The sequence below is a fragment of the Gossypium hirsutum genome, chromosome A11 (genome assembly GCF_007990345.1).
Source record: "Gossypium hirsutum isolate 1008001.06 chromosome A11, Gossypium_hirsutum_v2.1, whole genome shotgun sequence".
NCBI classification, from domain to species: Eukaryota; Viridiplantae; Streptophyta; class Magnoliopsida; order Malvales; family Malvaceae; genus Gossypium; species Gossypium hirsutum.
Window position 1 is genome coordinate 101,080,508 of NC_053434.1, and position 70,969 is coordinate 101,151,476.

General features: G+C 32.4%; 7 protein-coding genes across 20 annotated transcripts; 2 read left to right on the top strand and 5 right to left on the bottom strand.

Moving 5' to 3' along the window:
• Positions 1–4,686: 4,686 nt before the first annotated feature.
• LOC107892305 (thioredoxin-like 1-1, chloroplastic) lies at positions 4,687–6,894 on the bottom strand. Its single transcript, XM_016817346.2, has 4 exons — positions 6,332–6,894; positions 5,814–5,993; positions 5,556–5,720; positions 4,687–5,291 (listed from the first exon to the last, which is right to left on the bottom strand). Exons 1-4 carry the CDS (start codon positions 6,578–6,580, stop codon positions 5,046–5,048), a joined length of 840 nt encoding a protein of 279 aa, XP_016672835.1. The 5' UTR covers positions 6,581–6,894; the 3' UTR covers positions 4,687–5,045.
• A 2,622-nt stretch (positions 6,895–9,516) lies between these two features.
• LOC107957690 (U-box domain-containing protein 9-like) lies at positions 9,517–11,629 on the bottom strand. The gene is made up of 2 exons (XM_041081931.1): positions 11,026–11,629; positions 9,517–10,606 (listed from the first exon to the last, which is right to left on the bottom strand). Exons 1-2 carry the CDS (start codon positions 11,152–11,154, stop codon positions 9,788–9,790), a joined length of 948 nt encoding a protein of 315 aa, XP_040937865.1. The 5' UTR covers positions 11,155–11,629; the 3' UTR covers positions 9,517–9,787.
• A 2,884-nt stretch (positions 11,630–14,513) lies between these two features.
• Positions 14,514–19,162, bottom strand: LOC107892312 (pentatricopeptide repeat-containing protein At4g20770). 8 transcript variants are annotated; one of them, XM_041081935.1, is made up of 6 exons: positions 18,792–19,162; positions 15,905–18,627; positions 15,587–15,666; positions 15,428–15,483; positions 14,922–15,008; positions 14,514–14,830 (listed from the first exon to the last, which is right to left on the bottom strand). In XM_041081935.1, exon 2 carries the CDS (start codon positions 18,587–18,589, stop codon positions 16,268–16,270), a length of 2,322 nt encoding a protein of 773 aa, XP_040937869.1. In that variant the 5' UTR covers positions 18,590–18,627; positions 18,792–19,162; the 3' UTR covers positions 14,514–14,830; positions 14,922–15,008; positions 15,428–15,483; positions 15,587–15,666; positions 15,905–16,267. The 8 variants fall into 8 exon arrangements, with proteins under 8 accessions (XP_040937869.1, XP_040937866.1, XP_016672914.1 ...); XM_041081932.1 differs by having other exon boundaries at positions 15,365–15,483; XM_016817425.2 differs by lacking the exon at positions 15,428–15,483.
• A 3,493-nt stretch (positions 19,163–22,655) lies between these two features.
• LOC107892366 (tyrosine-specific transport protein) lies at positions 22,656–24,798 on the top strand. Its single transcript, XM_016817438.2, has 2 exons — positions 22,656–24,432; positions 24,538–24,798. The coding sequence occupies exons 1-2, from the start codon at positions 22,895–22,897 to the stop codon at positions 24,614–24,616; spliced, it is 1,617 nt and encodes a 538-aa protein (XP_016672927.1). The 5' UTR covers positions 22,656–22,894; the 3' UTR covers positions 24,617–24,798.
• Positions 24,799–25,549: 751 nt separating this feature from the next.
• Positions 25,550–30,242, bottom strand: LOC107892375 (U11/U12 small nuclear ribonucleoprotein 65 kDa protein). Of its 3 annotated transcripts, none has more exons than XM_016817458.2 (12): positions 30,133–30,242; positions 29,549–29,792; positions 29,352–29,423; positions 28,829–29,065; positions 28,484–28,565; positions 28,183–28,365; positions 27,906–28,076; positions 27,643–27,825; positions 27,396–27,483; positions 27,130–27,188; positions 26,868–26,933; positions 25,550–26,207 (listed from the first exon to the last, which is right to left on the bottom strand). In XM_016817458.2, the coding sequence occupies exons 2-12, from the start codon at positions 29,761–29,763 to the stop codon at positions 26,124–26,126; spliced, it is 1,440 nt and encodes a 479-aa protein (XP_016672947.1). In that variant the 5' UTR covers positions 29,764–29,792; positions 30,133–30,242; the 3' UTR covers positions 25,550–26,123. The 3 variants fall into 3 exon arrangements, with proteins under 3 accessions (XP_016672947.1, XP_016672955.1, XP_016672963.1); XM_016817466.2 differs by having other exon boundaries at positions 30,025–30,220; XM_016817474.2 differs by lacking the exon at positions 30,133–30,242 and adding an exon at positions 29,879–30,066.
• A 16,261-nt stretch (positions 30,243–46,503) lies between these two features.
• Positions 46,504–48,458, top strand: LOC107892396 (NAC domain-containing protein 87). The gene is made up of 3 exons (XM_016817487.2): positions 46,504–46,958; positions 47,078–47,358; positions 47,568–48,458. The coding sequence occupies exons 1-3, from the start codon at positions 46,772–46,774 to the stop codon at positions 48,144–48,146; spliced, it is 1,047 nt and encodes a 348-aa protein (XP_016672976.1). The 5' UTR covers positions 46,504–46,771; the 3' UTR covers positions 48,147–48,458.
• Positions 48,459–60,521: 12,063 nt separating this feature from the next.
• LOC107892403 (ricin B-like lectin R40G2) lies at positions 60,522–64,107 on the bottom strand. Of its 5 annotated transcripts, none has more exons than XR_001682610.2 (10): positions 63,820–64,107; positions 63,487–63,609; positions 63,046–63,271; positions 62,711–62,949; positions 62,378–62,500; positions 61,937–62,162; positions 61,604–61,842; positions 61,238–61,360; positions 60,811–61,029; positions 60,522–60,691 (listed from the first exon to the last, which is right to left on the bottom strand). XR_001682610.2 is itself a non-coding variant. In XM_041081936.1 (9 exons), exons 1-9 carry the CDS (start codon positions 63,964–63,966, stop codon positions 60,943–60,945), a joined length of 1,524 nt encoding a protein of 507 aa, XP_040937870.1. In that variant the 5' UTR covers positions 63,967–64,107; the 3' UTR covers positions 60,522–60,942. The 5 variants fall into 5 exon arrangements, 3 of the variants coding, with proteins under 3 accessions (XP_040937870.1, XP_016672988.1, XP_016672982.1); XR_005905184.1 differs by having other exon boundaries at positions 60,522–60,710; XM_041081936.1 differs by having other exon boundaries at positions 60,522–61,029; positions 61,604–61,833.
• Positions 64,108–70,969: the final 6,862 nt, after the last annotated feature.

A 70,969-nucleotide genomic window follows, 5' to 3' on the forward strand; every position in this document is an offset into this window, starting at 1 on the left:
TCTCATACATCATATAGAGTCTTTAAATCGATCTAAACAAAGAAAGATATGCCATTCTTCAACTTGATTGTGTTAGCCTGTAGGAAGTACTTTAGCAGAAATTTCTCAGTCATCTGAGCTCACATAGTGATGGAACCTTGCGGTAAAGAGTTTAACCACTATTTAGCTTTGCTCCTCAACGAGAATGGGAACAACCGTAAACGAATGGCGTCGTCAGTGGCATCATTAATCTTGAAAGTATTACAAATTTCCAGAAAATGAGCCAAATGAGTATTTGAGTCTGTCTTGCAAACCATCGAACTGAACATACTGTTGAACCATCTGAATTGTGTTTGGCTTCAGTTCGAAATTATTTGCAGCAATGGCAGGTCTCACAATACTCGATCGACCCCAGTCAGAGTGGGCTTGGCATAATCATACATAATACGAGAAACAGGAGCAGGAGCTGTAAGAGGTAGCTGAATATTCTGATTATTGTCCATCTCCTCAATAATAATAATGCCCTCTCATTTGCCTACTAAATTCTGTCTATTCTACTTTACTTCTTTACGATTTCTGTGAGCTGTACTTTCAATTTCGCTATTGAAAAGTAATGGTCCTGATGGGTTTCTTCTAGTCATAAACTAAAAGAGCCTGACAAAAGAAAACAAAAGAAAAAAAAATTAGAATGTAAAAATTAAAAAATTAGAATGTAAAAATTAAACTAAAAACAAAAATATAATAAAATAAAAAAATGGCTGAATTAATAAAAATAAAGTGCTCCTAATATTTTAATCCTTGGAAACGGCACCAAAAACTTGATGTGTCTCACGTGACTAACTAAAAATACAACAAAGGCAAGTGCAACTATCAATAGATAGTATAGCTATGGTGAGTAGAGTTATCGTATCCACGAGGACTAAAAGTATTAGTAATTACTGTTTTTTCTATTATTTAGCCGACAAATTGGACTGATGTGTTTTAAACTAAATTTACTAAACTACAGAAAATTAAATAGGAACATAATCGAAATATAATCAATGAGAGAGACAATGCCTAAGAAAGAATCCACCTAGACTTTATCTATTATTATGAATCTGAATTAAATGATTTATTCACTTGGTGTCTTGATCCGTAGAAATCCCTAAATTATGTTAATATCTCTTTCGAAAGTAAGAAAAACTGACTCTAGGTTGACTAATTGTATCGTCACATTAACTCAATCTATGGATTCCCTTATTAGATTTGACTCTAATCCGATAGATTTATGTCGTCCGGTTTCTAGAATTGCATGCAATTTCACTCAATTATATTAGATCTACTATTAAACATGGATTTTTCCTCCACTGAATTAAGCACATTAAACATGAATCAATATCCCAAAAATATTAAGAAAAGAAATAAGCACACATAATTGAGAACAAGAATCAAGTATTTATCATGTAAAACAGAAATCAAATAAAAGAATTCATCATAGGTTTCATCTTCCTTAGGTATCTAGAGAATTAGTTTATAATCCTGAATAAAAATATTTCAAAGTCAAAAAAACCACAAGACATAAAGAAACTCATAAAAACTTCAGAAGAAATTAAAAAGAGATGTTCGATCTTGATGGAAATCTGATACAGATTTGGCTTCAATGGTGTTGTTCGAGTGTTTTCTTCAATCTTCTCTGATGGCTCCCATATCCCTTTTTCTATTTGGTATTTATAGACTTTAGAATGCCCAAAAAGCCTAAAAATTGTGTTTCTTCACGTGTTTGGGAAGCAATGTGTGAAACCGACATGAGCTGGCACATGGCCGTGTGTCCAGTCCATGTGACTCTTGAAATCCACTCTATTTGTTTGATTTTAGCTCGTTTTTCACTCCCAAATGCTCACCTAAGTATAATAACATGAATTAAAAATATTAGGAGCATTAAATCCACCAATTTGCATAAATGATCATCCAAAAACGCATTAAGAATGGGATTGAAATATGTTAGTTTTATCATTTGTCAATCAATAGTAAAAATATGAATAATAGAAAAAGGACAAACCTCGAAGTAAGACCGATCTGCAGAAGATAAGGCCACTCGAGTGAGATTATGAGCCACCTTATTTGCATTTCGACAAGTCTGCTGGAAGGACAGATGTTGAAACTGAAGCCACAACAGGTAATAATTGTGTAAAATCAGGCCATACTCGAAGGAGTAAAACTGTCGAGAACTTAAGGCAATAGCGACCTCCAGTCAGTTTGACTCCACCTCAACGTTATCCATGCCTGAAGCTTTGAACCTAGAGAAGGCCTCATGGATAGACATAGCCTCCGTAAGCCAATGTTCCATATTAGTAAAGAGAAAACAACATGTAAAATCCTTTAGAAACCTACCATTCATGTCCTGGACTAAAGCAACCAAACCAGTAACGTTCAAAGACTTGGAGAAACTACTTATTTTTAAAACTACTTATATATGAAAATTTATTTATAGCTCGATTAGTTAAATTTAAAGAGGTAAAAGTAGCATGGAAGCCGTTGTACTAAGAGTCAAATTGCATTTTGTTCCCTTTACTCAAAAAAAGGTAAATTAGTCCTTGTACGTTAGATAAAAAAGCAAACTAACCATTCTGATAAAAAATTCATCCATTTCTACTATTAAAATTGTCCTTGTACGTCAGCATGAGGTACACTTGACACACCACATGTCATTGTATGGTTATTCCGCTAACCATCCCAGTTTTTAACAATACATTTGGATTATATTTTTAAAATATATGACCAATTTGCTCTTTGATCTAATGTACGATAACTATTTTGCCTATTTCTCAAGTAAAGGGGATAAAATACAATCTGACTACTAGTATAAGGACATTTAGTACTTTTAATATTTGAAGACCTAAATGATTATCTTAATTTTATATTATAATTCATCACATTCTGTAAGGAGTGGAATTTAAAAAAAATACAATAATATTTACTAAAATTAATTAAAATTTGAAAATAATTAAAAAATATATCTATTTATTTAAGGAGTTTATAAGTTCAAATATAGTAAAAATTACGAAACATGTCTGGTCAACTAGAATAGAACCAACTCAATAAAAAGCAAAAAAGATTACAAACTTAAATATATTCGAATCTATAAACTAAAATAAATCTGAATAACAACCATACATGATGAGACTTAAACTAAGAATAATTTATGAAGGAATCCATAATAATTTTTAAGTGAAGGGTAGTTATTTATTAATATAGTCACAAAAATAAAAGTACTTAAATTTTATATAATAAATGACATATTTATCTTTATTTAATAAATTTATTATAATTGTTAATTAATTTTTAATTCAATTAGTATCGATATTGTTATTAATACAAGAAGATGTAAATTTAAATATATTAAAACGTGTTTATTCTTTTTATTTAATAGTAAGGTAAAATTATAAATAGTTTGAAGTATTATATAAAATAAATAAATTTATTATAATCATAGTATGACTTTTTTTATTATTTCATTGCTAAATTAAAGTTAGTGGTGTCAGTGTCACATAAACCGTGTATTGCGTAAGAAGGAATACACGTATCACCCTTTCAACTTTCACTCAAATTATTTTCACACCTAATAACTTCCACTTAATTCCTACTGCCCAAATAGTAACAAAGAAAAGGGCTGTCGGCCATCCCGCTAGGATTTGCTTTCAACCCAATCAACCAAGCACACCACACCATGACAACATTTCTGTGGATATGCCCCTCGACACCTGTGAACATAACGTAAGAGAAGAGTTTTGTTTACTTTCAAGCCATAACTTTGTTGCTTCCAAGCAATTAATTTGTTCATCATGGAACAACATGGGACACAGGTTGGATACGTTGCATTACTAATCAAAACCCTGAAATTTTCTGTTGGTTTTTGCTGCAATTGTCTTAATGATATAATGAAAGTAAACTGTAACATCTGTAATAGAAATTATTTGTTCATCATGGAACAACATGGGACACAGGTTGGATACGTTGCATTACTAATCAAAACCCTGAAATTTTCTGTTGGTTTTTGCTGCAATTGTCTTAATGATATAATGAAAGTAAACTGTAACATCTGTAATAGAAATTGAATTGTACTTTGGTTTTTATACTCGAAAAATAAGAATTTTTATAAATTATTGTTATAAAAAATTTTATTCAATTTTACTGTTAAAAATTAATTTATATTAATAAAAAATACACGTAATATAATTATTCTATAACCATATTAATTTTTAATATATAAAATAATAATCTTTTTTAAAAGAAAGAATCAATTTACTACTTTTACCTCTCTTTTTATAGAGGGTAAAACAAATCTAATCCATGCAAATGAAGTTTTATAATCTATGCTTCATTTAATGTTTTGGAGGATAGGATCCTGGACATGTTTATGGCCTTGTAATAAATCAGACAAAATTCCTACAAATTATTAAACTGCGGTTGAAGATGATGCGAACAGACTTGGCAATTCTCCAAACAATTCTTGAAGCTTCCACGAGTTCTATACCATCCACAACCAACCGGATATTTTTGGGTTTATGACAGAGAATAAGTGGCCGAGGACAGCTTCGTTTTTCAGTACAAGATCTGATACCTGAGTACACAAAGAGAGTAAATTCATTGCCCTTGAGTTGTCCTTTTCAGGGATGCCCACTTCTTCAACCATATCCAAAAAAGTAACAACACATAAATGCAATGAAATTTATAAAACTGCTTTTACTTTTCTATAATATTTTAAACCATACAATATGAACCATATATTTTACTTTCACATAAGTGGTTTATCCTTAAAAATGACAACCATCATAACATAACACATAAAGCTAGTTTCTCTTCAAACATGCTTCAATCAAGCAGGCTGGGATCCAGAAAAAATAAATCCAGTAGCCTGCAACTCCAAAAGGAAGACGATACCTAATGGCTTCACCTCCACTATGTTGTTCATTTCTTACATGAACATATATATATTTATATATATTAGAACATGAAAATCGAACATGTAGATAGTACTATAGTAACTGTACAGTGGGAACGGGGTTGGCAAAAACTATCCCTGACGATCATCTCCCCACACCAACCAAGGTCTTCTCCTCGCTTTCTTTTGGCCTGAAGGATGAACCGGATGGAACTTCTTCCAGCACCGGCATTTCTTCTGGTGCAGGATGAACTGGTTTCGGTGTGTAGTTGAAGGAAAGGTCTTTGTTGGCAGCTAATGCCAAAAGCTCCTTCTCCTCGAGACCTTTTGTCGGCCCAAGGCTGCATCGGTCTGGTGAGTGCTTGGCCAATGCATCTTTGAATTTTTTGATCTGTGGGATTATCATTGTGGTTAGAACATATATGATGGTAAAACATGCACAACAATTGACAAACAGTTAAGATACAAAACCAGTTACATTGAAGGAGCAAAACTAGTAGAGCCTCATCAATAACACAACAAACCGATAACTAAGATACACCATGGCCATCAATATCAAATGATCCAAAGGGACCAGTGGGTTTATTTCATTCTAATTACTAAAACGTATCTGATAAACTTTGCATCACAAGGGAGGGATAGAAACAAGACTAACCGTGGCATTGGTGCAGCTAAAGCTGCATAAACGACCCTGAGCTCCTCTATAGAACCTAAAGAAAGGCAACACATGTACATTAAGGCTATAACACATGGATTTATGCTCCTCATAGTTCAGCTTAAGGAACTGCACATCCGGATTCATCTCTGCCAATTGGCAAATCTGGCAAATCACAACATCCAAATCCACCATTAACACAACTATGCAAAAGAAAATAGATTAAAAAAAAAACTTCAAAAGTTTATATTATTATACCTTGGGATGAAGAGCCTTGCAGCCACCACAACCAGGAGAGAAAAAATCCACTATAACAAGTTTATCCCCAGCATTCAAAAGTGAGTCCACCAGGTCTTGTGCAGATGTCACTTCTTTCATATTTGGTTGATTCCCCTTCTCCCACCACTTTTGGGTTTTACCAATAAGCCCTGTTTGCATCTAATTTCGTTGAACAATACCACAAAATAAAAGAGACAAACCAATTAGAATGTTTCGTTTTGATCCTCTACAACAGATCAAAGTACCGGGAAAAAGGAGTGTTAAACATAAAAAATCATACTAATTAACCCTTCCAGAAAAGGAAAAATCTATTTGGGAATAGAAGTAAAATTTCTATATGAAGATTTGACCTTTGACATGTGAAAGCTAAACTAAGAACTACCTATAGCTAAAATAACAGAGAAATTCAAAATAAGAAAGTTCATAAAATAAATCAGAAAATACCCACACCTTTGGACCCAAAAAAGAGTTCTAAAATTAAAGTTAATTAAACCAACCTGTGCTTTAATGGGAACTCGACAGAACCTTCTCTCATTTAGACTTCTTTTCTCTAAAACAACCACTCTTTGACCATTAAAACCACTCCTCAAAGCTTGAGGTTCCAACTTCAAAGAAGGAAAACTATTCTTTCTCAAACAAAACGCAGAGATTCTCCTAGAAAACAAAGGAACGCCACCTTCTTGATTCTTCTTCTGACTACAGTTACAAGCTGTAAACAGATTTGACTTCCCCAAAACTTCAGCCATGCTTAATATTTCTATATTTTTTTTTCTAACAACAGGAACAGAAATTCAGATTCAAAATTGAAACTCTAAGCTTTATTCCCGAACGGAAATTAAAATACCGAATATGAAAATGAAGCGTTTTTAAGCAAAAGTTGCTTCTTTTATCTTTCTCTTTCTTTGTTGAGTAGCATTGCCGGTTCTGTTGGTTATTTTAAGGTCTAAGGATGGACTTTAACCGTTGATCTGGTTTGTCTTGATGTGAATCTAACGCTTGATGATATGTTGTGACTGGAAAATTTTCATGTCAAAACGTATTGGATAAGGCTCTTTGTCTTGTTTTTTTTTCTTTTAATATTGGTCGGTTTTTATGGTGGTAAGGAGATGCACGTGATAAGTGAATTTTGTGACACGTGGAATCAGACTTTAGATATTACAAAAGTAAAGGGCAGTTTCGGATATACAATGGATAAAAGGTAGGTTCTTTGACACGTCATTCATTACTTTAGTGGGCCAGCTTAAATTTTTTTGATAAATTACATCAAATGTCACTAAATTATTAATAAGTTTATGGTTTGGTCATTTAATTTTAAAAAGTTATAAAATGATCACTGAATTATTTGAAAATTTTCATTTAAGAAACTTAACTATTTAAACATTTTTATTCAAATTACCGGGCTGTTAACTTTTTTTTAAAGCTCAGCTAGCGCGCTGTAAGCTACAATTCGAGAATCGGTATAGTAGATCAGTACCATTGACGAGTAGAAGAACATACTTTAAACCTAAATCAATCTAATAGTCAGTGTTAGACATCAAAGAATAAAGTTGTTTGGATTTTGGTTCACATACTTGTGATATTCAAAACTATTTCATGAAAATAACTGAACTATAGAAGAAAAAGGGAATGAAAGCTTTTGACTAGTGCAAGCGATATAACAAAAAAAACCATACAACAATGATTTTAATAGCCTAGTGACTTAAATAAAAAAATTTGAATAGTTCAATTACCATTTTGTAACTTTTTGTAGTAGAGTAACCAAAATGTAAACTAATTAATAGTTTAGTGACCTTGAGTGAATTTACCCATTTTTTTTTTACTTATTTCCCTTTTCAACTTTTTTTTATTCTCTTTTGAGTTAATTGCATCATATATCCCAAAATTATAACCTTCATTCTAAATTGGTCCTAAAACTTTAGAATATTCTAATTACATCCCTCAAATTATTGAGATTATATCAATAAGGTCCTTCTATTACTAAAACCAATAGTTTAACCAATAAATGAAATGTCAAAACTTGTATGGCATAGTTTAAATAAATTTAAAAAAAATAGATGTTATAAACATCTTGGTTTTAAGTTTTCCAAAGCTTTTACAAAAGTTTTCTTACTTACTTTTTATTTTCAGTTTTATTTTATTTTTAATTTTTACTGTGCAATAATATTTTACTTTCTTTAATTTTTATTTTAAATCATATCACATAAGATTTTGACATGTCATTCCACGTTTAAATTAATGGCTTTAATAATTGAAGGACTTAACTGATATAATATCAATAGTTTAGGGATATTATTAGAATATTATAAAGTTTAAGGACCAATTTAAAAAGAAAATCATAGTTTTGAGATGTTTAATATAATTAACTCATTTCTTTTTCAAAAGCAAACTTACCTTCTATTTTTCATTTTTATATGCTATTATTTTATCTAATAATTGAGGGTATAAGATTCTTTTCTAACTTAATTATTTTTTTATATTATTACTTATTTAAATATTTTAATTAGTTAGGAAATTTATTACTTTCTGAATAAATTTATACATAATATAAAACTAGCTCCATTTGGGAGTCATTGAAATTAATAGGGGTAATTTAGTTATTTTACAATTTTAATAAGGGTAAATTAGGTTTTTTGGAAAAATTAATTAGATTTTAAATTAAAAAATACATTTATTAAGATTAAATATAGCCAATTTTGGTAATAAAATTTTAATTTATTATTAAGTGTTTTGAGAAAAAGTTAATTAGATTTTCAATTCAATAAATACTTTTATTGAGATTTTATTTTTATTGGATAACTTTTATTGAGATTAAAGAAAAATAAAATTTGAATTAATATTATTATTTATTAGTATGTATAAAATTAGTTTTTAAGAGTTTAATCGAAATAAAGAATATTTTATTAAATCAGTTTGTTCAAATAATAAAGATTTAGATAAACGAAAATACTAGATTCAAAACTTATTCATTAAACTTTTTTAATTTCTTGAGTACATATGATTTATTCTTGTCACAAATTAAATACATTCAGGATATCCTAAGCCACATAAAAATATAAGACAACAAAATAGTTCTTACTCTAATAGGCTTTTCTCACCATTACTATTACAAACTTTGAGATGAGTTCAACCCTATTAATGTCACATATAGAAGAGCTATTTGGAAACTCCGATATTTTTCCGTACAAGACTTGGTATTTGGTTTGCTGTGAACAAATATTTTTCAATTTACGCATGTTCCATTCTCCATACATTTTTGAGACCTAGCATTACTATATATATCAAAGACCTATTTGGAAACTCCAATATTTTTCCTTACAAGACTTGGTATTCAGTTTGCTGGAAACTCCAATATTTTTCCTTACAAGACCTGGTCTGTTTACTTATGCTCTATTATCCATACATTTATGAAACCTGATGTTGGAGATCACGTTGGTGCACTTGCTGGTGCGAGACAAGAAATGAGTACCATGGGCATGTTCAAAGAAAGTTCGAACAACAAACGCAACTAACACGATTCGAACTCAAATCACACTAAGACAATAAACAGCCTTAACTATCAAGCCATCGCATAGAATTCTCTTTTTAAGTACTTTATTCATGTGGTGATAAACAAAAACAAAAGAGTCACCATCAATGAATAAAGTACTGAAAATGTATCAGTTCAAAGAAGACCATATTGCTGATATAAAGGGACTGACTTCCACTATTGATAGAATTTTTCTTTGCCCTTTGCTCATTTGGACCAAAAATTGCCTGATAATTGGTATATGGAAGTTTTGTATACACATGCCCTAGTTTTTTACGCTGGCTGGTGGTAACTGAGCTTGAATTTGTTTCAGAACAACAATGAAAATGTACAAGTATTATTTCCCTATCAAGCAGCATATCAAGCTGGAAACAGCTTTATTTATTTATGCAATGATGCAACCGACCTTTAATTTCTGCAAGTGCCTTTAGATTACTCTCCTTGATTTCTTCTTCTCATCACCAAAAGAAGGTTTTTCTAACATAGACACATTAAACAGGATCTGGATGCAGTTCTTTCTAGCAATTTCAGAAGCGGTATTTCTTTTGATATCAATCAAGTATTGAAAAGTATCAGGATCCCCAAGTTCTTCAACGGCATCATTATGTGTAGATAGAACTGCAAGAACACCCAATAGCTCATCAACAAGTATACCTTCTTTGATCTTCTGTAGGATTATCTTCACTGCTCCTATTTTAGTAAACTTGTCTTGGTTCTCATATACTTTACAAAGGCTGCATATTGCAGAGGCAGCTTCTTTTATTGCCAATGGATGTCCTACACATATTACTTCAAGTAGAGGTGCAAGAGCACCGGAACTTCCAATGATGAACTTGTTTAAGTCGAGTGCCGATAATGATACGAGAGCAGCTATAGCATTTCTCCTTGTTTCATCGGTTCCATACTTCATAGATTCAGTAAGCAGAGGGATGGCACGAGGATGTCCCCCTACGAGGTGCTTATTGTGGTCATCAGTCAAAATGTTTAAAACTGTTGTGATCAAATCTTCCTGGAGCTCTGGATTTGACTCGACCTTGGTTAACGATAGCGGACTGAGCAATCTAGAGATGGCATCATTGAGCTTGGAAAAAGCTTCCCTACATGATGGTTTTGCCTTTGTCAGCAATTGAAGGTCTTTAGCAGCTTCGTTCTGATCAGGAAGTGAAGACGACAACTTTTCAAGCAACAACTCTACTAAAACTCGATCCACCATAGCGCATTTTAGGTTACCATCATTCAACCAGTTCTGAAAATTGATAACATGCGGTCACCACATATGATTTTAAGAAGAATAAAAACCAAATTTTATATGCTAAAAAAGGCAAAATGTTGAAGCTCTATAGTTTTGGAAGTTCAACCTCATTAACAATCATTACAGAGAGTAATCTGCATTACCTATTAAACTTTAATCTCATTAACATTGGAATGGTCAAAGATCAAACAATGTAGTTCCGTTTGTAACAAAATTAGCTTTGCATGCATAATGCAACTTATTATCTATAAAAGATTCTTCAATAAAGCCAAGAATTAGAACATTTACCAGTAGCTTTAAAGAATGAATTACTGATAGACAAGAAACCTTATTATGCAACAAACCAACCAAAATAATAAGTTTATGCTTAAAGAAAAACCAATTTACCAATACAGAAAGGTTAAAAGTCTAACCTGGCCTGAACCCAAGATCACAGGTTGCACATCCAAGAATGCTCTATCTCCGTCACCCCTTCCAAGACCAACCGTTTGATTCAGCTTCATCTCTTTTAAAAGAGACAAAAGTCTTTTAGATTCGTTCATTATATCAATTTTGTAGGTAGCATCATCTTCAGGAATCGTTGTCACCACTCTTTCCAAATTCCACTACTTTCTCTAAATCTGTTTCATCCCCTACTGCTGATGACTTTCTTTCTTCAGCCATTGAAGATGTTTCTTCCCCTGTTGCTGATGACGCTTCTTTTTCAGTCATTGAAGGCGTTTCTTTTTCAGCCATTGAAGTTGTTTCTGCCCCTATTGCTGATGAGTCCCCTTTTTCAGCCATTTAAGAAGAAAAGAATAACAGGTTCTTTTGAAATAGAAAGGAACAAGATCTTAACACCCAATGAACAGAAACGAAGATGTAAGTGCTGAAATTACAGGGATCAAAGCTTTCTTGGCGTTCTAATAGCAAAGAGATAAGTGGAAGAAAAAGATCGTAATTTGGAGTGAGTTTTTTGGCGTTCTTCCTTTGTTTTAGTGAAAAGAAGAGAGCCGTATATTGTGCATGTTGATACTCTAACTATATATAGAGGTGAGATATGGATTTCATGTCAAATAGGCTTATACTTGCTGACCTCTTTTGCCATCTGTCAAGCAATTCTCAAAAAATATTTTTTTAACTTATTCCGTATTATCTTAATTAATTGAATTAAGTGAATTTATTTACGAAAAAAAAAGACTAAAGAAATAAAAGAAGTTAAAATCATCAGTATAATTTCATATTATTTGAGTTTTTTTTAATTTAATATTTAAATTTAACTTAAAGAATTTATAACTTAAATCAAATCGTATCATGTAGCCTAATGAATGTTTCATATGTATATTCTAATTACTAATAATTTTATTGTTTAAATTTTGATTAAAATTAAATTAATCGATCTAATCGATTTAATTCTGTTAATCATTCGGTTATTCAATCTAATTTGGTCGGAGGTCAATTAATGATTTTTTAGAAGTTCAGTTATAAGTTAATTCAGTTTAAAATTCGGTAATAAATCGAACTTAATAATTAATAATACAAATTATACGTAGTTTTAATTCGGTTAATTGGATCAAATGAACGTTATCAATTTATTTATTTTTATATATTTTATACTTGTTTTAACCAAAAATAAAAAAATATAAATTTCAGTTAACTGATTAAATTAATCAAAATATTTCGATTCAGTTAATTTTTTTAAAAAGTTTTAATTTAGGAGTAAAAAATTCTATTAATTTAATTAATATTAGTTCGATTGTATTAAAGAACCGTAGTTAAATATGCAAAAACGATAAATACCACCTAAAATATAAACATGCTATTGATGGATTGGTGGTGAGAATAATTTATATACCTATATAGATACTGAAGGTCCAAGGCTTCTTCCTTTTCCTACACCTGACACATCCATTATGCTCTCTCTTTACATTTTAGAAAAATGGTTAATTTTAGTTTTGATCCTTGTAATATATTTAAATTAGAAATTTAATCTTTATACTTTAATTTCTAATATAAATTGATCCTTATATTTGTATAATGTTATTAATTAATGTTGTTAGCTTTTCGATTGAAAGATTGCGTAGTTATATATAATTTGAATACCCTAAAAATTTTAGAAATTAACACGTTGCTTCCCATTTTTTTAGGTTTGCGTCGCTTTTCTTGATATTATAAAGCAATGGTCAAATTTTAATTTTAGCCCCTAGATCATGCTGAAACTTGACATTTAATTTATATACTTTAATTTTGACATAATTTGGTCCCTACTTTTATGATATCATTAGTTAGTCTGAATAGTTAATATTGTTAACTATTTCAATCAAAATGCTAACATCAATTTTTCTTGAGAACACTATTCCAACAAAAATATTATTCTATTATGACAATTTCGAATGGTCATTTTTTTTAAAAAAAAAGCCGTAATCAACATTTTCAATGTCATTTTTGTTGTTACATAACTATCAAATGAATTTTTAAAAAATTTCAAATATCCAGCCAGAAAATTTAATATAAGAAATTTAACAGTGGTTACAATTGGACCTAAACTTTTAATTCGAAAAGTAGAGGACTATATTTCTAAAAATAAAATTAGGTGGACTAAATTTCAAATGTACAAACTTAGATAATATTTTAACCTTCAAATTTTTACTTTATAATTTGGTACAAACAAATAATTAACCCTACACAAAGCGTGGATCGAAAATCATACTAGTTAACAATGAAAATTATGAACGAGGAAATTAATATTTAAAATATTTTTTTATATTTATATAAATCATTGATTTTTAAATATTTTTTATTTTTAGTAATTCATGAATAAATTAGGTAAAATCTAAGTTTTGAAAATTTGAGATCTATATTTTTCATAGTAAGAAGAAATTATGCAATGTGTAGATGTTAAGAATTATTATTTTAAAAAAAAAATTAAAACCAAATTAATACAAATATGTGAATTTTGGGAGATAATTTTATTATTATGTCAATTTTGATAACTATCGCACCATCTTTTCATTACCGAGTTAGCAGCTAATGACCAAAAAAAAATGGACACAATTAGTTGGATGATCATTTTATAACTTTTTTTACAATTGGGTGATCAAAAGAGAAACTTAAGCATATTTGGATGACATGTAATATAATTTATCCTAATATTTTAATAATAAATGTAATTTATAATTTATAAACAAATGTTGTATGATATAAAAATATGAATATCTTAATAACATGAATATAATTATTTATTTAAATCTTACTTAATTTTATTTATCACTTTTAATTCTAATGTGTCATTATTTGCTTTCATATATATATATATAATATAACTTCAAATTAAGTTTTAATTGGATATTAATTATTATTAAATCTATACCATATATTATTATAAATTAAAATTTTATTATTAAAAAATGATTTTTAAAAAATTTAGGTTTGAGTTTTAACTTGGTGTAATTATTTAGTAGACTAACAATACTATTATATAATTATTATGAGTTAATTGAAAATAAAGCACTGCATAAATACCAAAAAGTTTTGTAAAAAATGCTATTTGACATATTCTTATAATATTTATTTTATATTTAAATTGTTGTCACGAAATTAGATATAAATATAATTTTTAATTATGTATTAATTTAAAGATTAATAAATGATTTTCACACTTACCTAATTTTTTAATTCATTTGGGTATAGCTCACACCATCATACAACTATATAAATTCAATCATATGCTCCATTTTGAACAATCAACATGAAAACTTTCAACTTCAAACATTTCAAGAATCCACATGGGAGAAATTAATTTATCAAGACATCACTGCAATCATATGCTGATTCTTATTCTTGTGAATTCTTGCTTGCAAATTTTATAATTCAGAAGCAATTGTACTGACAATGTTAAGGATGGAAACCAGAATCATGTATCTTCAGAATAATCAGGCCTTAAGACCTCTCTCTTATTCATCAGATGATAACAGAAAACAACTTAATTCACAAACAGCTCATGATTTAAAGAATCTACACAAGTTCTATGATTAACATCCATGATGCTATGAAAGCACAACGTTTGCTTTCACCAATCATGCCAAGAACGTATTAAGTCGCTCTATACATAGTTTAAAAGAATTAACATTCATAAACTCTGAACCCCGTTACCTTTATAATATTTTTCTCCTCTTCAATCACACCCTTGATGTAGGCTGAGTTCATGTTTCCAGCTTGAGTAACATATGATTCTCTCTCCTATGAAGAAAAATACACCGATGATATTCATCATGAGATACCAACAGAAAACTTCCTACAAAAAGAAACCACGTATTGGGATAACCATTACCTCCTCGTAAATGTTTCTCAAAGTCCAAAACCCCTTCACGTCAATATCAATCAAATTTCCTTTCTTGTTGGTTTCCATAAAGCTTTCCTAGGAAACACACCAAACGAAATGCATAATTCAGTTTAGTTTGTACAAACCCTCCACTAAAGAATGGTCATGAAGGTGCAGTTTAATTCCTTTTTTCAATTCCATCTCTTTCCATTTTCTCACCAACCAAGATGAATTTCAAAATGTGGTTAACATGTTGCATGTAAAATCAGGTCATAAACAATTTTAGGGACATACAAATAGACAAAACTCCTAGGTGCTTGACCAATTACATGTTTCTCCTAACTAAAAGAGTTGGGACTCAAGTTCATGCTTCCCACAAAGTTGTACCTTCTACAAAATAATTGAATATGCAAACAAAAAGACCCAAGTTTGACAGAATGTTCACTGTATACCATCAATAAAGAATAAAATGCCATAAGAAAAAAAAGACGTAAATGCACGTCCAAGAGTTCTACAAGATTTGAGGTTTAAGGTTCCAATCCCTTCTCCCCCTCATTAGGATTTCTCAAACCTACCAAAAAAACAATTTGAAAATGTAAATAAATGGATGATATAGAAGAATGTAATGTGAGGAATCAGAAACGAGAAGTTTACAAGAAAATATTAAAGGCAACCTGTGTTGCAAAGAAATTATTGGTTTGACAGCATTTTGATCTCCAGCTATGCCCTTAAACCTTTTCAACTCATTCTCTTTCTGCCCACAACGGTCATGCATGTCAGCCAACGCAATTGCCACCATTTCACCCCAAATGACATTTCAACAGTACGTGATAATATAAAAAACCCAAACCTCAATATCACTAAAAAAGGTGAAGCATAGAAAAATCCTAATGATCATTGATCAATGATCACCCACCAGAAAAAAGAAAACAATAGGTAAAGTAATAGTTTTTAGCTATATATATGACTAGGGGAATATAGGTATTTATTACCACTTTAGAAAGGCACTACCATCCTGTGAGCAGCAGGGGATGGCAACATGGGCTCTTTTGTGGGTTCTTGGGTGATTCGCCACTGAAGCTCCACTTCAAAACTCTGCAACATTCTCCACCTTTTTACATAAATAAATAAGTTAAACAATAAGCAAACTATGGCCAAATCATTTTGGTAGCGAAGATCATTGGTTTGGCCAAATCATTTTGGTAGTGAAGATCATTGGTTTCCCATGTCATTATCTTGGCCTTCTATTGAGTGATTTTAGTTGCATCTTCGGCACAGCCCACAAAACCCAAATGACTGATTTCTAACATAGAGAGTAATGTAGTCAAAAGCCTCATTGACCATCCATAAATGTATCACCCAACAAATAGACATGTATCTTGCTCCTTATGTTCAGTCCAACTATAACCAGGATCCTTAACAATCTGCTTTTCACTCATCAGCTCTCTTATAACTCTTACATCATTCCATCTTCCTAAAGATGAATAGATATTGGCTAAAAGCACATAAGGGGTAGAGCTCTCAGGGTCCAGGCGAAAGAGTTCCTCTGCTGCCTGTTGAGCTAAACTGACATTACCGTGGACTCTACAAGAACTAAGCACAACTTCCCATACAATTGGATCATCTCTATATGGCATCTTTTCCATAAGGAGCTCTGCATCATGAAAATGACCAGCTCGGCTGAGACAGTCAATGATGCAAGTATAATGATCCAATTCTGGGTCAATTCCATGCTCACTCTTCATTGAGTTGAAAATCCTGAACCCCCAGTCTACTAATCCTGAGTGGCTACAAGCAGTCAAAACAGCAATAAAGGTTACAGCATCAGGTTTCGCACCTGATGCAATCATGTCTTCATATAGATGAACCGCCTGATCTCCATATCCATTCTGGGCATATCCATGTATCATCTCATTCCATGTAACGATGTTTCTGACAGGCATCATATCAAAATGCTTCCGTGCCCCATCTATGTCACCACATTTACAATACATATCAACAAGAGCAGTGCCTACAAACACGTCACTCTCATAACCATCTTTTACTATCTGAGAGTGGACCTGCCTACCTTGAAATAAAGAAGATAATTTTGTGCAACAGCTCAATACTGTGGCATAAGAGAACTCAGTAGGCAACATTCTACCCTGTCGCATTTGCTTAAAGAGCATGAAAGCTTCTCTGTTTAGAGAATTAAGAGTAAGACCTGCAATCATAGAATTCCAACAGACAATATCTAACTCTGGCATGGAAGAAAATATGTGCTCTGCCCTTTCTATCTTCCCACACTTTGAGTACATGCCAATCAGCCCACCAGCAACATAATTGTCAGTATGAAGAGCAGCCTTTTGCAAGGCAGCATGGACCTGTTTTCCACCCTCCAGAAAGGCCATTCCAGCACATGAGCCAAGGATGACAGTCACAGTAGTCCGATCAGGTTTTACACTTTGAAACTGCATTTCCCTAAAAAGATCTATTGCTTCTCTGTGATTCTCATTCTGGGAATAGCCAGAGATTATAGCATTCCATGAAATAACACTTGGGCATGACATGTTATCAAACATTTGACGTGCAGTTTCAACATCTCCACACTTTATACACGCTGCAAGCATATTAATATATGTAACCGCATCAGGTTTAAAACCACTAAACTGCATTCTTTGAAAACACTCAATAGCTTTCCCACTATTTCCTTTCTGGCCATATCCAGCAATCATTATATTCCAGGACACAACACTGGGTTTTCCCAAAGTGTGGAAAACCATCTCAGCACTCTTCATAATCCCATTCTTAGCATACATATCAAGCAATGAGTTGCTCAAATAAAGATCACGTTCAAATCCAAGCTTAAATGCAAGACCATGTATTTGTTCTCCAAGTACAACATTACGTAATAATCTATCTCCATTTTCGTAACAGCCAAATTCATCATACTCTCCCCCCTTTGCACAAACACTCAAAACAGCAGACAATGAAATGGAATCAATCCGAACCCCTTTCCGAGACATCATTCTAAACATCTCCAAAGCCTCAACGACCCCGTCAATCCTTCCTAACCCACCCATCATTGAAGTAAATGTAACCTCATTAGGTTCATCAATGTCGGCAAAAATTTGAACAGCTTCCCTCATAACCCCACATTTAGCATAAACAGACAATAACCCATTACAGACAAAGATATTCTTATCAAGACCAATCTTAATGACAAGACCATGACATCTCTTCCCAAGCTGCAAATCAAAAACACTTCCACAGGCACTTAAAACGCTAGCAAAAGTAATATGGGTGGGCAAAAAACCTTCCAAAACCATAAGCTTATAAACATCCAAAGCTTTTTCCTGGTACCCATTTTTTAACATTACACTAATCAGGTTGTTCCAGGAAACAACGTTTCTTTCAGGCATTTGTTCGAACACTTTACGGGCAAAAGTTAAGTTCCCAGTTTTGCAATAGAAACTCAAAACGGCGTTCCAGGAATAAATGTCCTTCTGAGGGGTATTGTGGAATGTACAATGAGCATATGCTGGGTCGTTGCATTTGGAATAGAGTTCAATGAGACGGTTGCATAGGAAAGTATTGCTTAAAAGGTTGGTGCGAAGAATGTAAGCATGGAGGACTTTGCCTAGCAGAAGAGATTTGTTGTCTATGCATGTTTGCAAAAGGTTAGCTATGCCCTTCATGTTGCTTTTGCTTCCTACTTGGCTGTATTTCTTGCAGACTGGTAAACACCAATTCAAAAAACAAATGATGTCAAGATAAATTGGGTTAGTCAATTCTATTCTACCTTATCAGCTATGGAGCTCCAATAAAATGAAATCAATCATATGCACATAAGTGAAAGCCGAACATCAAACAAAGTCGAAAGGATGTGTAGTTGTGTACCTAAAATCCAGAGTCGAGGCTCGGATGTGCAGCGCGGAAAAATGGTTTCAAATAGCGGTGGAGCAGCAGCCAGTTCGCACCACCACTAAGAGAGCAGACAATATCTCATGACTCGAGCAGAAGAAATGTTGTAAGTGAAGTTTAGGCTGTAAAAAATGACCTCATTTAATTTCCTTGTCCGTCGGAAGGAGAGGGCTTTTGGTCAAGTCACTGAAGGAGGCCGGGACAGTAGTGGACTATAGAGGTGAGAAGCTTGTTTGGCGGCGGGGTATCTTGTGTTTCATGGCCGGGCTACCGCCCGAGTTCCGAGTTTGGAGAAAAAATTTAGCCTGGTTTAAAATATAGGGCTCCGCCCTTTCATTTAAGGCTCAGGCCTGGTCTGGTCTACCCTAATTTTTTAAGTGAAGTAACCCAATTGTTGTTTTTTTTTTTTGGTCAATTTTAAAAAAGTTTTAAGTTGGTCGGAGTTTTCTTTTTGTTCAGTAGAGCTTATCATTTTTTTGTCATCCATTTTATTATTATTTTTGGGTCATTTTCTGTTACTTGTTTTAAGACTTATGAAGTGGCTGAGTTTAAAATTGATATAATAACACATTTAGTTTTTAATGATTATATATTTTATAAATTTGATCTTAATTTTAATAAAATTAATAAATTTAGCATTTAACTTTTACATATTATATCAATTTAATCATAATATTTATATTGATATATTTAAAATTATTTTATATTCATATTAAATAAAAATAATTATATTAATATTTAAAAAAATCCCTCTTCTCCCTCCCATTGTCCCCTCCCTCTCCTCCACCGTCCCTGGGGGAGGGGTAGGAGGAAGGGGAAGGAAAAATGTATTTTTTTAAATATTAATATAATTTTTTATTTAATATTAATATAAAATAAATTTTTTGTATATTAACATAAAATTATGAATAAATCGATATAATACGTAAAAGTTGAGGATTAAATTTGTTGATTTTATTAGAATTAAGATCAAATTGATAAAATATGTAATTGTTAAGGACTAAATTATAATTATACCAATTTTAAAACCACCATGTCATCCTCCTGTCCAAGTCTTATCAGCAATTAATAGAAAAAGACGAAAAGAGATTAACCCAAAAAGTTTGGTGGCCAATTTAAAACTTTTTATAATTAGGTGACTAAAAAATAAATTTGACTATAGTTAGGTGACTTCTATTGTAATTTTCTCAAATTAAATGTCTACTACTATAGTGTAAATATTTATAAATATTAAAATGATTGTATATCAAATTTTAATAAATAAAATATATAAATTTATTACATATTAAATTAAAAATAACTTAAAATTACATTGGTTTAACTATTTATAAATATGGACAAGGTTATACAAAAATTTAGGTCCATATTTTTGGTCGAGTTGAACTTGAATAAATATAAAGTGTGTTACCATTATACTTAATCTAGAACTGAACTCGACCCAACCATAAATACCTCTAATTGAGTTCATATCATCGACCTATAATATATATGTAAATAGTTTGCAAATAGAAATGTAAATGGTTTAGAAAATTATTTTATCTATTGATTTACGGCTAGAAGTATGATTTAGAAAATAATTTGTTAAAAAAAATTGATGTTTAATTTCCTCATAGATAGTAACAAGTTTGCTTTAGTATTGTTTCTCGTTATTTTTAAAATGTGCCTTTAGATTTATAAGTGATGTTAAATAGACAACTTTTAAAACTAAAATTGCTTTTGAATCTAAAAGCAAAAGTAATATTTTTTTAACTTTTGCATTTGAGAAAATAAACATTTTTAATCCTTATTTATAATTTAATGTATTTTATTTAATATTTATATTGAATTGATAAACTGTAATTTATACATATTTCTATCCCATGCTTAGCACATTTATGGATGGTTTCTCTTTAGATTTGGTGAATTCTATGCTCCTAATTCTTTAATTTTATATTTTATACTTAGGTGAGTATAGGAGAGTAAAAAGAGCAAGAAACAGGCCGAAAATGGAGAAAATGGACCCAAATGGGAAATCAACACGGCCTGGACTTCCTCACACGGGTAAGCCACACGGCGATGTCCATTTGGCAAGATCGAAGCACGACTTACACGGGTAGACTACACGTCCGTGCCTATTTAATAGCCTTGACCACGGGCTGGAGCAATCGCACACGGGCGTGTCCTTGTCAAGCCCAAGTATAGTCCTATTCGGAAAAGGCCACTTTTGAGAGCTCTTAGGTATTCAAAAGCCTATTTAAACACCTGAGGAGGCACTTAGAAGAGACACACGGAGTAGGAGGCAAGGAATTACTCAAGGGAAGCCGATTTGATCCATCTCAAAAGCCGGATTCATCATCAAGACTGAAGATCTCCCTTCAATTTCTATTCAGGGGTTTTTGAGTTTTCTTTATGTTTTGTTATCTTTATTCTTTGAGATGTTTTCATTTATAATTATGAACTAAACCCCCTAAATACCTAAGGAGAATGAAACCTAAGATAGATTTTGTTATTATTATCTGAATTGTACGATAAATATTTGACTTGTTCTTAATTATATGTTCTTAATTCTTGCTTTAATATTCCAGGATATTGATTCAAGTTAATGCTCTTATTCAGAGGAGGAAAAGACCCTGTCTAAGAGTAAATTTGTCGTAATTAAGCGGAGTTGATTGCACGCCTAGAGATAGGGTGACAAGATTTTGCCGGATTAGGGTGAAACCTAATAAGGGAGTCCATAGATCGAGTTAATGCAACACTAGGTGTTAATTAGAAAGAGATTTCAATTAATCAACCTAGGGTTAAACGTTATTAGTCTCGAGAGATATAATAATATAACTTAAGGATTTCTACGGATCAAGTCAAATGAATAAATCGTCTGATTCAGAGTCAAATAACAAGTGAAGTCTAAGTAGATTTTTCCTTGGGTATTGTCTTAATCAATCGAGTTTTCTCAAAAGCTTTTCCCTAATTTTCTCTCTGTGCATCCTTAGTTTAGTTAATTAGTTTAGATAAACAAACACCTTAATTTTTAGGCTAGATAATAAAAAGGAAGTAATTACTAGTACTCTTGGTTCCTTTGGGTTTGGCAATCCGGTCTTACTAAAGCTATACTACTGTTCGATAGGTACACTTACTTTCATCGTGATAATAGTTAGTTTCAAGAACGATTAATTATAAATTTTTAAAACCTGTCGCGAATATCACGTACCATGAATACATAATTATTTCATTATTTAAATTTATTTTAAATAATTAATATTTATATATTTATATTTATAATGGTTATATTTTAATATTTAAAATATAATTTATATATTCAAAACAAAATATACAAATAATTAACATTAATTCCTTAAAAATACTTAAAATTTAAGATTAATGTTGTTTCTCAAGAGCAATTTTTAACACTAATACTAAACAGTTAAATTTTAACTTATTTTTTAATAAATACTTTTTCACGATACTTTTGAAAAATTATTAAAAAAAATAATTCGAAAATAAAATGCATGCTTCATAAGTTGTTGAGTGCCAATATTGCAAATAAAAAAATATGAAAGTAGTATTTCTCTAAATCATTTTGAAAAAATAAGTAGGGATAAAATAAAATTAAAAAAATTGATTCCATATCTGTTTTAAAAATTAATTATTTTGAAGATAATAAATGTTATATTCTAAAAATATTAATTTTAAAATTCGAAAATGGAACGTGCGCCAGCAATACTTCATACCCAAAATATAAAAATGTATATTACCAAATATTTTATGAGTGTAAGCCCACTTTTAACGTGGCCCATGAAACATGGCTTTGAATGGTTGCTCTTCTTTTTTTTCTTCATGCTGCCTTTGTAACATACATTTAATATTGATGAGTCCCATTCTTCATTCTTGCCCCTCTAATTGGTCTATATAGATCCATGATCTCCTCCATATAAGGTTATTTGTACTTCCACTCTGGCAAGATAGAAGCTAAGTTTTTCCCCTGAGCCTTTCCCTGCCTATCAGCCTCCATTCAAAGATTCTCATCACTCTAGAAAGGGGAAAAAAATTAAAGTACACAAGATTCTCTAAGATTCTTTTGCTAACAAAGTTTTCTTGCCAATATGTTACTTTCTCACCATCCATCTTTCATCTCATCATTGAAGTCAAGACTCAGTCTTCCATATCTCTACACTCAGCCTCACAGGCTGTCCATTCCCTACACACCGGTATTCAAGAATAAGCCTCTTCCATTCTTTGCCATAACCCAACATTTCTTCTCTACATTACCCTCCAAGAATCACCAGCCGCTCCTTAAATCTACACCCCAAAGTTCGGCACTTCCTGTTTTTCCCCTTGATGATGAGGAACATAATGTTGAAACAGTGAACAATCAGCTACCAGAAAGATCCCAACAAGAAGACAAGAGCTTCTGGGGTGCTGTTAGTTTGATTATTGGTACGGCTGTAGGGCCTGGAATGTTGGGTTTACCCGCTGCAACGATAAAATCAGGTCCACTTCCATCAACCATTGCCATTATTCTTTCTTGGGTTTATGTTATTTCCTCCATCATTCTTGTTGCAGAACTAAGTTTTGCAGTAATGGAAGAAGAGGGTGTAGCGGAAGTGAGCTTTACTGGCCTTGCAACAAAGGCATTAGGAAGTCATTTTGGTGCTTTTGTTGCGGTCATTTATGCCTCCCTTAGTTTTTCTTTATTAGTGGCTTGTGTTTCAGGCATTGGTTCAATAGTGTGTCAATGGTTTCCTTGGATGAATTTGTTATTGGCTCATGCTTTGTTTCCACTAGCTGCTGGGACTGTTATTATGTTCTTTCCGTTCAAGGTCATTGATGTTTCAAACAGGCTTTTATGCTTCCTCATGCTTTTCTCCATTACTGCATTGGTGGCCATTGGTTTATCTGTGGCCAGAGCAAATGTATTAAGCTCCTTTGCCCATGCCTCATGGAGTCTATCATCAATTTTGCCTGCAATTCCTGTTACTGTACTCACATTAGGATTCCATGTTATCACTCCTTTTATTTGCAAGATTGCTGGAAATTCAGTATCCGAGGCTCGAAACGCAATACTGATCGGAGGGGCTGTTCCTTTAGTTATGGTTGTGTCATGGAATTTGATTGTTTTAGGACTGGCTGGAAATACCTCCCCCAAAGACCCTATATCCCTTTTACTTTCAGTGAATCCTTCTGCTTTGTCTGCAGTTCAAGGCTTTGCATTTTCTGCTTTGGCAACTAGCCTGATAGGATATGCTGTAAGCTTTCCAAAGCAAGTTCTTGATACTCTGGAACTGATCCTAGGGAAAACAAATTTGCAAAAGCAAATTCCTTATCAATCTCAATTGGTCTCTAATGGTTCAGGCAAAGTTGGTTTTGTGATTTATTCGAGTCAGCATGAATGCGGAAAGTTCGGGAAAGTTTCATTTCGATCTGCTTCAGAAGATGAACAACTGTTAAGAACAACTGACCTTAAATCATTAGAAATATTTGTAATGCCACTAGTGCTCAGTGCTCCAGTTCTTATAGCTTCCTTCTTCCGCTCAACTTTTTCAAAAGCCCTTGATTTTGCTGGGGTTTATGCAAACTGTTTCCTCTTTGGCATCCTTCCCCCTGCAATGGCATATATACAGCAGTCAAGGAAGAAGCTCAGGTATTTGCCTAAATATACCAATGTACTGCATATACCCGACAGAACAAAGATAAATATGTGCACTGCATTTTCCCCATTTCTTGATTAACATCTTCAATTTGACAGGTTCTCGATCCTCCCGGGAGGAGACGTGGCGCTTGCACTACTTTTTGGCGTCGCAGTTGTTTTGGGGATATGGCATTAGATGACTAACAGGTAGTTCTGACAGAAAAAAAGATTGTCTTTTCAGACTGACATGAAAGATATCTTCTATGTAGTTAAGATCGATTCATTAGTTGAAATGAATTCTAATATTGAAAGTCTTTCAGATAGCAATATTGTATTATTTAAACTGCAAACAATGAATATAAATCATATTAAACTGAATGTCTCAGCAGGTGTTAATCATCTGATTTCTATTTCATATCTTTATTAGAGATACTTGAACAATCTGTCTCATGTGAAGAGGCAGATCTCCTTAAATGAAGAAGTTGAGATCCTTTTGGACTAAGATTTTCTTAAGGAATCAAAATGATACAACATTTTCATTTTGATACTAAATTCAGACCATGCTTCCTGCAAAATGTCAGTGAGAGATTACTTTTTTCTCCCTCTATGCATGAACCATCACCAACAAGGCAACATCTATGGTATGGAAGATACAGAATCCCTGAAATCTGAACTAATAAGTTCAGTCTCTTGTTGCTCTTGTTCATATCAATATATCAAATTAATTTTTGCTTGAACCAGCAATAAGAAAGTTTACCTTACAAATTAATTGTAACCGTTAATAGATGATGGTAAAGAAAGATGGCATCTTTGAGATTTTCATTATAGCATCAAAATAAAGCATTGAGAGTGTAAGAGTGGGAAAATGAAGGCAGTTGAGAGTGAAAGTGGACTTATTTGGGACTCTTTGGTTTGTTTGGGTTTTTTTCTTAAGAATGAGAAATTGGAAGTACTTTTGATGGTTGTGTGTTTTACCGAGGAGAATGGGAGAGATGGATTTGGGTTCGTTGAAGTGAAAGCAACAAAGGAAAAGAATTTGTTTGAATCAAGTGCAACTTGAGCTTGTTATAGCTTGAGCTTGGTTTGATTCAATTATGCATGATAATTTGTTTGAACCAAGCAGAGAAAATGATGAAAAAGGAGAGTTTGAAACCATTGATTATAATAATAAAAATATTACAACCTGAAGTATCGAAAGGCTCCAAATAAGTGTAAGCTTTCCTACTCTGTATCTAATTTATTTGATCGAAATTCCAAATCACAATCAGGACTACCAAGCCTAAAAATAAGTTCTACTTCAGCACAGCATGCTTGTACCCACTTTATGATCGACCAAGAAAAACTCAGGGCAATGCAACGGCTTCACATTAGAGCTCTGGAACAATAAAGGTTTACCCCAGAGACTCTGCACCTTTAAATTCAGTATCGGCAAGTTGCAAGACCCTGCTCTGCTTTGCTCTCCTTTCACCAATGAAGGTACAAATCATGACTTTTGGAGTGGGCCTTCAAGGAAGCCAAGTTGCAATATCCTGCTCTGCTTTGCTACATGAAAATTTAAGTTGCAAGATATATCATTTCACAAACCCTATCACACATCGCCTGGTGCATCCTTGGGATTATAACATTATGAAGGTAAGACCACCTGACTTAATAAGGTCTAATCAACAATATATGGAGGCTTGCTCCTACCGCCTCATATCAATTTAATTTGTTTTTGCTGCAGCAGGATTCCGGCCAAACTGGACAATTATTGGTTTGCCTTTGAACACATATCCATTTACGAGGTTCTGCAAGGAAGGAGAATCCAATTGAATACTACATGAGAAGTCCATCACTGCTACCGAAGATAACAAAGAATTGATAGACCTAAAATAAAGCAGTAATCACTGGGAGTAACTACTCCGGTGAGAAATTAAGAACTAAACATGCATAGCTTGTGTACTAAGAATTACCTCTTAGAAGATGGTTAAAGTCGGTTGCTAATAAGACTAAACACTTGCTAATGAAGGTTTGTGATTTGCACAAATTTTACAAGTTAATAATTATTGTATAGTAGAAATACAAACAGGAGAGTCTCAAGAACGTTTTTCTGAGCTTCAAAGATGTGTTTAACTTTACTAACTTTGTCACAAGAAAAAGATTTACTGTGAAAGGGGACCAGGTCAGCAGGTTAGGCAAAAGAAACATAATGTTGAGATGATAACTTCTAAAGAAGAGAGTTAATTCATCCTGCCTCACTTTTGTATGTTATTGTTTACTACCAAGTTATTTCTAGCTGGTCTGATAAGTATCTAATTTTGTTCACACTGGTTTCAACTTCAGTCTGTTCTTTTAAACATTGAGGACAACTGATACTGCTGAGCAGGCTATGCGTCTACTATTACAAGATAAACAAAGTGGACAAACTCCCTTGTAACAGGAAAACAAAAAACCCAAGATAAACATACCAAAGCACGATGAGCAAGTTCAACTGATGGAAATGTCACAAACGCTTGACCCCTCATCCTTCCCTCCTGAAATCAAAAGATCACTTTCAGCTTCACAATTAGGTAATCACAGCATCTTTTTATTCGCATGCAAGTGAAACACTCTGAACGGCAAGATATTTTATCAACAAAAAGTTCGGCAATAAAGTTGGGAGAAGAAATTTAAATAAGCCAGTGCACATTAGAAATAATGCTACAGAGAGCAATCCAGAAGTAAGGTAACCTGCATTAGCTTCACGTTAAGACCGGATGCAGCAGCATCAATGCTTCCAAATAATGATCCTACATTACAACAACATTTAATCAGCCAAAATCATTTTGCTAATACCAACAAGGAACAAAGTAAAGAGGCTTTAAACTCCAAGTACTTAAAAAGAGCAGTTTTAGCTGGAAAAGTTATAAAGTTAACTATTATCTTCTTTTCCCATTTTATCATGGGCATTGAGTGCTCAAGGTTACTATTTGTGTAATAAATCCACTTAGTCTCACCAAATATGAAGTAGAAATCTTCAGGAACAACATCCTTTGCCAAGTTCTTTATATACAACACAGAAGCAGGATTACCAGCTGTATAGTTCTGCACAAACCAAGAGTCCCAGTTCAGTTTATGTTTTCTCAGATGCACATATACGAAAAGGTTTCATACTTCAAGAGATGAGTAAAAGGAAACTAGGTTCATTGCATATTTGATTTAATCTACAATCTAAAAGCATCTGCTGAGATAAAGATCCAATACCTTAAACATTGGAAGTGATAAGATTTCTTCTGGAGGCAATTTTCCCTTTTCCAACTCGTCAGCAGAAGCAAATTGTTTAGCACCTAAGCCCTCCTCATTCGGTTCCTCTAAAATCTGTTTATGGTCATCATCAGCACCATCATCTTTCTGCTCATATGGAATGTGTTTGGGGGCAATTTTGATCTGTGAAAACACCGAGAAGACCGTCAAACTTCAGACAGTAAAGCTTACCCTAAAATAGTCCCATTAGATAATAGTATGACCTGTAGTAAAGGGTTCTTCTTTTTAATCAATGGGATTTCTTTTGGGATCAAGGTGGCAGGTTTCACTCCAACAGCTTCATGAGCTACACTTTTATCAATTGCAGGGCCTACAATAACTTCTCGCCTTGCACGCTTCCTTGCAGATTTTGGCACACCTTTGTCATTGAACTCCTACAAACATGTTAGTCAACAAACAATCAACAACTACGGAATTCATAAATATGGTTAGATCTATGTTATTGATTTTCAGCATTTTATTTTAGCAGCAGTATCTTGCCTCATCCGAAGACTCCATTTCAGATTCACTAGAAGATGCATCTTCCAAATGAGGCTGAGCAAGTGTGGAAGCAGGAGGTGGGGGTGGTTGTTGTGGTGCAGGTACTGGGGGTGGCAGAGGTGGTGTGGGCAAAGCCATACGAAATGGAGCTGGAATATTCATTTTATTCATTAGGTGCAACACCTGAAATTGAGATACTGTGTTGGTAAGGGACATATCTCCAACTATGCTTACAAGAACCTAAAAGGAAAGATTATGATGTATTTAAGTAGGTTTACAATAAAGTGAAACAAAGAAAAACCTGAGTATAGAAGCGGGGAACAGCAATAAGTGCATTGACAATATTAGTCAAAATATTTCCATCTGGTGGAGGGTAAGCATATCTGCACCACAAATATGCATAAGCTTTTGTTCATATCTGACATGTTCATTGCATTTAGAAAGAAAGCAGGGTACTCTATTCAAACTATAAAATCATTATTGAATAAATCCTTATCCACTGGTGGCAAAAAAAAAACCCAACTTTATGCCGATAACTGAATACGGTGTGTGCATAATACTTGACATTATATTAGGACCTTTATATTTCAAGCATCTGCTGATAAAGAGTAGAAGGAAACTTAAAAGGATAGGAGGAAAGACTCACTCAAGGTGAGGAGGAAATGGATAGTCTACACCAAGTCTAGGAGCAATTGGTTCACTAGCAGGTATTGATCCCGATCTTGAACCTAGATTCGGGTCTCTGGTCGAGTTGGCATCTTTCAGCAAAGATGCAGATTGTGAAAAATCCTTTCCAAGCTGAACTCCAGTTTGTTGAGGTTTATTATGTTCAGCTGGCTTACTAGCTCTCTCCACTAACAAGACTTTACCAAGAAACCTCAGGCTGGGACACCAAATAAATAGGATAGTCAGATACTGGTTTCTGATGTTGTATGGATATCAACAAATAAAAACATAATTAATACACAAATCATGAAATATAACTATAATAGTCAGATACTGGTTTCTGATGTTGTATCGATATCAACAAATAAAAACATATTCAATACACAAATCATGAAATATAACTATAATACAGGGGTTCCCATCTAATGCCTGTGAGAGATAACTCAAATGTTTGATAAACCAAGTGCCTAACATGGGAGAACAAACAAAAGTAAGATATTTACCCATTTAATTGACGATGCGCTTGAGAAGCCAATGCTTCATTTTTGAAATCCACAAATGCACAGTTTCTCAACCTATTTAACCAAATAAGGAAAAATGATTATGCATAATAAAAACAAAGATATACAAGGCCTTGGAAACTAATTTCAAATTGAATAAAATTTATAAAGGAACCATCAAAAGTTTAAAATTCATTTACTTTCCACTAGAGCAAGGTCGAACAGATGACGCGCCGTAGTGAGAGAAAAGCCGCAAGAGGGTTTCGGGAGGAATGGCCTCGGGAAGATGCCGAATCAAAAGGGTAGCCACAGAATCCGCTCCTAGAGGGTTTGACGTTGCTCCTTCAACACCTTGATATCCAAATTGCTGTATTTGAGGACTGCTAAAAGGCTGTGACGATGGAATAGCAGCCATTAAAGCATCACAGTACCTTATTTCGTTTCCTAAAAATAATAATAAAATCCAAAGATTACACCTTATCAGAAAACAAAGCCATTGAAATGTAGAGGACTAAAAGAAATTAACACACCTACTTTCTTGAATTGAATTTTGACCAAAATCCATAATATAGTAAAAGGACTCCAAACTTAGAAATGAAAAATAACAACAACAACAAAACACTGCCAGCATGGAAACATAAAACCATACAAAATTAACAAGAAATACAGTTCTTACAATCAAATTTTTGTCAGAAAAAAAAAAGAGAACTTTTCAGAAACCCAAATGTGATTTCTTTGTTTCCGTATATATATTTCCCATTATAAGGTAAAATAAAAATTGCACCTTTGAGTTTTGGGTATTAATTTGCTTGCTTGTTCTTTTTCTGAAAAAATTTCGTCTCCAGGGAGGGTTCTAAAAGAAGAATTGATGGGTTTATGAGGATGATCTAATATAATGATATATGGGGGCTTTGGGGTTTTTAATGGGCTTTTGAGACCCAAATTTTCTGGTTTGTTAGTGATGCCTGGGCTTTTCTTTCTGGTTCTAATAATGTCTGGGCTTTGTTTTCAGTTGATGAACACCATTTTATAAATCTTGATTTTATAAAACCATATCAAGTTTTCTAAACTATTAGTGGGTTTACGTTTCGGTCATTTAATAAGTTACTGAACTATTAAAATCATTGCTATATGACCTTCTTCGTTTACACTGCTTGCATCAATCAAAAGTTTTTTTTCTCTTTCTTTTTAACGGTTTAGTTTTTTCATGAAACAACTTTGAACATCACGGATTTGTGAAGCAAAATCCAAACAAATTTCTTCTTCGATCTCTAACATAGACTGCCAGATTGATTTTGATCTAAGGTATGTTCTTCTACTTATTAATGGGTACTGATCCATAGTACCAATCACCAAATCGTTACTTGAAGCTCACTAGCTGGGCTTTAGAAAAACTCAATGACTCAAACAAAAAATTTTAAATACTTCAATAATCATTTTATAACTTTTTAAAGTTGAGTGATCAAAACATAAAATTACGAATAGTTTAGTGACATTAGGTGTAGTTAACCATTTTCAATATTTATTTTAACGATGAAATTAGAGTTATATTGAAATTAATAATTGAAAATTTAAGGATGATTTAGGGATATTTTAAAACATTTTATTGGTAGTAACATAGAAAAATATGAAATAGAATGAAAAGGATGTATTTGATGGTATGATTAAGTGGAAGATCCTTTACTCTCAAATTTGGTAAGGATTTAATTATGTAATTAAGTTGACATAATGCTTGCATATGCAGATTTATTTCTACTCCTTTCTTTGATGAGTATGAAGCTGACTCCACTTCATTTTGTTTTCCTAAGAAATAAAAGGATAATAAACTTTGGACATTAGTTGAACAACAAAAACACATAGGTTTCACCTTTGTCTCTTATTGTCTCTCTTTGAATATAATTAAGTAATGAAATAAAAAGGGTGTTCACTTTGTTTATTATTATTAGGTTTTAATTGAGGTGTTATATATATGAGATAAACAAAATGGGTGTAGTTACTAGTGATTGGCATGAATTCAGTTGGGATAAGAAGTTGGAGACCCCACTTTGTCTTTTAAAAAGGAAAAAGAAATGCTTTAAATACAACAAGGTAGCTAGTGATTGTGAAGTTGATATTTGGGACATTGGGATTCATCACTCTCACTCTCCTTATCTTAAACTCTCCATTCAATTATTACCGAATCATTTGTCGAATTCCCCAATTAAAAGCAAGCTGTCTGGTTTTATCGAGGCCTTCAAACAGCAGCAATCATATATTCCATTCACCAATTATTTTGCCCAAACCTTGGATATCTCTAATTATTGCCTTCTAAATTATTGTCATGAATCTTCAAGATTCACAATCAACTTGCATAATTACAAACATTATGTAATTCTAAATCTGCCAACTCCATATCCACTATTTTATTTTTTTCTATAAAAATATTTTGTATTCAGTAATCAATAAGAAGCCCTCATGATCCTCTTAAGGGATGAGGGACTAAATCTGGAGAATCTACTCCATAAGCCCCTCGTTAGCAAGGGCGAATACAAGAGAATAATATGCAGGGGCATGAGCACTAGTCCCCCAAAATTAAAAAGTTGTAATTCAATTTAGTCTCTTCAATAATGATAAAATCATAATTTAACATATGATAAAATCTATATTTGACATATCAAAAATTTGTAATTCAATTTTGCTCTCCAATTTTTTTTCTATATTCACCCCTACTCGTTAGGGCAAGAGCACCCAGAAAATACAATACCGTATGTGTGATGCTTAACACGTCAACAAATGAATCACAAATTTGGTTTAACCGTTTTTACTAATCATTGGATAATTTTTTAAAGTTAAAGTTACAATCACAATTATCATATATCTGTATAAAAAAAAATCAAAATCAATTAAATACAATACACCAATAAAAGTATAATTATAATCAATGCATCCTTATAACTATAGCTAGAAACAATCGTTACAATACACAAATGAAAAAACAGAAATAAATAATTGTCATCTTAATCATAAACAATTGCGTCTTAATTCCTTAAGATTTATGAGCATAGCAAGTCTTCTGGGGAGTAATCACAGACAAAGACAGATATGTCACGTATAGTTGGATCATATATATGTTACTTTCCACTACAGTTTTATCATTGGTTAGTTAATTTGATGGTTAGGACAGTTTGATTTTAATTAGTGGAGAAGAGATTGATTAGCTTACAAAGAAAAGTCCACTGTAGAACTTTCTCCAACCCAACACAATATATAAAGGAAAAAAAAAACCTCTAAAAGTCCATTATCTTGACTTTCTTTTTTATGTACCCAAACTCACCTTAATTAATAAGTGATTAAAAAAAAGTAAATATGGGATTAAAAAATCTTATCATTTTCAAGCTGACATGTGAGTGAATAAATGAACATTGCCTTAAAAACCTTACTGCTTACTCATCTTTATATATATTATTATTAATTAATATAAATCTGATCTCCTTATCTGTCTCATTGCCAACCAACTGTTTCAAAATCTGAAACAGTGGCTCATCTCTAACTTTATTACAACACTATTTTCTTTTTCTTTTTTTTTTTACAAATAAATATACTATCATTTCATCGTTTTAAATATGATTTAGGTTCGAGTCGTATTAATCGCGTTGCTATTAAATTAGTAATATTAAAATTCAAACTTAAAATTTATTGAATATATACTCTAGTTGCCCACTTGATTCTGTTTACCTTTGTTGTTAAACTAATTAAAATGGGATATTAAAAAAATTGAAGATATATATTAAAAGACCAAGATATATAGTGGGGGTTGAGGGATGATTGTATTATTGGTACTAACCATGACATATGAGCAAAATAGAATGACATCATGGGTATTCTTTTAATTATAGTTTATATATGAATGGCCTCAAAGTGAGAGAGAAATAGATTCCATTTGTACACTTTACATTATCACATAAGTGTGGAGCAATTCATGTTCACATGAGTAATTACAAAGTTATTTGAATCCCAATATTATATGCATATACCTCAAAAGTACAGTAGATATGAACTATATGTGTGTGCGCAAAAAATAAGAATAATCCATTTTTGTGTAAATTAAAATAGATAAAACACTGTGTATTCAGCCTTGAAAAATAACAGAAATTTTAAATTTAATTTCCGGATCCAGTAGATTGCACCACATGGTAGTGCAAGATAAGGAGCAACAGAAATTTGACAGGTGAGCAAAAAAGGGTGATGAGGTGTAGAGCGTCAGGAATCGTCACCAATGGCGAAAGGGTTCTTTGCTTTGCAGCTTCGTTTATAGGGTTCAAAAGTCAAACAGTTTTAAGTTATGAGAGTTAGGGTAACACTTTCTGAAGCCGTCTCTTTTCATAGGTCCACACGTTATTCTTTGATAAACTCTCTCTCCTTTTAAATGATTAAAAGAAACTCATTTTTATAATATTCCGTATCTTGCGTTTCCACAATCCAAAAAAGTCTTTTTCTATTAATTAATCAATTTTGGATTAATACAAAATTAATTAATAAAAAAGGGGTGATGAGGTGGTAGGATAGAGCCACCAAAATATGAACACATAACTAAATCAAATGTGGAAAGTGAGTGTCCAGCTCAGCATGCTTAAGCTTCATAATGTGCATTGGCATGGTTTTTGCTTGCTTTTGGCCCACCACCTAATCTTCTAAACTACTATTACTTCTACTTCTCTTCATTTTCATCTACTCTAATCCTTCTCTTTCTTTATGTTTATGCCCAATCATAATAAACCTCAAACTCCAACATTTTCTCTCTTTTTTACGTCCAACTTAAGTTTATATATTTCAGTTCGATTTGGTCTAGCCCATTTTATTGTTTAGAAATATAAAAAAAATATATTAATATTTACATATTTTATAATTAAACTTAAAATAGAAATAATTTTTATTATTTTTAAACTATAAATTTAGTCATTTGATCGAGTCTAAACTATGCCAAATTTAAAGTTTGAGATTGGAATTTTTTTTAAAAAAAATCAAACCTTAACCCAATGTAACCCATAAGAATCTTGTGCCCTAGATCACATTTTTTATTTTTCAACTACTTTTATTCTCTTTTTATTTCATTATTGTTGAAAAGTGTTGTTTTTGAAATTAAAAAAAAAAACCTTTTTAGTCATCAATTTCAGTCCTAGAAATCTCTGGATAATTTCTGCTTAATTAAGTAGTAATACAAGAATTTGGATGATCAAATGTACGTGTACATAATGTTTTGTACGTAATCGAGAATAGTGTTGAACTCAACTTTGTTCCTAATCTTAAACCTAATCTTGTTTTAAAAGGTCAATAAGCTTTGCTGAGTAGTTGAGTTTTATTAGTAAACGAGATTTTTTTTGGTACCCTTTCTATGCAAATGCCAATTGGAATTACTTCTTCATTTGTTTCCTAATTTTAATTTCTATTTTCAATTTGTCGGCGCCGGAACTGTTAACTTTTTCAACCTATTTAGTGTTTACTCCCACGCGTTGGTTTTATTTATGTTATAAATTAGGAAACATATGCGTTGCTTCACCCAACTCACCTATCATTATTTCCTTTTATTATTATTATTATTATTATTATTATTATTATTATTATTTTGGCTTGCTAGTCAAATTTAACACATGCTTATTACAACACAATTTGAATTTCTAAAGGGTGAATTATGTTTTTCATGTTTATGGAAAAAAATACACTTTGAATTACGGTAAAAATATTAAGCTATCTTCACATGTTAATATTGTTCATCAAATATTTTATTACACGCATACAACATGAAACACACATTTGTTAGGGATGCTCTACTTCTGTCACAAAAATTGTTCTGTTAGGTAATCACTATCTCCTACTAATTTAGTCACTCCAACAATTATTTGACACTCATATACCTTGCAACCTATTTACTTTACATCACATTGACAACCTATTTACTTTACATCACATTGACAACCCAATAAGGAATTAACGAGTGACAGACCAACCTATTAGGAAGCACCACATGGCATAAAGGGGTTGATGTGGTCGTTGAGAGCACCAAATATATTCTATTCCCTGTAAAATAGTAAAAATAACAGTAAAGGGGAAGTAAGGTCGAATCCTTAGGGACCGGATTGTATGAATGCTCTTTTCTTGAAATCCTGGACAATTTTTGGGCCAAGAAAACCTGCGCTCCTGAAAATAAAAAAACAGAATTAAGAATTTTGAAATAAAATAAAAACAAAATTTAAAGTCAAATTGAAATTGCGAAATTAAATAAATTGCGAAAATTAAAATGGAGAATATAAAATTAAACAGAGTTTGAAAATAGAGAGTTTCTTATGTGGCGAGATTCCAATCTCCGGTTGTCTCGATCCGCCTTGAGTTTAATCCTTGGCTTTTAAGTAACCCTTCTCGAGCAGGATAAGCCAGTTATAGTGGAAGAGGACGCCTACGACCATCAGCTCCAAGAATTTAGACTTAAGATTGGCGGAACCTGACTCTAGCCAATAATTGCTTTTGTGGAACTATCTTCTACTAGATCATCACTTCCCAACGGCGAAAACCACACCGTTTTGTCTCTTGGATTCGCCAAGCTCTGATGCAGAAAGCCAACGAACCGACTGTGCAATCTTCCCAAAACATACAAAGCGGTCGTTCCTTACACAAGTTGAAAAGATCACCTATTAAGGGACATGGACGGAAGCATCAGCCCCGTAATGCGGAGAAGCGATGAATACCCTATTGAGCAAGCTAAGCACGGATTCCAAGCCTCGTGAACCTTTTTTGAGGGAATTTCGACAACCTTCGGCTAGATTGGTTTAATGGCTCATGATTTTTGGGGAAGAAATAAATATAATAGAAATGAGATTTTTATTGAAGAAAATATGGAGAGAACAAAGGACAGAGTGAAAGATTTTTTGGGAGAGAGAGTGTTTACAGAAAAAAGAGATGTCAAATATGTGCTACTCTATCCCCTATTTATAGTACTAGAAAACCTAGCCTATTCCTAATTAAATTCTAAAAGATAAATACAAATAATTAAAGATAATTAAAGATAAATAAAGATAAATGAAAAAAAATCCTAAAATTAAATCTAAATAAAAATCCTTAATAATTACCCTAATATAATTGAAATTAAAATAGAGTCTTGTGCTATAAAATCTCTTCTTTTGTATTTTTGCCCCAAAAGTCTTCCACACTTTACATTTTTGGCACAACTTCTCTCTTATTTCGCATGCTGGCCTAATTCATCTTTAATTTCACGCTTTTTGCCTTAAAATTTCCTTTTATCTTCAATTAAGTCCTTACAAAACAAAGAACCATAAAAAAAGCCCAAATTAGTAGGACATACTCAAAATAAACATGCAATTAGCACATAAAAATATGACGTTCTAGAGTATTATCAGGAGTCAACCCATTTATATACCCTTTTTACTCTTTTCCTTCCTTTTCCTTTCAACCTAAGCTCTCCTTTTCTCTTCCTCCTCCTCCCTTCTTCCTCAAACTATTCTCTCCTCTAGCACTTCTATCCCTGTCTTATGACTCTCCATCCCACTAGGTGATCCGTCTCTAGCCTCTACACAATATTCTTATATCAACAATCAATGCAGTAAGTATGGATAAACATGTCCCATTTCAACTCAAGTGTTCTTGTGAATGAAAAAGAATGAGAACAAGACTTGTAAGCTCAAATTCAACCATAACAACTTAAGGCCAACCTCAGACTAGCACAAGGTAACAATAACCTTAACAACAATCACAACCAAATAGCAATTATGACCCATATAATCCATATGTCCCCATTATCATACCACACAAGCTATGCATATCCTTCATCCTGATATTACACTCAGTATCTAAACCAACAAATCCAAACACCACTCCATTAAGTCCACCCCAATGCCCTCAATGGTGAGCAAACCTCACATAACCTAAACTCTGGTTCACAAAAATTCAAAAAAATACAAGAAAAATATAAGGATATTTTAATAACAAATTCCATGCAACAATGACTTTACAAACATCAAAAAGTGAGCTTAAGAAATGAGAAAATTGTAGAAGAACTCAAGGAAAACAAAAACCTTTAACTATAGAACCCTTAACATGAAAAATAATAGGAAGAGACATCTCAACCCTTCCTCAATATAAGAAGGAACCCAATAGCTAATATAAACTTAAAGGCTAACCCTTTGTATTAGTCACAAATGTAAGATCCTTAACGACAAGCTAATCCTTTTAAGAAAAAACCCTCAAAAAAGAAATGTAGTCTTTCTGCAAAAATACAGATTTTTTGAGGTAGTAAAAGAATGTATGTTTTTAACTTTCAAATTTCCTAAGAAGATGTATAATTTCCAACCCTTAAGTCCTTTTGGTGCACTACAACAACACCATGAATGTATTGGTTACTTTAGACATTGTGAAATGACACACTTTTTTAGTGGCCTTAAAAAACAATGTAAGGGTTTGACATTTATCTTTGCCAAAGGGCTCTACACATTCATTTGATAGATTGGAAAACTTATTCATAAGTAGGTTCCTCACCAACAAACCATTACAATAAAGTTCAACTTAACTCCTCAAAGAGTTCATTCGCGAATTTAATACCCAATGGCGAATATTGACATTAAGTTTTGGGAGGGTCTAACAAAAATTTTTAAAAACTTGGAGGGTTTTAGTGAGAATTTTTCAAAATTTTGGTACGTGTAATTAAAATTTAAAAAAATGTTAGAGGTTTTATGAAAATTTACAAAAAAATAAAATTAAATTAAAGAGTCTAATTGAATTTTTTTTAAAAAAAAGTCAAAGGTTTAATAATAATTTTCAAAACAATTTGGGAGCATAATTGAAATTTTCAAAAAAAACAAATTGAGGGTATACTAAAATTTTCAAAAACTATTTTTTTTAGGGGGGAATGACACTCTAGGCCCTAGGAAGGTTTTGTCTCTGTTAATACTACAACAATGAAGATCAAGGGGTTGATAGATGAATGGGTAATGCATGCATTTATTGAGGGGTGGCACAAAAATACTTAAAGTACGTGTTGATAAGTAACCACACAAAAAGATTATTAATTTTATCTGAGAAGGTGTCACCCTCTAATCTAGAAATAAAGCCTACATATATTTGAATTGAAATCCCTGGGTTACTTAATTTCTTCTTATTCTTCTTCTTATTTAATTTTTCCTTATGAAAATTATTTAGTATCAAGTTGTAAATATTTGAGTTGAAGCGGGCCTTAGAGTAATTATGGAATACTTATATGGTCGGTAGGGGAATATTTGGAGTGAAACTGAATGGTTGAGATGTGACTACACGATTTCTTAATGAAAAACATAATGATGAGGTTATAAAATTTTATAATATTTATTAAGTTTTAAAGACCAAAGTAGGAGGAGGGTTACAAAAGGGAGAGAATTGGAGTTGTTTTTTTGCGGGACTCTCTCATTCTCACATTCACTTTCTTTCTTCCATTTCTTCTCTGGTTTGTTTTGCAAGTGATAGAAAAGGGAATAAGGGAACAGTCTGTATGTAGGTAGACATGAACATTTTAGCTTGAGTAATGGAGATTTTGGCAAGCTGCTAATAATGAAAGACAATGATTGAGTGAAAAGAGAGAAACTAAGTAGGAGAAAGTGGTATCGACTTTCAAGTATTCTTGTTGGTAAGTTCTTGAACTGAAATCTTCAGTGTTTGTCATGCATGCTTTGTACTATGATGTTCAGGTTATGTGTTATACTGACGAGGAAGTGTTACATTGTTGTGAGAAAGTTACCACGTTTGTGTATGTATGTTATGAGATAAGGTGCATGTTGGTTGTGAGCTTGAGTTATGGTATTGACGAATGGTTTGATGAGTACAGTGTTATGGTGTATGTTGATTTCTAAATTGTCCTCTAGTTACTTTGCATATCTGTTGTTTTGGCGAGATTTCTACTGTAATATTGATACATGTTAAGTTTGGTGTGCAAATGCATGCCCAATTATAAGCATAAGCTTATTGTATTGATAAGTTGTTACTGGGTAAAGTACTATTAATTATGCTATGTTGATGAATGCTTGATATGTGTTGTTTTGGTGAAAATGAATGATATGCAGAGTATGGAGGGATGTAATGATAGATGAATGAATAAGGAGATGTCATGTTGTACACTTTGTGCCATATGTTATTTGGCTTTGTCGAGGTTCGGTTGGACTGTATGGGGATTTATGAGCACAAGTATGTAATGGCATTACGAGGGTTTTTTTCAAATATGAGACTCTACAAAGTCTAAGGCTTTAAGCCTCATATATGTATGCAAGTCCCATGGCCATTAACATACGCAATTGTAACAGTTTATTGAACTTGTCTTCATGTTTCAAGTTATGATGTTCCGCTGGACTTGCCCTCATTTTTCAAGTTATGATGATCTGCTAGACTTGCCCACATGTTTCGAGTTATAATGGTCCGTTGGATGTGTCCTCAAGTTTCCATGCTAAGACTATACACTGGATTCCGCCATATAAAAATCCGTAAGACAATTTGTTCATTGAATTCGTATGTTTGAATCTGTATGGAATGATTTCTCGCATTTTGGCCCACCAAGCACGAATTTAGCATATATAAATCTGTATCTATGAATCTTTATACAAGAGTCTGCAATGACTATCTTTTAAGCAAGAGTCTGTAAGGGCTATTTCAAGTATGAGTCTGCAATGACTATTCCATGTATGACTCAGCAAGGACTATTTCAAGCATGAGTCCACAAGGACTAATATCAAGTATGAGTTCGTAAGATTTCTTATCAAGAGTGAATCTGTATGTATGCATCTGTCAAGTATAAATTTGTGTATATAAGTCCATAGAACTTTCCTCAAGTTTACAAGTTAAGATAGTCCACAAGACATTTTGTTTTCCAAGCATATGCCTATGCCTACAGAAACTATCTCCCGAGCATGTATACAAGTACATGTCTATAATGAATGCCTTCAAGCATCTGTTTGAAAGGTATGAATCAGCATGACTAAGACCACCAAAACATGGTTCCGCATGTCCAAGTTCGTAAGGCATGGAGTCACACGTAAAAGTCCATCAAACAAGAATTCACAAAAATTATTTTTCAAGTGTGAGTCTGCTGGGATTAATCCTTACATATAAATCTGCAGTGGAGACATATATTAAGACTTTTCACATATGATTTATCCGCGGGATATGATTACAATAAATATTTAATAGTGACAATTTCAATTCGCAAAATGTGTCAACTTGCAAGCCTAGATAATGTACGAATGATGTCAACAAGAGCCTTATGTTAAGGCACGACCTACCTGTGCCAGTGATGATAAGCATTCAATCCGGCCAATCTAGTAGAAATTTATCAAACTTAATATCATGATAGAGTAGTTGGCATTCACAAACTTACTAAGTTCACTTGAATTTACCTCGTTTCCTTATTTTTCTAGGTATACTAAGCAAGATAACATTTAGAGGAAGGACAAAGTCAGGATCTTTAAAGCTAGTGTGAGTTTGATTCCCTTCATGATAACATTCATACATTTGGGGTGAATTGTAGGATTTAAGCTCAAGGTTATAATTGGTCATGTAATTGAACTACAAGACATTGTGTAGGTCTAATGCTATAAGAATGTCGTATTATATTGATTAACATTTGGTTAGTTAGCTTATGAGTATGAAATTCTTTTAACTTACCCTTATGAATATGTGGATTGTGCATTTTAGCTTGCAAGCAAGTAGAAATCACACATTAACATATTAAGTTGATTTCAGTCTATGAGTAGCAGCCTCGTTTAGCTAATTGTTTAGCTAAACGATTGGGGTGTCACAGAAGGCGTAAATGTATGTAAAAATTTAAAAAAACTTCAAGTAGCCAACATTCAGTTATCCAAGTCTTACGCCAAACCTTCAACGCGAAACTATAATAACCTGTACAAGGGCCTCCCACCATTACATGGTTAACAAAGATGAAACCTCATTACGAGCATACAATTTGAGGGGCAACATTTCTCTAGTCCTGTCAACTTTCCACATTATTAAAAAATAGAGAGAGATGATAAGTAATGACATCAGTAGAGAAGGTAAATCGAAAGAAGTCTTTATAACATGTTCAAAACTTAAACACCTATTTTTGTTTAATCAACTTATAATTTCATTCAATTTAGAAACCAATCAAGCCATAAGTGTTAAATTCATAACGCTTCTGGCAACATGATTGAGGACTGCATAGACTTGAAAGATATTGTAGTATCCGTGGTGTGAAGAGGGCAATTAAAGTAGTATATAGCTTAACCCCCTTAAAATTAGAATAATATAATATTGTAACTGAGAAGAAGATTTTTCTTGAGAGTTCAAAGAGGACAAGGCAAGAGGTAAGCAAACCATTCATAGGATTTATAAATGTAATTGTATGCAGTAACGAGGATTGGACAAGGTCTAATGCTAAAAGAAAGACATATTTGAGGAGTCTAGTGTTTATTAATGCAAGTCCCACTTAGGGAGTGATGGAAACTTAAGTTTGATGCGATAGATGAAGACCAAATCTTAGATACAAATGATAATGATCCTTTAGTGGTCGTAACAACTATAGTAATTTTCGAGTGAAATGGATATCATCTGATATTGGAATTGTGGTGGAAGTCTTCCATTGGTAAGCACTTGAACATGTGGGTTTAAAAAAATCAATACTCAAAAGTGGGAGCCTCACCAACCAACTTATATAATTGAGAGGATTAGTCAATTATATTAGGTGATAAGCAATATACCATAATAAAAACAGTATAATTCTTGGTGGTTATGTTAGTATCCAATTCCTTAAGTGTAGTGTATTCGTCATTTTGTACTTGTAACTTTTTGAACAAATTAGTTTTTAAAAAAATTCCATTATACATTAATATCATTTGTATTGGTTCTCGATGATTTTTCCATATAAAGTAAAATGTAAGTAAATATTGGCTCATTAATTATCTAGTATTTAACTAATATTAAGTTGCATTATGTGGTCAGTTCATAATTTGAGAGTAGATAATCTAAATAGTCCATAGTCTAATGAAATTTGAGCGAATAGATTAAAAGACTATTATATTATCTATCAAGTCTAATTGGGGAGATGCATTGTCTTAGGTATCGAAGCAGATGATTCCCAGAAGATAGAGACATAAATGTCATTGTTTGGACTGACAATGCATTGGATATAACATAAGTTGAATAAATCTTAAACTCGTTTATGGATTTATTCACTTGTGACATTCATAGTGTGTCATACCTTAATCCTAAGTAGACCTCCCTAGTGGAAATTTCTATGTTTAATTTCTTGAACTTTGCAACATCCACCATGGCTTTATTAATGAAAGCTTTCAATACATTCCTTTTATGCAACAGATCTTCAGCCTTAGTCTAATAATGATGTAAAAACTTCTAGAATCTTTCGTTGATAGGGGAAATGATGCCAATTCTTGTGCAACATTACCTTTAGCGATTATTTACCTCATAGATAACAATCAATAACATATGTCACAAGTGCCCATTAGGAGGTCCCAATTAATTATCCTAGCGTGATCCTATATGCAATTAACACCTTTACAAAGAAGGGATGAATACGAAGATGAATTCTAGTTTTGTGGACATATAAGGGTATAAAGGAGGTTAGTCTAACTTTATTTGTTATAGCCATCATACTTAGTGCATTCTCCCTCATTAGGATCAAGAATTCATAGTGGTAATTATCCAATTATATGTTATGACACTCTAATAGGTCTTTCATCTCCTTTGTAGTAATTGTGCACTATTAACGAATTAGTTGATTGACCACTCCCCCTACTTCCCACTTCTTCTTCCTTTTCTTCTTAGCAACATGTTTCTTCTTACTACCACCATCAATCTCACCAACTAAGAAAATAAGATAAAACATAGATAAAAAAATAAAGAAAAATATGAAAATCTCACCTAACATACTCAGATAAGATCAAGAATAGAGATAGTAAATGAATAACAAGCAGAACACCTAATAAGAACGAAGGAAGGAAAAGATAAATTATTGTAGAAGATAGAGAAAGAAAACGAGAAATACATAAAAAAGGGAACTCTCAAATAACTAAGAAAATTTCGAAATATAGAATAGTATAAACAAAGCTCCTACTTATAAATGATCTCATCCCCCTTATTTCTAAGTGCATGACTCTCACATATATTCCCTAAAAAGTCACCACAATAACCAATCAGACATTACAACTTATCCTATGCTTTATCACAACTCTAATAATCTGCACAACTTAAGTAATAGCTCAAGTAATGTTTTTCTGAATCACAACTCACCAACAAGTTTTCAGTTATAAAATTCAAAATTAAAAGAGGTAAACGACACCCATGGTCACTCTAAAATAAGGTTTGTCCTATTTTGGTCACTCCAAATTTTTTTCTCAATTTAGTCACTCTGAATAAGATAATCGTATGAATTAATCACCGCCATTTAAATATTCGTTCTCTTTTAACGAATTTTTGATGTGACACATTAACACATTAAGTGACTAACATGTGACATTTTTTGTTGACCTTTGACTAAAGTTTAGGGACCTCTCTATAATTAGTCCAAAACTTTTTCCCCTTAAACTTTATAGACGAGTCCCTAAACTTTAGTCAAAAGTGAACAAAAAATGCCACATGCCAATCACTCAATGAGCTAATATGCCATGTCAGCAATCTATTAAAAAAATAGAAATTTTAACAACAGTGACTAATTCACACAATTATCTTATTTAGAGTAACTAAATTGAAATGAAATGGAGTGACCAAAATATGACAGACCCTATTTTAGAGTGACCATGGATGTAGTTTACCCAGTTAAAATAAAAAATAAAAACTTCAGAATTTTTAAAACTACACCGAAAGAAAAATCCACCCACAAATAAAAACAAGCAACCTTCACCCAATGCACATTCTCATATCAAGGAAGGCCACTTTGTAACCTCCCATTCGATTAGGGGGCAATTGTTACACATAGCCCACTAGAGACACCTTTGTCAAGGATACCCTTATTGCTTGACTCTACTTGACCACTAGTTTTACCATCTAAACTTGTTTGCCAGTGGCTTATTCCTTTCTCTACAAGAACTGTTCCGTTATGTTGTTAGGAGTATGCAAATCTACTACCCTTGACAACCTAACAATTCTGACAAGATATCTATTATTTGTCACCTACATGTCTTATGGAATAGTCACTTTTCATCAAATTACAAACCTAACAAAAAACCAATGAATGATAGGTTGGTCCATTAGAAAGTGTCGCATGGCATAAGGAGTCAACCCATTTATATCTTTCTTTTTGCTCAATAGGGGGACACTTTTCACTCTTTGGAATCGACTTTCTCCTTTGTTCCAAACTAAGCTTTCTTGAATTTATTCTTCTTCAATCCATTCTCTCCTCCATGGCTTTTACCTCTATTTTACAACTCTCCACTCCCATTGGACGTCTTTGCACCACATTCTCCTATCAAAAATATTAAATTAGGGGTGTTCAAATTTTGGTTAAAACCGAATTAACCGACCGAACATATTTAATTCGGTTAATTGGTTGATTAATTGATCTAGTCCAATTGGATGTCGGTTAAAGGTTTTTTAGAATTTCGATTAACTGAACTTAATAAATAATACTATATATTTTATGTATTAGGCTATTACTCATTCGGTTAATTCGATCAAATGAATATTATCAATTAATTTTTTATATGTTTTATACTTGTTTTAATAAAAAAAAACAAAACATTTAAAGTTTAGTAAGTGAGAAAAGACCGAATTAACCGAAATATTTCAACTCGGTTAAAATTTTTTTGAAAAATTTCGATTAAGTTAACGGTTAAAGGATTAAAAAATTCTATTGATTCGGTTAATATTATTTCAGTTTGATTAATTGACCGGTTAACTGTTTGAACAAGTGAGATGAAATTTGTTTTTGTTTTTTAATATTATTTTGATAAATGAGTACATATTAAGTTTGTAATAGTTAGTAGTGAATTTTCGTTTTCAACAATTTTGGTAATTGACGGTTGAGATAAAGACAAATCTCAAGTGTGTACAAAGGATACAAGTGTGGTTTAAATTAATTTAAGATATATAAAAAAAATGAAAATAAGAAAGTGAGGGATGGATTTAGAAATCTGTCTATTCTATTGACAAGAAATAATTATACGTCTTTATCAACAATTAGCATTTATTTGTATATATTTTGGCCAAGAATTTCCAGTACTTGATTCATTGCATATAGGATTTTCACATGAAATATCTTGAAAGTGAGCCAAAAAAAGGCTTCGGATTTTTTTTTTTACATATAAAACAAAAGTGCAATTGAACTTCCAAATATTAGCAAATAAAACTAATAGGTCCCTACAAAATTACTTATTTAAGCATTTTATTTTCAGTTGTCACCGTTTCATGTTTATGGTATAATAAGAAAGTTCATAAGTTTCCACTTCAAAACTACTTACACTTATTAATAGTAAAATACAGTAATAATCCTTGAATATGCCACCTATTTATCGTGTGAAATGGAAAATTCTATGAAATTTCATTGCGCTTATTCTTTATCTTTTTGACTTTTTCAGTGCCTACACCCCCCTCAGATTCTAACCAAATGGATGGTTTCCTTCGAATTTATCAACAAATTTTTTATACCACTTCTAATTTTACATAATAAATTTTGCATGCAATAGGACTAAAATGATTCCTTTTATAAGATTAATTCTTGCAATTACCTGCATAACATACCAAGTCAGACCAAAATACCCAATTAGTCTACAATGTCAAGTATGACCATATCCATTCCCAGCAAAACCCAACCTAAATTTGCTACTATTTTAAGATAAAATCATGAATTACAGCACCCCATTTTTGTAAACCTTTGAAGGTAAAACTCTCCTCTTATAAAATAGATGAGGTTTACTGGGAATTTAAAACACTGCAAACAGGCAACAGAAGTTTTAGCTTTGGGTTAGGTTTAAAACAGAGAAAAGTCACATAGTTTAATGTGAAAAGAGTGCTGGAAACATGGGTCCCCAACTAGCTTCAATATTTTACCATTTTAAATAAATGAATTTTCATACTAATTTGTATTTTTCAAACAGGTAGATATGGCTAAGAAAGCTACATAAATTACAAAAACAAATAAAATAAACAGAGAGAAAAGCAAACCAATTTTAATTTGAGAAATACCGAATCAAGGCTTCCTTGACAAGTGCCTTGCAGCCTACGGATCTTCCATCAACATTAGCTCTTCAACAAGCTCCTCTATTTAAGCTCCCTTTTTCCCCTTTGTTCTACTTTCTTAACGGCCTTCCCTTCATTTCATCTTCTGCAAGCTAGCTTCACATATTCTATAGTTCTTCTGCTCTCTATAACAGCTCCCTTTTGTGTTATTTATACTTGTTTGTTTCTGGGTTTTTTTTTTGTTTAATATTTCCATGGAAGAAGCTATTGTTGTGAACAAAGGAGACGAACTCATCGATTTGCCTCCTGGGTTTCGGTTCCATCCCACTGATGAGGAGATCATAACTCATTATCTCACAGAGAAGGTGATGAACAGCAACTTCAGTGCAAGCGCTATTGGTGAAGTTGATTTGAACAAGTGTGAGCCTTGGGATTTACCTAGTAAGCTTTCTGTTTAAGCCAACTGTGTGTTTTTTGTTTTCTTTGCTTGGGTGTTTAGTTTTGTTTATTACTGCTTTGCTGCCTTGTATTTGCATCTAATCTTTTGCTTAAATTTGCAGAGAAAGCTAAGATGGGAGAGAAGCAATGGTACTTCTTTTGTCAGAGAGACAGGAAGTACCCGACGGGGATGAGAACAAACCGAGCAACTGAAGCTGGTTATTGGAAGGCAACTGGCAAAGACAAAGAGATTTTCAAAGGGAAAGGTTGCCTTGTTGGGATGAAGAAGACCCTTGTTTTCTACAAAGGGAGAGCTCCCAAAGGAGAGAAATCTAATTGGGTCATGCATGAATACAGACTTGAAGGCAAATTCTCTTACTATAATCTCCCCAAAGGTGCAAAGGTAACATATTTTTCAACTAAAGCTACACTTTTAAAACCCCCTTTTTCTTCTTTTCAATTTTCATCACCATCATCATCATCATCATCATCATCTTTTTACTGTTCTGTTGGTTGAGGGGTATCTTTTCATGGGGTCTTTTTTTTCTTTGCTTTTGTGCAAATGAAGAATCTATGCAGTTGTATGTTAACTTTTATTGTTTCTTGTTGCAGGATGAATGGGTTGTTTGTAGGGTTTTTGATAAGAATAATACAGGGACCAAGAAAAGTCCAATCCCTGATCATCATCAGCTGTTGAGAATGAATTCTTATGGTGATGATTTTATGGATTATGCTTCACTGCCTCCTCTCATGGACCCTACTTATAATTCCAACAAGCCTGGCTCCTCCTGCACTTTCATGGACGGCGGCGATAACGAATTCAAGGCCGCCATCAACAATCAAACCTTCCTTCAGGTTCCGCCAAATCATCCTTACGGAAGCTCCAATATTTTCAACCCACAAATCCCAATCCAAAATCCCGTCTTCTTCCATCAAGCCACTCCCACTTCCACCTACTTGCACCAAGGGAGGACCACTGCTGGAACTGGCTTGGCAGGCAATGATCCTGCTAACAGGCGATGCAAGGTGGAGCAGTTTTCATCAAATCAATCAATGGTCAGTCTCTCACAAGATACCGGTCTCAGCACGGAAATTAACAACAATGAGATTTCATCGGTGGTTTCCAAGAACGATATGGAATTTGGAATCAGCAAATCTTTTGAAGATTTGAGATGTTTATGGGATTACTAAGAATCATATGATGGTTACTATTTGATGACGATCATTACCAAGTTGGCTTGTTGAAATTTCCTAGGAATATATGATTTGAAACAGTCTTTTTTTATTTATTTCTCCACTAGGTAAATTATTTATTTTTATTAGATTGGAAAGTTTCTTGGTATTTGGATGGAAAAGAAAAAAGGGTATACAATTTGTATAGGTAGATTCATGGTGTTGAAAATATTTTTCACTTCATTACATTTTTATCAACAGATATATATGTCTGAGAAAGGTTTATGTACATGAATTCTTTCTTATGGTAGTGGAAATTTTTTCTTCTTATTTTTGACCTTTCCATTTTAGCTATAAATTCTCATTGATTCCATGTTGTAATGTTGTGATCATATTTCCTACTTAAAACCAAACATACATTTAAGGTTGATTTGTTTTAGTTACTTGTTTTCAACTGTCTGTTAAATGAAATATATTGTCTCTGTTAAAACTTACAATAATTGTAAAAAGGAATAATTAACATTAGATTTCAAGAAAGCCATAATAAGTGGATGTTCACTGAAATGTCAGTTTAACCACCTCCTCCATCAAATTCACTGCATGGGATGAACCAGATTGTTAATTAATTAATTACCTTTAATCACTGAACCCAATGTGCCTATCCCTGACAATAACAATCCCACAATGTTTTCTTAAACAGCAATGCTTAAACTTAATCTTCTGTCTTAAGTACTCTCATTTTTAATAATTAATTATTACATGTGCCCCTCCCTTAAACCTTCAATTAATATACGCTTTCATCAGCTTAGCTGTTTTTTTCTTTTTTCTTTTTTTCAATAAATTTTCAACTAATTAATACCCTTATTCCTAGTTGCATATATTTGATTCTATTGTTAAAAATTGGTCAATATACAGGCAAAATTGATTATTTTGTCCAAGAATGCGAAGTGGATGAAATTTTTTACAGAAAATACCACCTTACTTTTTGATCTGTACAATGAATCCTAATATAAGAAACTCCATTTATATGCTAATGTATCGAATTTAGACAACGTACTAAAATAACCTACAATAATAATGTGATATTAATGTTTAAAACATGTTTTAATATCTGTTATTTTAATTTGATGACATGGGAGATGGGACGTGAATGAAGTTGTTAGGAAAAAAAACCAAAAGAGGATTAGATGAAAATGTAGATATAAATGTAACAGAAAGGCAGCAGGAAAAAAACATGATGAGAAAAGGAAAAAAAGAGATGATTGATAGGGAATCGGTTATTGAAAGAGAAGAAAGGTTCATGTGATTGTGTGGATATACATTGAACCCTCCATTTTTGTTTTTTACTTTCTATTCAAACCAAAGCTTCCGTCTACCCTTAGGAGATTCATGCTTTCAGGAAAGTTTTAACACCCTATTTTATATATACATCTCCTTTTACCAAGCAACACAATATGTGTTTAAGTTATGAATATTTTTTAAAAATAAAAAAAAAAAAAAAATTGGAGGACAGAATATTGTATTAAGAAAGGAAAAAAAAAATGAAGCCCTGATTTGTTGCATGAAAACATGGGGATACCAACCAATTGCCAGCCTCCACCGCGTAGACTTCTAAATCGTTGTCAGCTTTTGAAAAATGAGACCTCCTTTCTTTTTCTTCCTTTGTATTGCGATCATCATCTTATCCGCCATCTCGGGTTTTTCTTTTTCTTCACCACTTTCTTTGGTTGGACACTGTTTTTTGATTTAGTTGTTATAACATTGCTGCTTAAGTCACATGGCCTTCACTTGCTTATTTTAAAGAATTTCTTGGATTTAGATTTTAAATTAACTTAATGAGTAAACCCCACATTAAATTATAGTTGGAATTTTGATGAAGTGAAATTTGTGAAAATTTTAACTTTGAGATCTAATGTGTATTTTGTTTTAGTAATTGAATATTAAATGGAACAACCCTTTTTTAAACATAGCTAAATATATGTAGTCTGAACTTGATATGAATCTTCTTCCTCAAGTCATTTATTTGGTGATTAAACATAATTAAAGATGGTAGCACATTCTTTCATGTGTAAACAAAAATTGACTATCATTTCATCAACATTCAATTACCTAATTCATGTATCTAAAATTTGATCATATAGACATATAAATTTGTGAATTTCATACTTAAATAACTTTCACCCAATATTCTAATTGATTCCTCTATCATGTGGCTCTCCAACCAAAGGACGTATGCTCACGTGCAAATTTGGGTTTTCACAAACTAACTTTAGGTTGGAGTCATCATTTTTACTGTTTCATTCATCAATTCCAGTAGAGGGGATTCAACCTTCTATTCGCTACCTATATAATTCAAACCTAAGATATTTCCTGGAACTAAAAGTCACGGAAATTTCATATAACACACCTTCAACCTAATCTTTCATTGAATGAAACCCTATAGGAAACCCATATAATTTCATTTTCCACTTTTCATATTTTCTTTTCTTTTCTTTAAAAAAAAAATCTCTGAATTATTTTATTTTTCTTACCATTTCATCTTATATCTAATTAAGCTTTTATTTTAAGTAAAAGTTTGGTTTATGCAAACAATTTATTCCCAAATAAATTCAAAATCAAGAGCTTATCTTGGTACAAATAAAAAAAATTTAAAAGGTTTATTTGGATTTAATAAATAAATAGTAAAAGTTGAAAAAAGAAATCTATATTTGAATAATTAAAATATTCTAGAAGTTGCAGGAAAAACATGCATCCTACATGGGGGCTAATATTCTTCAAGGTTGGGAAAATTCTTAACAAGTTTCTAATTTCTTTCATCTTTAGTAATTATATATAGAGTAAAATATTTGGTACACTATCTGTTGAGTTTAAGTAGATTTAGAGGATTAACAATTGTCCTATAAGGTGTAATAAAATATTAAAGAAAGATATATTACAATTTGTAAGATTGCTTGTGAAATAAAAAAAAATATTAACAATATGCGGAATACTAGTATTCTAGAATATTAGAATAGTGATATTCATCCTTACTATTAGTTGAGCGCTGGAGATATTGTTGTGTTAAGTATGGTTTAATGATTAAACCTTCAATTGAATATATATTTGGTTTATAAAAACTGAAAGGATATGTTCCATATAATTTGTTGAAAATAATCTATTTTAAAGGTTTTTACTAACCAAATCTTGTCATATGTGTCTAACAATTGACAAAAAGAAAAGTTGGAGCTTAGTGTTGAAATGAGAAGATATATATATGCAATTCTTATGAATAAAATGATGTTTTCTAACCATTGGAGAACCTAATCACAACTGTTGGATTACATTATCGTCTTTATGAAGCTTAACTAAAAGTAATTCTAACATCACACCACTTTTAATCAAACTAATTTGACTTCTTAATTCAATGTCTTATAGAACAATGCATCTAATGCTCTAGAAAAAAAAAGAAATTAAGAAAAAGGCAATTTCTAGCTTGGGGACCAAGAACTTCATATATATATATACCCCACAACCTTGAGAAAGAAAAACTCTTTTTTGTAGATAGGGGATGTATTTATAGATATTCAAATTCAAAATTATTAATTAGATGTCAATTTTGATAAATGATAAAATGAAACTATTGGTTAAGTCACAAATTTGGCTTTCATGTAAATTTTCTCCACTTTTAAATATCCCATCTTTACTTTTAATTCAAATTTTAAAGGATAAGTTTGGTTTTAATGTAATTTGGTTGTGATGTTATTTTAGTTAGAATCATTCTAAAAAGAAAAGAAAAAGTTTTTATCTAAACTGTTGTTTGATAAATTATTGGTAATTAAAAAACATATATAAAGTGTTTAAGATAACATATCAATGGTTAAATTTTGATATTTTGATTTGATATATAAAACCATTTGATCAAGTCTTGTCTCTTATTCATGATGAATTGGTTGAGGATGGCCAAAATAACATGGCTTTAATGTAATCGATTAATTTGCTTTATTTACCAATATATATATAAAGTCTTTAAGAAAACATATAAATGATTAAATTTTGATATTTTTATTTGATATATAAAACTATCTGATTATGTCTTGTCTCTTGCTCATGATGACTTGATCGAACATGACCAAAATAACACGGTTTTAATGTAATGGATTAATTTACTTTATTTACAATATATATATATAAAGTCTTTAAGAAAGCATATAAATAGTTAAATTTTGATATTTTGATTTGAAGAATGAAGTTGAAGTTGTTATACAAGATGAGATGAGAGATTAATATAGAAAAATAAGTAAAAGAAACTTTGCATTGTTTTATATGTACAAAGTTGCAAACTTCATTTTTCTTACGGAGTAGATTGATCTAATCATGGATTATATTACTAGTTTTGAACTACCGATTATGGTAAACTACGAGAGGTTAAATAATATCAAGCTTTATAGAGAGATAAGACAAGGTGACCCCTTCTCTCCTTATCAAGTCTTAATCCAAGTCCCCTCCCAAGGGAAGAGGAAGAATAATTGTTAGCTAATATGAAGGCTAGATGGGAGGACTAGTGCCTTATTGGACTCTCTTTTAAGGCACTAGAGAGTTTACTCAAAATTTTCTACAACATCCTTATGTCCTTTAACAATGATACCAAAGATGACTTGTATTGAAACTTTTCGTCTAATGTTAACTTCATCGTAGTGAGTGTTTACAATATTGTGGTCAATACAGAAATGACTCGCAACCCTTAAAATTGCCTATCCACGACTTTCTATAACACCCATCACCTAGTTTAAAGGCTTGGCCAGACAAAAAACATTACATTAGTCATTGGAGTGACCTTGATTGATCTATCTTTTAAGTGTTTCTTAGTCGTATACAAGTTTTATAATTCATACAATAAATCCAAGCATCCACAAACAATTACAAAAAAATTATTCAAATAGGTCTTTAAGCGTCATTTGGGGGCCTCACTTAGGCAAGCAATAACCCAAGTATTGATACCAGGGTTGTAACACCCCTTGCTCAACCTGATTGTCGGGTCCAAGTTACAGAATGTTATGGTCCATATCGGAATAGTTACAACATATAATAATCGATTTACCATAATACAAGCATTCATAATCATAACATTTCATAAATACGTCACACAATGTTTCTCAGACTTGATCGAGCTTACGAAAGCCCAATTACTAAATTCAAACATGAAATATGACCAAATTGCAAAGTTTCCAAAGTTTCAAGGTACCGATACCATTTATAGATTTGGTGTTTAGAAAATTCTTCATAAAAACACAAGTATCGATACTTGTTGTATGGTACTAATTCCCATTTTATAAAGTATCGATACCTAATCCAACATCGATATCGTTTTGTGATTTTGATTCTTTTGTAAAAACAAAACAAAGTCCAATGTATTGATACCCTTGTAAAGTATTGGTACTCTGATATAGAGTATTGATACTTTAACCCCGTATCGATACCATTTTTATGCTCGAAATTTTTTAAAATAAGAAAATTTTCTAAAGTACTAATACTCTTACTAAGGTATCGATACCTAAAGGCAAAAATTAAAAAAAAAAACTACAATTTTAATACTCATTTCATGCCAAACAAAAATGTACTCATTTGGTGCTTATAAACCTACACAAAACCTACATAAAGCAACTTCCAAACACACATTCATACATTCCTAATATCAATCAAACCAATATGCCACAAGTTAGCACCATTTCACAGCAAATCATACCATTTAAACTAACATACTTATAAGCTATTCAATATCATTACTTACCGTGTCAATTCATTTTTATTAGGTTATTCAAATGTCACATATCTATCGATTGACATTTTGCGAAAACATATACTTATACTTACACAACATTAGCTTTTATGATCAATTTTTTACTAAAGTTCAATTCAAACCAACACTCTCACTAACACACACACATATATATATCATTTATATACATGCCAAATAATCAAACTAAAAAACGAATAAAGGACTATTGAATAATAATCTGGATAGTGTTAGCTTCGCAACGATCCAAAAAATAACATTCTCGTAGGTCTACTTTTTTTGAGTTTGGCAGAAGTGTTTTTAACACTGAGGCTATTGAACATGAAGATGATGATCCGCTCATATTTGATGAAGTGATTCAGAGTGATGATTCCAAGCTCAAGCTCTTCATCTAAATCTAAGTTGCTTGAAGAATCCTCATCATTTTAAGTTACACACATGAGTTTTTTTTTTCTTCTTCTTTAGAGTGTTAGCACATTCAACTTGTATATGCCCAAATGACAATGGATGCCCTTCATTTTTCCTTATATGTCTCCCCATTTATCACAACACCTTTACGCTTATTTTTTGAGAAATTCTTGAAAGCTTCAAACATCTTATTCCTCTTAACTTGATTCCCAAAGTCTTTATTAAAATTCTGAGTCAACAAAGTTATCTACTCCTGCAGTTCTAGTAGTATTGGTACCTTCAGTTGAATTTACTCCTGTCACTTGTAAGGCAATGCTCTTTTCTCCCTTGGATCTGCTTCTTCTTGACTCATCAGACTAATATTGAAAGTTTGCAAATATCTAATAAGCTCATTAATTCTTATGTTATTACTGTCTTTTGCCTCATCAATGGCAATGACTTTGATGGCAAATCTCTCAAGTAGAGATCTAAGTACCTTTCTTACAAGTTTGGAATTTGAGTACTATTTCCCAAGGCTAAAAGCTTAATTGGATATGTCACATAACTTTGTATAGCATTCACCAATGGTTTCATTCTCCAGCATCTTAAAGTCTCAAACTTAGTGCTCAACATATGTATTTTTAACTATTTTATAATGTCAATTCCTTCATGGAAAGTCTCGAGAATATCCCATTCCTCTTTATCTGTTGTGCACTTGGACATTCTTTTGAACTTCTATCCATCCACTCCACAAAAAAATTGCATTTAAAGTTTTTGAATTTGTATTGACCAGTTTCTCCTCTTTTGTAGTCCAAGTAAGTTCTAATTTTAGTATTCACCCTTAATATTTTTGTAGCAAGGGGTCTTAGCGAGTAGAACAACACACCAAGCTTTTTCATCCATCAACTTGATAAACCTTTATTCTAGCCTCCCAGTAAGCATAGTTGACACTACCAAACATTGAAGGATGAGACGTTGGTGATCATTCCATTTCAAGTAAGTATCGACACTAAGAAAACTATGTGATCTGTTAAGTGGGAGGCTTTGATACCAATATAAAGAAGCACAATTGATAGTTGCAAGAATATATGAACAGTGCAATTGCTTTTGGAACTGAAAGAAATGAACATGGACAAATTGTTTACATAGTTTGGTTTTCCTACATCTACAAAGCTTTTCTTAGAGAGATACTACATTATCTTTCATACAAAAAATGATTTAAGTCCTATCACACCATGGTATAACAACCTCACTTTTGCATCTAAAATCTAAATCTCTTTCCATTAAGTTTTCCTCTTGAAAACTTAGTATGTAAACCAAGTGATTCTTTAATTTACATACAAAATAAACTCACAATAATGAATCCCTAATGAACAATTATGTGCTAAACTCTCAGTATATAACCTATACAAGTTTCAATAAAATAATATATATTGTTTTTCAACTTGCTAACATACTAAATCAATTGTAATTAATCACCCTATCAAAGTAGAAGTTAAAGGAGCATAAGTAATATCCATACAAAGTCCAAGATATTTTCAAGATATTCAAGATATTTTTAAGATATATAAGATAAGTCTTTAAGGCAATTTAATTCAATCTTTTAAAACCAAAGGATGCAATTGTTTGATCTGATTTGATCCAATCTTTAACATATGTTCCTTTATATGAATTGATCTTCAAAGATGAGCCATCATACATTTAAAATATCAACAAAGATTATAGCCTAAATGTTTTGTTTCAAAATATCGCCAATCTTAAATAGGGAAAGTTATAAAGGTTGCATGTATTGGAAAATGTGTCCATATTGTAGTAAACATATAACTGTCTTCTATTTATTTGAATGATGAATAAGTAAATAAATTTAATTTCACATTTTAGTATTATGTCTTTTATATTTTGTATGCATAGCGAAATTGTAACAAGCAAATATTAGCTCATTGATTGTCTAAAGTTTAAACTGAAGATAATTGGCATTGTAAAGAACGTTTACATTGCGAGAAATACAACTTACTTGAATAGATAATCTAAATGAGTCCGTAATCTCGTAAAAAAACCAAAGTGAGAATTTGATCTAAATACAAAGAAGGATTATTATGTCGTCTACAATTCCAATTGGGGAGATGACTAGTCTTAACTATCGAAGCAGTTGACTACACGAGTAGAGACATAGATGTATTAATTGGTAGAATGATACATTGGATTGCACCCAAGATGAATTAATTCTGAATCCGTTTGTGAATTAATTCACTTGTGATATTCATGGTGTGATTTACCTAAATCCTGAGTTAGCCACTAACTATGTGTATGCAACTCATGTGTTTTTATATAAGTGAAGGCTTATGCTCTAAAGATGATAGAGCCCATAGCTGGTAAGTTGGGTACAGGACTTGTGTATGGCATGAATTTACTAGAAACATTGGAATTCATATCTCAATTAAAGAGTTAATTATATCCTCTCATTGGCATTGTGTGGATTGATGAATATGGAACGTGGCCATGGGTTGCTCGTTCTAGAATGAGTAATTTATTACAGTCATTTGTTGACAATGATCATATTAATCATTAAGAAGACACAATGGTAACAATGAGATAAAATATGATTGTATTGAGTGAACAAATTTAACTCAAAGGAATCAAGGATATCATATGAAGGTAACATACACATAATGAGGTCATTGGACAAAGCAGTTAGATGAATTATTTTCGTAAAGAGTATATAGCAAGGAGTTTTCAATCATGGTATTTCTTGTGGACTGACTCCATGATTAAGTAATTATGAATTATCAGAACAATGCTTTTGGACATAATTTCAATCACTAGAGATTAATTGTATATGTCCGATTGGTCCCTCCGCTAGCTTAACAAAAGCTCGATCAGACTGCATTTGAATCAGAAGAAAATTCTACAACTTTGGGAATAACTTAATTGAGTTGATTTAGTCGATGTGGAATTAAATTAAGTGGTCGTGATAATTGTTAAACTAAAGAATTTGATTAAAGAATTTCTAGAAAAAATAATTTGGAAAATCTAAGTGATTTTCGGAAAAATTAATTTTAATTAAGTAAAATTAAATTAATCAAATCAATTAAAATTAGTATGATATTTTTGAAAATTAATTTTCAAGTCAAACAATTGGCCCAATGGGACTTGAAAATTGAACCTGAGATCGTAAATTGGATTTGTAAGCCCAAAATCGAGACCAAGACCTAAAAACTGGTTGAATCGGACCCAGTACGTGAAACTGGGCCGATGGTACAATCGGTGGCTAGACCAGACCGGTCGGGTCGTCATTGGCCCAAACCGAATCTACTTTAGGTGTCGGAAGGGTGTCACACCTACATTATTGGACATGGCAGTGCCAGTGGCTACGATGGCGGTGTCCCGGTGGCCGCCAGCGGTTGGTCGTTGATGGTTGAGCAGTGGAAGAATTACATTCCTACTGGAATTCCACCAGAAAATTTGATTTCATATTAATTATTCCAAAAATAATATTATTTTAATAATTTAATATTAAATTAAATTTAATGCTTATCTAAACAGTATTTTATTAATTTAATATTGAAGTGATTATCTTAATATTTAATTTAATTTAATGTTTATCTACAAGATAAACATTCTATTATTTTGATAAGATTTAATATTAAATTAGTATAGTATTTATCAAGATAAATATTATATTAATTTAATATTAAAGTGATTAAGTTTAATCATAGTTGAACTCTCTAAACTCTTCCTATATAAAGAGTGCCTTGGGTAATTTTTGTGATTTTTTTTTTTTGATTTGAAGGAAGCCCACACTCGACAGACGTGAGCTTAAGGATAGCGGAAAAAACTACTTGGTTGAATTACTTATCTTAAACGAATCGAAAAGATACAATTTTGATTAATTGATTATTACTTTAGATATCATAACCAATATCTTGTTTTGAAAAAAATTTTAAAATTCTGTTTTTCCCTAAATTTATTTTCTGCTATCTTTTCAAACCTATTTTTTCCAACAACACAATGCCAAGTGTGGTTGGAGTTACTCTTATAACTTCATCAACAACTAATTTTTTACAGATATCATTTTATAATATATATAAATATATATATATATATATATATATCATAGAAGACACAAAGAACCATATTTTTTTTAAAAAAAAAGAACAAAAAGGAGTTGTCGCGGACATCTTTGCAATGATGGAGAATTGTCTAGGAATAATAATTTTGTAGAATTTAAAATTTTATTTTTTTAGAGTTGTAAAGTAATTGATGGAATATGTAAATACCGGAGACTAATTTTGTTATTGTATCAGCAAAAAAATTATGTCAAAATTCCTTTCGTGACCTAACGAGAGAGTAATAAAAAAGAATTAAAATTTGTAAACATTAGTGATTAAATTGAAATTTTTATTATTGAATGACCAACAAACAAACATACTTATAATTAGGTGACTATTTACATAATTTAATTAGTGAGAATTTAAAGAGTTAAATTTTAAGAATTTGTGTTAAATATATATAAATTGATGCAATGTATATACTTATCCATGTGAAATTACAAGGACATATTTTATTTAACAAAATTTTCTTCTATTTCAATTTGTTTTTATTTTTCAGAACCCTAAATGATTATTAGATTGTATTAGATGGGTTGAATATTAATTTTGGTAGACTGTGGATAATATCTTCCTTAAATGAGTATAATTAGTCAAAAGTCAAGAAATTAAAAGAAGGTTAAAAAAATGATTAAGACTTAATCAAATGAAGGATATTGTAAATGATTAAGCTACATTTCAATCATGATTAATTTTAAACATCAGATTTGTTAAAAATAATTATTATATTAGATTGAAAATAAGTCAATGTGCACTTGAGTTTACATTAATATTCAAAACTTCAAACTCACAACATTTTAAATAACTTTTGAGATGAATACAAAATGAAACAGATTGTGATTTATGAATAAAGTTTTTATTTTAAGACCTAACATTCATTTTAAATTTGTTTTAAAATTTTAAAATATTCTAATTACATTTTTAAACTATCGATGTTATATTATTATTAAAACCGTTATTTTAACATGTTAAATGATAGGCCAAATCTTATCTAGTTAAATTTAAAATAAAATTTTTGAAGAAAAAATAGAATGTTGTCGTATAATGCTAAACCCAAAATATTTATTTTTAGTTTTTTTTTCTGTTTAAATTATGTCATATAAGATCTGATGTATCATTTAACAATTAAATTAACAATTTTAACAATAGAAATACCTAACTGATATAATCTTGATTTAAAATTTAAAGATAATTTAAAATGAAAATATGAATTTAAAGTTAAGTTGTGAATTGGATTTTGTTTTTATGAAATGAGAAATAGTAAATGTAATAATGAGGTGTGAAGATAAATCAAACCAACTTATGATATATAAAGGTTAAATCACAATATGAATAATGTGAACACCCTTCTTTACACATTAATCATTATGGAATATTATTATTACAGATAGAAAAAAACACAATGTATCCAATCTATTTACTGTTTAATTAAACAGATTATCCGCGTTGATGTCATTCTTGGCAATATCAACTAAAGTATTTTGATGCTAAAGATTCATATATTTTCACACCAAATTGACAAGAAAATAATATAAGTTTTTTTTAAAGGTATCTAGTCCAATAATCAATCTTTTGTATTTTATAAATAGATATTATTCATGATTTTTAAATTGTTCTATATCATTTCTAAAGTAAGGATCGAATACTCAATCGCTAATTAAGATAGAATTAACCTTATTATCTTACTTAACCCTTATGATTTGTAATCTATATATTTTAAAAAAGATTCTTTAAAAGAAAAGGTGAGACAAGGAGAACCTTTTCTTATGTTTGGGTCCTCAACATGCCTTTCTTTTAGTTGGCATCAACTTAGGCAGGCCATGTGTAGGATCAGTTTAAGTTTATATTGATTTTTAAATATTTAAAGACCTCATAATATTATATCTGAAAGAGAGTTTTCAGGTTTTGTCTGGAAAGGTTGATCTCAAAAACTCAGAACTAATTATAGTGTGCAGAAGCATACAAGATGATGGCAGCACATATTGTAGCAATGGCAAAATGTTATTAAATCTTCATTGTTTTGCCAAATGAAGAAATTTTCATTTGAATCCTTCATCAACCGATTTGTTTTGGGTTGGTATTCATTTTCTCCATTAATGAGCTCAACCAAAAAAAAAAAAAAAAAAAGGAAGAAGCATATTTGAATAGAATAAATTTGCAGGCAATAACAGAAACTATGCAGCTAGCAGATATTTAGTACTTTCCAACATATATTTATATTAAGTAGATAATTAAGTAGCAATCGGTCCTTTCAAGCTATTGGATCACGAAACTGACTCCACCACATTGCAACCATCCTGCATATATCACTGATTACTGGAAGAAACATAAAAGAAATGAAGGTAATCGAGCATAATTGGCTACACCATTTGACTGATGATCATGTTTATCCAAATTCTCGGTTGCTAAAACTTACAATGCGATGATATCTTCCATATGTGGTTATCTCCATTCTTCCATTCCCAAAGCACAATTTTATTGCCATCTTGGATACCAGGGTGATCACCGAGGTATGCGTCCATATTCAAGTGAATGTTATTAAACATTCTTATACGTCTATAGCCTTCATTATCAATACCTTGCTCTCACTCCACATTAGGGATAAATCATTTGAATTGAAACATGCCAATTGCACCTACAAAGAAAAAAAAAAAACTTTTTCTCAGCACAAATGTAAAGTTAATATATTCAAAATGTTGTTCATTTTTACTGACTCAAGAAAAAAATGAATAAAAAAGAGGAAAAATGTATCACATTTTTGAATGAGGATGTTTGTTCCTTCTTACCGATGTCAGCAAACCTTATTAAGCAAAGAAAAATACAAGGCAATGAATAATTCTTACTGGTTGTGTAGCTCCACAAGCATGCTTGAGGGCTAATCCAGTGGCTTTATTAACCAGAGCAAAGCCGGGGAAACCCTCTTCATCTTTCACATTGGACCCGAACTTATCATCCTTGAACCAGTGCTAAAATAGCGAACAAAGCAAGTAAAATGAAAATCAAAATAAGAACAAATGCTTTGCCCTCCTTTTAAGTTTTAACAATCAAAATGGGCTTTTTGGCTGTTAACTAATTTGTTAAATACAAAGTCAAAAACCTTATAATTCTATGCAAGAGGGGAAAAGTGGATAAACAAGGTAAATCTAACCAAAATAAAAAATTTCCCATAATCTAAAACTATTTTGCTAATATAGTTGACAGATACATACTTGGTGTTCATCATAGGGATCGGCTTTAGCAAGAACAACCTTGTCAAATCTAACCGAAAGATTTAATTCTGGATCAGCTTTACAGCAGATTTTGACAGTAGGTTCCTTAGAGAGGTTGGAAGCATGACCAGAATGATAGGAATGGTGAGTGTGAGATGAGTAGGGACAATCATCACCATGACAATCAGACCTTCCTTCACCAAATTTATGGCCACCATGTTTTTCGTGCCCTGACACTGCTGATTAGTTGTATAAACCGAGTGAAGAGTAAGAGACATTTGCTAGGATTTTTTATTAGGTTGTCTTTTTTTTTTTAGTTTTTAAGAAACTTACAATGTGGTGATATCTTCCATATTTGGTTATTTCCAGAGTTCCATTCCCAAAGCCCAATCTCATTGCCATCTTGGACTTGAGGGCGATCACCTAGGTACGCATCCATATTTAGGTGAATGTCATTAGCCATTCTTATAGCTCTATAGCCTTCATTATCGATCACCTTGCCCTCACTCCAAATCAGGGACTTATCAAATTCGTTTGCCTTGAAACGTTCTAATTGCACCTATAGAGGAAAGAAAACATTTTTCAATGCAAAATTGAAGTTAATATATTCAGAATGTTGTTCATTTTTACTAGCTTAAAATAATAATAATAATGATAATGACCAAAAGAGCAAACAGTGTATCGCATATTTTAATGTAGATGCCCACTACTTCTTACATGTATCAACAAAAGTTTTCAAGCAATGAAAAATAAAAGGCAATGAAGAATTCTTACTAGTTGAGTAGCTCCACTAGCATGTTTGAGGGCCAGACCGGTGGCTTTATTAACCAGAGCAAAGCCAGGAAAACCTTCTTCGTCTTTCACGTTGGACCCAAACTTATCATCCTTGTACCAAAGCTAAAATAGCAACCAAAGAAAGGAAAATGCAAATCAAAATAAGATCAAATTAGTTGCTTTCCTTTTAAGCTTTAAGAATCAAAATGGACTTTCGGGTTGTTAACTAATTTGTTGAATATGAAGTAAAAAAGCTTTAGAACTATATGCAAGAGGGACAAAAATGATACATAATCAAAAACTATTTTGCTGATATAGTTTCCAGTTACATACCTGGTGTTCATCGGAGGGATTAGCTTTAGCAAGGACAAGCTTGTTATCTCTAACTGAAAGATTAAGATTTGGATCAGATTTGCAAAATATTTTTACTGCAGGTTTCTTGGAGAGGCTGGAAGCAGAATCAAAGTGGGAGGAATGGTGGGTGTCAGATGAGGAATAAGGACCATCGTGACCATGATGTTCAAGCCTTCCTTCACTACTTGCATGACAACCTTGTTTTTCATGTCCTGGTGCTGACGAGTAGTTGGATGAACCGAGTGAAGAGTTAGTGACATTTACTGGATTTTTTTACCGTGTTGTCTTTTCTTTTTAGTTTTTAAGAAACTTACAATGTGGTGATATCTTCCATATTTGGTTATTTCCAGAGTTCCATTCCCAAAGCCCAATCTCATTGCCATCTTGGACTTGAGGGCGATCACCTAGGTATGCATCCATATTTAGGTGAATGTCATTAGCCATTCTTATAGCTCTATAGCCTTCATTATCGATCACCTTGCCCTCACTCCACATCAGGGACTTATCAAATTCGAATGGCCTGAAAGGTTCTAATTGCACCTGTAGAGGAAAGAAAACATTTTTCAAAGCAAATTTGAAGTTAATATATAAAGAATGTTGTTCATTTTTACTAGCTTAAAATAAATAAATAAAAAATAATGATGAATGAGCAAACAGTGTATCGCATATTTTAATGTAGCTGCCTACTACTTCTTGCATGTATCAACAAAAGTTTTCAAGCAATGAAAAATAAAAAGGCAATGGACAATTCTTACCAGTTGAGTAGCTCCACTAGCATGTTTGAGGGCCAGACCGGTGGCTTTATTAACCAGAGCAAAGCTAGGAAAACCCTCTTCATCTTTCACGTTGGACCCAAACTTATCATCCTTGTACCAAAGCTAAAATAGCAACCAAAGAAAGGAAAATGCAAATCAAAATAAGATCAATTTCTTTGCGTTCCTTTTAAGCTTTAAGAATCAAAATGGACTTTCGGGTTGTTAACTAATTTATTGAATATGAAGTAAACAAGCTATAGAACTATATGCAAGAGGGACAAAAATGATACATAATCAAAAACTATTTTGCTGATATAGTTTCCAGTTACATACCTGGTGTTTATCGGAGGGATTAGCTTTAGCAAGAACAACCTTGTTATCTCTAACTGAAAGATTAAGATTTGGATCAGATTTGCAAAATATTTTGACTGTAAGTTCCATGGAGGGGTTGGAAGCAGAACCAGGATAGGTTGAATGCATGGTGAGTTATAGATGGAGAATATGGACGGTTATGACCATGATGATCAAATCTCCCTTCACTAGTTCTGTGGCCGCAAGGTTGAACATGTCCTGGTGTTGTTATGTAGTTGTATGAACCATATTCAGGCGGTAGGTAGTTACCACCATATCCTGGTTGGTACATTGGTGCTGCTCCATATCCAGGTTGGTGGAGTTGTGCAGCTCTATATCCGAGTTGGTGAAGAGGTGCAACCCCATATCCTGAATGGTGTGCTAATGCAGCCCCGTATCCGGCTTGGTGTGACGGTGTAACCACATATCCGGGTTGGTGTAGCGGTACAGCCCCATATCCAGCTTAGGGCGATGGTACAGCTCTAAACTCGGCTTGGTGTGACGGTGCAACTCCATATTCGGCTTGGTGCGACGGTGGGGCCCTATATCCAAGGTGGTGCAACGATGCAGTCCCATATCCTGGTTGGTGCTGTGGTGGAGCCCCGTATCCTGGTTGGTGTGGTAATGTTGCCCCATATCCAGCTTGGTGCATGTCTGCAGCATCATATCCGAGTTGGTGCGGTGGGGCAGCACCATATCCAGGTTGGTGAGGCAATGCAGCAGCATATCCTGGCTGGTGCATCGGTGCAGCACCATGTCCAGGTTGGTACGGCGGTGTAAAGTCATTGCGTTGTCTTTCATTATCTTGGGAATTAGTTGGATGATGGGCAGTGTCAGAGTGTTCTCCAGCATATGAGTACTCCATGTGGATTAAAAGTTAAAGACCAGGAGAGTGAGTAATCATTTTGTAGTAACCTCGTGAATATATAAGAAAATTGCAATTTCATTCTCAAAATCTTGATTTTGACAGCATGTTTTTAGAAAATCTTACCTTAAATTAGTTAATTTGTTATTTCACATAAACTTCGGTTTGTTACAAATGAGGCAGATTGTTAATTTGGCTATTTTTAGCATGTTTTTTTTTTCAAATTATTGCCAGCTGCTGCACCAGAGCAATTTGTTACTCTCGAAATCCTTGCAAAATTTCTAATAGAATGGAAACGTACAGGTTATACGCACATCTATTTTGGAGCTATACACCTTGCTTTAAACTACCATGGCACAGCTGGAAAGCCTGTAGTTACAAGAATTGCACTTTTGGATTCTAGATATTTAGAATACCAAAATGCATGTATCGCTACAATTGAAGCCACGTTAAATTCTGGCCTTGTTATGGTCACTCTCTTCCCAAATTTCACAATGGCATTGGCAGATCCTAATCTAACCAAAGCCTTGAAAGTCCAGATTCAAATAGCAGGAGCACCACAAGTTGCTTCAGCTATAACTGCAACCCTTCATTACCAGATTGTTTACAGGATACAAGATCATGCCTTCAATCTCTCAAAGCATGGAACAGATGACTCCTTACTCATCTTAGTAAACACAAATGACCAACCTCATAGTGTTCATGTTCCAAGACAAATCCCGAAAAGTGAACTTATTAAACTTCTCCCAGAAAAATAGATTACCAGCTATGAAAAACTCCATGAGCATAGCGAACCAATCCAATCAACTTCAAGTCAGATCATATCAAAGGGAGATGGAACTACTGAGATTAAGTTTGATCATAGTCATCTTCACAAACCACAAAATCCCAACATCTTCCCGACACAATTAATGATGCAACCAATTGAAAGACTAGCACAACTTCATGACAAAGAAGATCCAGATTGTTGCTGCCCGTTGTGTGAACCCGGCCTAGAAAGAAGTTTGATAGAAAGCTTTTCCGCAGATGGAAAACCCCACTATATGTTTAAAGACCCGGTAACTGGATATTGTCCTTGGGCTTTAAACTGTTCCTGTGAATTATGCACAGATGACAGATTGGCCGCTTGGGTGGACAGCATGGACATGACTGCATCAAAACCGGGAAAAAAGAAGAAAAACTCAACTCAAGACGAGTTTTACAAAAGGTGGATGGATGAAGATCCAAATATTGGACCACTTGGAGAGGATAACGGTAAATATGTTTACCAATACGGGTGTGGATAAACACAGGGATTGCAAGAAAGAAGGAATTGTTGCAGGTATGCTATGCCAAAACTAAAACCCTTCATCCACACGGGTTATTCAACAGGCACTGCCTTTTAGCAACAAAGCCTTAATTCAAGAGACATATGCTATCCACATCAATATAAGTATGGTTGGTCAGAATTTCAATATTTTTGATATGCAAGATCCATTATATGGCAAGCACAGAGCATACTTTATTGTAAACTCTTTATAAACTCATCTGAAACTTTCTAAGAAGAAGATGATTCAGAGAAAAGGAAAACTCTAGAAAGCCATAAGTAGAGAAACACACTAGATTTTTATAAAACTTCTTAGTTCTTCTTTTTACAATGGGAATTCATCCTCCTTTTATAGCTGAAGGAGATGTAATACAACAAAATAGTAAACAGTACTCTGGATAAGGATCAGTCATTAAAGCATAAAGTAAATAGTACATAAAGTAAAAACAGGACTGATATTAGACATTATTTGACATAAAGCAAAATACTTTAATTATTTAAAGCAAGATTCCCGACAAGTGGTTTTCAGCTGTTTGCATTTGAATGGGGAAACTGACTACTGTCCATGGAATCTTCACTGCAGCAGGTCATTTCTTCATCTTTTTCTTTTTCTTTTTCATCGTACAATTCTATCTTAGCAAGGCTGATTTGACTGTATTGCCACGGGTAATCTTGAGACTATTCTGTGGGGTCAGGAATTCCTTCATGATATTCACGGAGAGCCTTTAGGACTACTTCATGATAATGTGTGTATGTCCTTGGCCAGGTGTCCCATGGTGCATCAATATCTGGAGGTGGCCATATTTCAAATGGAATAATCCTGTTGAGCTGGCAAAGAAACTTTTGTAATTCGCGATATTGGACATCATCTTTGAAGACTTCATTTTCAAGAGATTTATGGATCCATGAGGTAGGAAAGGAATTGAATTGGGTTGCTTTTCCATATTTGACAAAGTATTGAGGCTTATAGAAGATTATAATCATATAACTTCCATAATTACCTTTTTTCTGATTACAATGCTGCTCAATAATCTGGAGCCATTGTGGGAGAGGATGGAACCAACTAAGGAAAGTAAAGAAATTTTGGTGTTCTGGTTCAATATTTCCTCTGATGGCTTTTTTCAAGTAGTAAAAAAGATCAGGGGTGTCAACTGTATGGCAATATGGTAGAGATGAGTGAAATACCATAAGAACCATTTTAATTCAAAAATTCCTTCAAAAATTCAGACTGATATTTCGGGTGCACCATCCAAAATAAGTGCTGCAGAAGCTACTCTCAATTGGCAAACAGAAAATGCTATTGCTCAGAATCATGTTCTGAAAAGGATTGATTCAAAGATCTCAACTGTTGAAACCAAGATAGATGACAACACCAAGATGGTTAGAGATCTGATCCAACTTTTACAAAAAAGATTGGACGCAGTAGCTAAACAACCAACAGCACCAGGACAAGATTTCTTCTCTCATCTTGCACAAAGAGAGAAAAAAATTCAAAAATTAAAAGATCAAATCAAAACTCTTCAAGAAACAGAGAAAATCCCTGAGCTTACTCATAGAGCAGAAACAATTGAATTGTTTCCCTCTATCAGACAGAAGGATCCACTCCCAGCAGAAGGAGTACGAATATCCTTTCCAGAAGTTCTAAAATGTACCAAACTTAGTACGTATGAAATTTTTCTGGAAATAAAAAAACAAGAAGCAGAAAAGAAAAAAAAGCTCACTGAACAAGCCAAAACAGAAAGTGAAAGTGAAACCCATCAAATGGAGAAAAAACTGGGAAAAAGACCAGTCTCAGAGGAATCTCCACAAAAATCTCCTCCTCCAAAACAAGTCTCAAAATCTCTGATGATTCAGGAAAAAGATCAAAATCTTTTAACAAAATTTTTAAAGGATTATACAAAATCTTCCATTCCTAAGATCTCAACTATACAAAACCCAGAATCAGATACTGAAGCTGATTTAGGAAAAAGTTCAGAATCATCAGATGAATCATCTGAAGAATCCTCATCAGACAAAAATACAGAATCAGAAGATGAAGAATTGCAGAAAGCATTCCAAACAACTAAAGTTGAAGAACCAAGTGACGATGAAATGCAAGATATGCTAGAATCATCTTCTGCACATCAGAGACAGATGCCAAAATCTTCCATAGGAAGAACCACTTTCACCATAGACGATTTGCCACAAGCAAAATGGCCAGATAGAATTCAAGAATTTCATTCTTGGTTAGAAACTCGCAAACTTACTGAAGATAGTAATTACAACATTCTTATGGAGTTTGTCTCCAGATTTACAGGAATGTTAAGAGATTGGTGGAATTCCATTAATCAACATGATCAGATGCAGTTTCTAGTTCTTCAAGATCTGGCCCAGCCAATCAGAATCATACATCAACATTTTGTGGGAAACCCTCAAGATTTGCTGACATTAAAAAGAAGGGAATTCTACAAAAGAAAATGTTGTTCGTATGTCAAGAGAGATTTGGAGAAACATTTCAAAATAATGACCAAGCTATATTGTGCTTTGGGACTAAATCCAAATCTCAAGCTAGTTATCCTTTCATCTCTTCCAAATCCAATCCAAGTTGCAGTTAATCAAGCTCTTCAGACGCAGAACAAAGATATTCTTCAAATTACAGTTGGAGAACTTCAACAAGAAGTCTTTGTTGCTCTAGAAGATATCTGCAACAAAAGAATGATATTCAAAGATTATCTCCATGGTGACAAAAGAATTGATAGAGCCTGCGATGATTCCCACTTGAAGTACAAAAATGCCCAAAAGATCATTTATGTGATTGCTGTACAAAGAAGAAGAAATATTTCAAAAAACATTTTTCTTTTCCAACTTCAAGAAATCTGGGTTTTTCTACAAAGGATTTGGGCATTTATTCAGGAATTCAGAATGAGATTCTGCACAAGATTGAGCTTTTAATTCCTGGATAGTGTGAAGAATTTTTTCAGATTGGATGACAAAGAGTTTTTGGATTCTGACAAAAGGTTGGAAAAGATTTTTGAATCTTATTCCTTCAGGGAGTATTCTAAGATACTAGGCTTTTTTGTAGAGGTCAAAACCTACTACAATATCTTTTCCAGGGAGTTTTGATCCCAATACTGTAGTTTTTATACAACAGCCTGGGAAGAATTGGATAGTAATTGGTTTGCTGATCACATGAGTAGCAAAAGTAATATCAGCAGCAGAATCAAAATACCTTATGAGGTTTCCACCATTCTGAAGGTAAGATGTCTGGGTTCATGATGGTTTCTGATGTACCGGTATCTATGAAGGAAATTGTAGTAATAGGCTTACTATATTTATCTAAATAGATCTTGATAGGTACATGAGGAACTGGGACTGTGTCAATGGTTCTGTCAACAGTCTGAGCTTTAGCTTGTATTATCTGTATATCGGAATAGTCTGATTCTAGTTCTGAGGAATCACAAGCAGGGATGACACAAATCGTCTTATCTGATGGTTCATCTTCAATGGAGCAGACAGATTCAATATCATCATTTTCTTGAATCTTTACTCCTGATTGTCTTACTATTTGTGCAATTTTTTTGGCTTGTTTTTTGTTCTTTGGACAATTTTTTGAAAAATGTCCCTTCTGGTTACAGATGTAGCAACAGTCAGATTTTTTTGACTTTCTTTTCTTAAGATTCCTGATGACAGACCAAAAACTGCTCCATCTCTATTCCAGAAAGCAATGATAAATATCTTCCATCCTTTGATGGAAAATGCTTTAGTATTCATTGATGACATCCTACTCTACAGCAAAGATGAAGATTCTCATACACAACTCCTTGAAGAATTCAAATCCCTTATTTTCAAATATAGGATAATGCTGTCAGAAAGAAAGATGCAAACCAACAAATCAGAAATCTAGTTTCTCGGAATGGATATCAAAGATGGAAAATACTCTCCAGGACCACACATTGCTCAAGAACTCCTCAAATTTCCTTCAAAAGACTTGTCTTTCAAGCAGATCCAACAATTCATTAGGATTGTTAACTATCTTAGAGATTTTATCCCTAAAGTTTCTAAGTATATAAATCCTCTGCAAAAGCTACTCAAAAAAGATCCTTCTCCATGGTCTTCTTCTCAGACAAAAGCCCTCCAAAGATTGAAGGAAATTACCCAAGATTTGCCTCCACTCCAAATCCCTTCAGATGGAGAAAGAATTCTACAGACAGATGCCAGTGATAAATACTGGGGAGCAATCTTGCTTGAAAAAAGAAATGTGTTAGCTCTTTAAATAAGGCCAACCCTTCTTCTTCCCTCTCATTTTCTTTTTCTTCTTATTTCATTGGTAATTGCAAGAGTCGTTTCTTTTTTCTTGAGCTCTTCAAAATAGCAGTTAATTTCTTTTCCTATGAAGCTTGCCATTATCATTGTACTCTTTTTTTTCATATATACTTTCTGTAATAGTTATGTGTAAAGTTTAAAATTTTTTAGGGATTGAAAATAAATGGTATATTTTTATGATAATAAAAATATTTTTTTATAATTTTTAAAAGATTAAATTAAATTTTTATTATTTTAAAGGAGATTAAAGTATAATTTTACTTTTATTAATTTAAATTTTATAAACTCTAAAATGATCTAAATAAATTTTTTTTTATTTTAGAGGGGTTAAGTTCCTGCCAACCCCCCTGGCTACGCCCCTTATACTAGTATCACCATCCCTTCTTTAAACAAAAAATCAAAGCCCAAATTAAAAATATCTTTCATTCTTCTTTTCTTAGTTCAAATACATTTTACAGTTTTCCTTCCTTTCTTTCACTCCAATATTAATACTAATCAACTCCTTTAATTAAAATATGTTATAATTAAGTCTATTTACTCTTTAAAAATTTAAATTTTAGTTTATGTACTTTTAGTTTTAGTAATTTAATTGATTTTTTTTTCAAAATTTAAGTCCAACTATTAACACTATTAATTTTTTTATTAAATTTAGGTTCATT

What these genes read in the sequence shown, in the direction of transcription:
- LOC107892366 (XM_016817438.2), top strand. Translation starts at nt 22,895, where the DNA reads ATGTTACTTTCTCACCATCCATCTTTCATCTCATCATTGAAGTCAAGA. An exon ending in CAGTCAAGGAAGAAGCTCAG is followed by an intron (nt 24,433 to 24,537) that starts GTATTTGCCTAA and finishes TCAATTTGACAG; the next exon opens with GTTCTCGATCCTCCCGGGAG.
- LOC107957690 (XM_041081931.1), bottom strand. Translation starts at nt 11,154, where the DNA reads ATGAACGAATCTAAAAGACTTTTGTCTCTTTTAAAAGAGATGAAGCTG. An exon ending in TGATCTTGGGTTCAGGCCAG is followed by an intron (nt 10,607 to 11,025) that starts GTTAGACTTTTA and finishes ATCAATTTTCAG; the next exon opens with AACTGGTTGAATGATGGTAA.
- LOC107892375 (XM_016817458.2), bottom strand. Translation starts at nt 29,763, where the DNA reads ATGGCTGCTATTCCATCGTCACAGCCTTTTAGCAGTCCTCAAATACAG. An exon ending in AGAAGAACCCTTTACTACAG is followed by an intron (nt 27,826 to 27,905) that starts GTCATACTATTA and finishes GTGTTTTCACAG; the next exon opens with ATCAAAATTGCCCCCAAACA. An exon ending in TATCACTTCCAATGTTTAAG is followed by an intron (nt 27,484 to 27,642) that starts GTATTGGATCTT and finishes TGGTTTGTGCAG; the next exon opens with AACTATACAGCTGGTAATCC.
- LOC107892403 (XM_016817493.2), bottom strand. Translation starts at nt 63,966, where the DNA reads ATGCATTCAACCTATCCTGGTTCTGCTTCCAACCCCTCCATGGAACTT. An exon ending in ATCCCTCCGATAAACACCAG is followed by an intron (nt 63,610 to 63,819) that starts GTATGTAACTGG and finishes TTGCTATTTTAG; the next exon opens with CTTTGGTACAAGGATGATAA. An exon ending in ATGGAAGATATCACCACATT is followed by an intron (nt 61,843 to 61,936) that starts GTAAGTTTCTTA and finishes ACAACTAATCAG; the next exon opens with CAGTGTCAGGGCACGAAAAA.
- LOC107892396 (XM_016817487.2), top strand. Translation starts at nt 46,772, where the DNA reads ATGGAAGAAGCTATTGTTGTGAACAAAGGAGACGAACTCATCGATTTG. An exon ending in TGAGCCTTGGGATTTACCTA is followed by an intron (nt 46,959 to 47,077) that starts GTAAGCTTTCTG and finishes TTAAATTTGCAG; the next exon opens with AGAAAGCTAAGATGGGAGAG. An exon ending in ATCTCCCCAAAGGTGCAAAG is followed by an intron (nt 47,359 to 47,567) that starts GTAACATATTTT and finishes TTCTTGTTGCAG; the next exon opens with GATGAATGGGTTGTTTGTAG.
- LOC107892305 (XM_016817346.2), bottom strand. Translation starts at nt 6,580, where the DNA reads ATGGCTGAAGTTTTGGGGAAGTCAAATCTGTTTACAGCTTGTAACTGT. An exon ending in GCAAGGCTCTTCATCCCAAG is followed by an intron (nt 5,721 to 5,813) that starts GTATAATAATAT and finishes GTGATTTGCCAG; the next exon opens with ATTTGCCAATTGGCAGAGAT. An exon ending in TTAGCTGCACCAATGCCACG is followed by an intron (nt 5,292 to 5,555) that starts GTTAGTCTTGTT and finishes ATAATCCCACAG; the next exon opens with ATCAAAAAATTCAAAGATGC.
- LOC107892312 (XM_016817431.2), bottom strand. Translation starts at nt 18,589, where the DNA reads ATGAAGGGCATAGCTAACCTTTTGCAAACATGCATAGACAACAAATCT.